The 72,089-nt window shown below is 33.0% G+C and overlaps 1 protein-coding gene across 1 annotated transcript; it reads right to left on the reverse strand.

Moving 5' to 3' along the window:
- Window positions 1–32,637: 32,637 nt before the first annotated feature.
- Window positions 32,638–33,237, reverse strand: LOC143559552 (uncharacterized). Its single transcript, XM_077048088.1, has 2 exons — window positions 33,112–33,237; window positions 32,638–32,886 (listed from the first exon to the last, which is right to left on the reverse strand). Exons 1-2 carry the CDS (start codon window positions 33,235–33,237, stop codon window positions 32,638–32,640), a joined length of 375 nt encoding a protein of 124 aa, XP_076904203.1.
- Window positions 33,238–72,089: the final 38,852 nt, after the last annotated feature.

Genomic DNA, 72,089 nt, shown 5'->3' on the forward strand with positions numbered 1-72,089 from the left:
GACATTCAAGAACATATGGCCTACAAACAGCACTTAAGATTCATACACTCAGCAAACTCATGCAGTCTTGAATAATCTTTCACTCAAGCACACAAGAATCCTATCGAGCAAACTTAGAATCTATCATTTCAATGCATGTGCTCGAAATACTTCAAGAAAGTTCAAGACTTAACATTGTGATCGAGCAACAGATATGTGCTCGAAATACTTAGAAAGGCTTTCAAGACATATGTCCATGCTCGAACAGCAGAAACATGTCACCTGTGCTCGAAATACTTAGACAAGTCTTCAAGTAGTATTGTCTGTACTCGATAACAAAATCAATATCAAGCACAGACTCATACTCGTAGCACTTAAATTACTCAAAATAGATCAAGTATGCAAATATTCAAGTACTAGAGACATGAACAGCAAAAACATGTTGTATTTCTCACAAATAATTCTCCAAGCATGATTCATTTAATCAAAATGGTCAGTTAAACATACAGCAATAAATCATGCATTCAAACACAGTGAGCAGCAAATAGGTAGTTAGTAAGCATCTCACTTAAGCACACATCATCAATCAGACTTCATCAGCATTTATTATTCCTATGCATTTTAACAGAAAATGATACCTGGTTTTTTCTACTGGGTTGGTGAACAGGCCAGCCAAGTTATTAGTTGTATCTACCCTTTTCATTTCTATTAAGCCTTTTTCACTATAGTCTCTAATAAGGTGATGCCTAATTTCAATGTGCTTAGTCTTAGAATGATGAACAGGATTTTTGACAATAAACATGGCAGCAATATTATCAATTAAAATTAGAGCAAATAAGAAATTCAGACCATCATCCAGCAGTTGATTTTGGATCCATAGAACCTGGGCACAGCACACAAATGCTGCAATTTACACAGCTTCAGTAGTTGAGATTGACATGGTAGTTTTCTTTTTGCACTACTATGACACCAGCCTGTTTCCAAGAAACTGACATCCTCCTGAAGTTGACTTCCTGCTCATGTTGCAACCATCGTAGTCACTGTCAGTGTAGGCCATCAAGTCAAAAGTGGGGTTCTTTGGGTACCAAATTCCTAAATCTGGTTTGCCTTTAAGGTATCTGAATATCCTCTTTACTGCCAACATGTGGGAGACCTTGGGGTTAGCTTGAAATCTTGCACATACACACACAGAAAATATAATATCTGGCCTAGATGCTGTTAGATACATCAATGATCCTATCTTGGCCCTATACTCATGCTGGTCCACTGACTCCCCCTTTTCATCAGGTACCATCTTCTCATGTGTGTCCGTTGGTGTGGACACTGCCTTATAGTCTTGGCACTTGAATTTGGTTAGTATTTCTTAAACATACTTTGATTGATTTATGAAGATGCCATCTGCCTTCTACTGTACTTGTAGTCCAAGGAAGAAGTTCATTTCTCCTATAGAACTCATTTTGTATTTTGACTTCATCACTTGTTCAAAGTCTTAACACATATGTTTAATCGTTGAACCAAATAACAACATACACTTGTACAAGCAGTAGATCTTTCTTCCATCTTTTATAAAACAATGTCTTGTCAATGGCTCCACGAAAAAAAAATAATTATCCAACAGGTTGTTTGATAGCTCATCATACCAAGCTCTAGGAGCTTGATGTGGTCCATACAGTGCTTTACTTAGCTTGTACACCTTGTTTGGATGGATTGGATCTTCAAATCCAGGTGGTTGAGTCATATAAACTTCTTCATCAATCGTCCCATTCAGAAATGCAGACTTGACATCCAGTTGATAGACTTTGATGTTCATAGATGCTGCATATGCTAAGAAGATTCTGATGGCTTCTAATCTTGCAACAGGAGCAAAGACTTCTTCAAAGTCTACTCCTTCTTCTTGTAAGCACCCTAGAGCCACCAGGCTTGCTTTATTCTTGATAACTAATCCTCTTTCATCCTTCTTGTTCCTGAATACCCACTTGGTCCCAATTGCATATTTTCCTTTGGGTTTGTCAACCAAATCCCAAACATATAAGTCTCTGAATTGAGCCAACTTCTCCTGCATGAGTTCCACCAGTTGTTTGTCTTTTAAGGCTTGGTTGATGTTCTTTGGCTCAACTTGGGATAGAAAACAAGCATAGAGACATATGTTTGCCTTTTCAGAAAAACTTCTTATCACTCTTTCATGCAAGTCACCAATAAAGTTCTCTGCAGGATGATTTCTTTCAATAGAGGTAGTTTGAACAATTTGATTTGCTGTAACTTCTGATTCAAGATTTTTCATATCCACATCATTAGTTTCATTCTGAGGTACTTCTTCAGATTCAGTAGTCATTTGATTTAGAATGTGTGCAGATGAGGATGCTTCATTAGTTCCAATATGAAGAGAATCAAACAATGACTGGAATCTGTCTTTAACTCTTTCTGTCTCTTCAGGTTGACTCTACTATTGACTCTGAATTGGTTCACTTTCCATTTCACTTAGACCTTCATTAGATAAATCAATTGTAGCTTAATGATCACAGACCTCTATTTCATTTGGTCTTTGGTTGCTTCTCTCAAAGGTTAATCCTTTCTCTCCTGATGCAACAGATGACCACAACTTGTCCAGATCAATCTGCTTTTGCTTTCCTATCTCTTCAATACTTGTTCTGAACATGCTATCATCCATGTCTTCATTGTAGATTTTGAATGGTTTAATCATCTTTTCCAGATCAAACAACCATTTGGGTCCTTCTACATTGTTAAAGTGATTTACATTGAAGATTATATCTGAGGACTCAATAACTACCATGTGCTCTTTAACTTACACTTTATAAGCCTTTGATTGAGTTGAATATCCCACAAAGAGACATTCCAGAGATTTGGATTGAAACTTGTTTAGATAATCCTTTGTATTTAGCAGTGAGCATTACAACCAAAAGGCTTCAAGAACTTCACATAAGGCTTTCTTTTAAAGATAATCTCATAAAGAGTCTTGTTGTGAGTTTTGTTCAAAAGAACCCTGTTTTGCACATAGCATGCAGTTTTGATAGCTTCTACCCAGAAAGTTACTAGTAAGTTTGCATCAACTATCATGGTTCTTGAAGCCTCAATCAATGTTCTATTTCTTCTTTCTGCAACACCATTCTGCTCAGGGGTTCTTAGAGCACTGTACTGTTGAAAGATTCCTTTAGAAGTGCAAAATTCTTCCATAAGTCCATTCTTGAATTCTGACCCATTATCACTTCTAATCACTCTCACTTTCTTTTCAAGTTGATTTTCCATCTTCAATACATAACCCTTGATTAATTCTGGAGTCTCATCCTTACTTCCCATGAAAAAGACCCATGTAAATCTTGAGAAATCATCAATTATAACCAAACGAAATCTCTTCTTCCCGATGCTTGGAACACTTACAGGACCAAACAGATCCATGTGAACTAATTCCAGCACTACATCAATTGAATTTATCATTTTCCTCTTATGTGATGACTTATGTTGCATTCCTTTGAGACATGAAGAACATTTTTCCTCTAATTTGAATTCTCTAGTTGGAAGTCCCACAACATGCTCACCTTTTACCAATTTATTCATGTTTTTGAGATTGACATGGCATATCTTCATATGCCATATTCTTCTTTCATTTTCAGTGGCTTTAGAAACAAAGCATGAACCACCTCTGGAGATTGCATTCTTCATTCTCAGCTCATAGAGGTTCTCATTCCTTGGTGCCATCATCATTATTATTTCTGGTGGAATGACATATTCAGGCTTAAGGATCAGGCAATGTTTATCATTGAAGGCAACCTTGTATCCTTTATCATATACTTGAGAAATGCTGAGTAAATTGTATTGTATTCCTTCAACATGCAGCACATTCTCAAAAGATACTTTGCCATTTGTAAGAGTGCCTCCTCAACAATTTTTCCTCCATTCTCATCACTTCCAAAGGCAACAGGTCCTTCAAACTTTCTTTCATAATTTACAAGTGCTTCCCTATCAAAGGTCATATGCCGGGAACATCCACTATCCATGTACCATATATCATTTCCATCCAAGGACTGTTCCTGCATATACACACATAAAGGTCAGTTAAAGTCTGAGCTACAAACTGGATCAGTTTGTAATTCAGAGTCATGTTGAACTTCAACAGGAGATGGAACTGGATCTTCATATACTGTTTCACATGATTCATTAGAATCAGATTCATATTCAACTGGTGACATGATGCTTTCTTCAATTTTGTCAATCAAATTGTCTTTCCAGTTATTTATTTCTTGCTTGGTTCTCCATTGATAGCCCCTTGGCTCAAAACCTTGTTTTAGGAGAAATTTTTCATCTCCATTCAGAACACCAGGTCTCATCTTTGATTTTCATTTGACACTTGACCTCTTTCCTTTGATAAACTTGTCAGATGCTGTTGATTCTTCATTAATTTTCAAAACTGACTTCAACTTCTTTTCCAATGTTAACCTATGTTTCTCATCATCAGAGGAGTTTTTGTTCCTATTCAGATATCTCTCAAACATTTCCTTGTATCCTTTCATGTCAAAACCACAAACAGTATCAGGAATTTCAAATGTCTCCTCCACAACCCAGCATGAATCAGTATGATGTCCATAGGCATCACACTTCTTACACCGTACTTTAGCATAGCTTCCCATATATTCAAGCAGTTGCTTGTTTTGGGTTTTGGGAAGTCAAATCCTAAAGATGTCTTTGGATATAGAGAATTGCAGAAATCCAATTTGATGGGCTTGTTCACATCAGGCACATGAGGGTACTTTTCTTTGACAAACTTGATCATTTTCAGTTTAGATGGAGTGCTTGAGGAGCTTGCTTCTTGATTAGCTACATTCTTCTTATTAGCACATACTCAACATCCCCAATGTCAAAAAGCTCATGGTTAGAAAACATTGGATAAATAGGAGGATGTTGATCATATAAGTAGCTTTCTGATTTATTGTTCTTGTTCTTTGACTGAGGCCTCTCACATATGTCAAATACTTTGTGTTCTTTCCTCATTTTCTCATAATGCTTCTTAAGTTTAGGAGTTGTTTTTGGTAGCCTAGGTATCTATTCACTGTTCTTCTACTTTGTCACCTTCCTTTTCTTCTTCTTGTCATCTGAAGATCTGTCACTTCTGCAACTACATATGCTTTCTTCACTTGAGTATTCACTCCATTACTTCTTCACATCAGTCTGCTTTACTTCCTTTTCATCTGACTTGACAGTCTCTTTCATGACAAATTCACCTTCTCTGTTCACAGTTACATCTTTATATTTTTTTCACAAACTCTTGTTTATCCTCAAACACATTCTTAAATTGCTTTAGATATTCATCTTTGCTTTCTTTGTCTACCTTCTTGTATTTTTCTTCAGTTGTCATCTTCTCAAAATATCCTACAATATATTCAGTTGATACAAGGTTCTTCATAAATTCCATTTGTATCAGCAACTCCGAATTTTTTAGTTTCTCTTCAGTGTACTTCCTTTTTAGCCCCTCAATCTCAACAGTCATTTTAGATTAAGTCATGTATGCTTGCATACAATCTTCTTCTAGACTTTTAATCTGATTTTCATAAGTGGCTTCACTTGTCTCATAGACATTTAGAAAAGCTTCTTTCCTTCCACATTCAGATTTCAACTTTCCAATCTCCTTGTTGAGTTCATCAATTGTTAAAAGAATATCATAAATAGAGGGTTCAAATTGTACCTGTGATCCTGAAGATTCTCCCTTTTCCTGCACCTTAGCCATGAATGCAATATTGGCTTTTTCCATCTCTGCAGCATGGTTGCTCTAGTTAAACTTCCCACCTTGTGGTACCATTGTCACTGCAACGTTTCCTTGATCTCTAGCCTGATTCACAGCATTGGCATTTGCTCTGTTTTGATTGCCCTGAATTTGAAGTTGATTGTTTCTTTGTTGTGGCTGAGTTTGTTGTTGCTTGGGTTTGTTTTGATTTTGATAAGGATTGTGATTTACTAGCTGGTTTCTCTATTAAGTCCTTTGATAATTCTGATGCTGGTTTTGATTCACCTGATTACCAAATTGCTTTCGTTGATTACATTCCCTGGAAAAGTGCCCTGGCTGTTGGCAATTATAACAAATGGCTTTAGACTTGTCAAATCCAATCCGGTCATTGAGTCCTGAGAAAGATGATCTCCCAGTCCTGTTGTACAGCCTTTTGCTTCTGACTGCCAACATTCCAGCTTGCCACTTTATGTCCATATCCTCAAGATCATCCTTATCTATCTGTTCAAGGTCCTCTTGCACTATACTTGTGTTAATCAGCTTCTTTGCAATAAAGGCATGGTAGGAATCAGTAAACATGGAGAATGATACTTGATAATCTGTTCCATGACTTGAGTTGTTCTGTATGTAAGGAGGGTGTCCACTGGCCGTAAAAGCAGTATCATCTTCAATCATTTGGACATCAAATCTAGCTTGGCTTCCTCCACACATTGATCCTGATTCAGAAGGCTCTTCCACTATTAGCTGTTGTTGAGATTTGAGAGTGAGATTTTCCATAGGTGCCACTAAAGCATTTGTCACTGGGAAGCTAGGCTTCTCTTCTCTTATCATATTTTTTTCGATCATCTCATGCTCAGCAGCCTTTAAAAATGCTAAGACATCATCCAACTTGAAGTTGGGAGAATTAGCCTTTTATTTAATGAACTTGCTGGCTGTGTACCATTCTCCAGACAAAGAGGATAGAAATTTCTTATTCACCTCAATGTCAGAAATCTGCAGGTCAGTTGTTTTGATTTCATTCATAATGGTCATAAATCTTTGCAACACACTTTAGTCGTTCACCTTCTTTGAACTTGAAACGGTTCAACAGCTGTTTCAATATGTCCTTTTTGATGTCTCTGAGCTCTGTGTTGCCCTCAAACATGTCAATAACAACATCATACATCTCTTTTGCGGTTTCGTGATGATTGACACTAATCAATATCTCCCAAGAGAGACCTAATTTCAGCATTGACAGTGCCTTGTCGTCTCGCTTCTTCATTTTGCTTTCAATGGTGGCACTGTTGTTTGATGCGAAGGAGGGAATGTATTGTCCATCCCTGATTGAGTTCCACAGCTCAGGATCATTATAGTTGACAGCAACTTCAAACAAAACATTCCATTTAATGAAGTTTTCTTTTCCGATTAACCTGGGAATCTTGTTTGTTGATACCTCTTGATCATCCACCTTCTCAGATCTGAACTTTCAAAGACGAACACTTTGTAAAGCTCAAACTTTATCACAAACCTTCAGTCCCGTGGCCTTCAGCGAGTTTCCAAAAATCTGATACCACTTGTCAAGACCGTAAATCTGGTGCAAACCTTAAGTAGGTTGACAATAACACATAGATCTAATAACCCAAAGGCCAGTTGAATATTCCGACGGAATCAGAATATTCAACGGATGGGAACGAAGGTATGAGATAATAACAACGAAACAATAAAATATAGTCGGTAAGAACAATGTCAAAGGCAAAGATTCACTGCATTTAATACATCCTTTAATGAAATAGTGAAAGGAATGTCTAGGGTTTCGTGACGGTGGCGGCGGCTATACGAGGAGACAAAGGAAATATTCGTTAGCATGTTTTTCACTCGTATTCCGTTCCTATCCACTCATCCTTAAAATGGAAACCTAGGACGCTATTTATAGGCCTTGACATTCCTTCTAGAATCCCTAATTATTACATAGTGAATGACAGATAAAATACAAGTGTAAAAGTCTTTGAGCATGATAGGTATCTTGCTCGAGCAGACTTGAAATGCAGTGCATGATCGATGAGAGACTTCAAGCACAGTTTACTTAGAATAATTTCTTACAGAAATTATTCTCCTCTAACATGATTCATCCTTCTTGACTAATCCTTGCTTTGCTCGAATTTGTCCATCGAGAAAACATATTCTTCTTGACGTCTTCAATCCTGCCTTAACTTATTCAACAATCTTCAGCATGCTCGGATGTGAATCTTTCTCGAAACTGAACCATGCTCGAAGTAGTAAACCATGCTCGATGATCCAAGCTTGCTCGTAATCCATACTTAGCCGATTTCAAGAGGAGGTTGAGAAGATTCCAATCTTCCGTTTATAAATATCCGACTCAACAATCTCCCCCTAGATTAGAACAAGCTCAGATGCACCAAAACATACCTGCATATAGAAAAATCAGAAATTATTCTCCTCTAACATGCTTCATCATTCTTGACTAATCCTTGCTTTGCTCGAATTTGTCCATCGAGCAAACATATTCTTCTTGACGTCGTCAATCCTGCCTTAACTTATTCAACAATCTTCAGCATGCTCGGATGTGATTCTTGCTCGGGACTGAACCATGCTCGAAGTAGTAAACCATGCACGATGATCTGAGCTTACTCGTAGTCCACACTTAGCCGATTTCAAGAGGAGGTTGTGAAGATTCCGATCTTCCTTTGTAAATATCCGACTCAACAATAGGAAATATAGTTTGTTTTTCCGTTATATCCTATTGATCATTGATATTCGAACATTGTTCTCTTTCCTTTGTTCTAGTTCATGATCTAAAAGAGTAGCAGAGACACCCTAGTAAATGTTCCTCGATGCTAAGGGCATCCTTGAAGCGGGGGGGATTTTGTGAAATTTATAATTGGCTGTCTTATATTTCCAATAACTTGTTTAATCGTTGGCATTCTGAATCATATACATAATGGGCTGGTTTAGACGATCCTAACCGAATGATTATGAATTACTTTTATTCAATAGAATAATAAAATAGATTCCATAGAATAATAATATTTAAATCAGCAGGGTTCATTTCATAATTGACGTGAAATCCAGGTTATTGTCATTCAACTGCCACAAGATTAACAATTCCATAAGCTTGGGCCTCTATTGCTAACATAAAAACATCTCTTTCCATGTCTTCATATACAACCCATAAGGGTTTGCCCGTTCTTTGGACATAAACCCTTGTCAGGGTTTCACATAAGCCCTTTAAGATCCCCTTCTTCCACCTGATTTTCCGGATTCAGTTGTTCAATCGTACCACGCAAATCACCAAACGAACATGATGGGAACCAACCAATTACGAGTAAACTCAATGCGTTTTGTTTTGGTTCCAGTACCGTAACAAACGTAATGAAAATCATCAGAATGCTGATTTTGTTTGTTTTTTTTGTCCAGTACCATCACGAATGTAACCAAATTTGCGTAGACTCAATTCCTCAATGCCTAGGATCAACACCAATCGGGTTTTACCAATGCCTGAGTTTTACCGGTTGACGCAACCCCATTGGTCCAATATCACACGTAACTGGAACCAACCGATTCGCGTCGACTTACCACCTCAACACTTGTGACCGACAACGCTTGGGTTTTACTATTGTCCCAACGCGTTCAATAGTTCTACATAAAAGCATTATTATGATTAATTTTATAAAAAATTAAATTCTCAAAAGTTCTAAATTAAAAAAGAACTCGGAAACTAATTCCAAAACCAGTTTAAGTTGGAAATGATGAATGGATATTTTAAATGAGGTTCGCCGTGTTCCCGATAGCATATATAGAGCATAAGACATTCTTCATTCTCTAAAGAGTTGGTGAGATGCTAGACGACTAGGTTATGTTGTATTTATTTGTTGACATTATTACATGTTACGCAATTAAGAAAATATGAATAGTTCGTTTTAGTAATGTGAAGTTATCTTTAGATGGGACATAACACCATTAATCTCTTGCGTAATGTTTGTTTTCTTAGATTACTAGATTGAAATTTATAAAATTTTTACGTAAAAACTATATTACAATTCACAACGTACATGTTTGATTTGCAAGCATGACTTAATAAGAATTTATCAACTTTCATCATATAAAGCGAGTTTAATTTCCTTATCAATGAATGAAATGATTTCAAGTTTCACTATAATTTTTCTTAAAGAGCTGGTGGTGAAGTGATAAGGGAGAGACTTAGTGTTTCATGTGACTCACCTTCGATTCCTGCTAACATCATTTAGTTTTATATGCACACCAGGGTGATGATGGGAGACTAGATAAGGAAGTTGCGTTCACTAGGTGGATCCTTGAACTAAATAGGTTTTATATCATTGCATTCGGGAGGGTGTTCACGGGCGTTGGCCTTAGCGAGGGTTTTCTCCGAACCGAAAGGCGAGTGTATCTCGATGTGGTGGATTTAGTCAGTATCTCATTTTAAGGATTCATTGGCCGTTAAAAAATTAATATATTATTACAATGAGTTTTTTGTCAACATTAAAATCTGGTATTTATTATTTTTATTGTTACTAATTTTTAATATTCATTTAAAATTCTAAAAAGTACACAACTCGATATTTTATAGCCAAACAAAATCTTAGATGACTGTAGTACTTTTGCTCTTAATTTTTTATGTTTATAGGGGTGGTTTTGGAGAGGGGCAATATAGACGTTCGTATAGGGCATGTTTTTTCCAAGGGTAATAAGTTTCTAAAAATTTCCTAATATTATATATATGCACTTCTAGATATCCAAACTAGTCCAAGAAACCCATATAAAATTTACTTTTGTGATTTTGATAGGTTTTAAATTCAACATTTGAAAATTGAATTCCAGTTACAAATCTTAACTTATTTATAGAACACAATCGGAATATTTTATCTTCCATAACAATATCCTATTTTTAAGTAGGAACCTTGAAAATTTGACCGAGTTTTTGAAAAGTTAGAAACCTTTAAAACTTATGAGAACGTTTATGATGGGCCTCTAGATCTGAACGATTAAATAAACAAATGAGATTAAATACAAGAATATAATCAAAAAAATGATTTATGTATTATGATTCATGAAGAACAGATGATTACGATGGTGGTCTGCAATGAGTATTTATACAACGCAGTCGGGATTGTTCGTCCGTATAACACAACGCTTCATTTAGTTTCTAACTAATTACAACAATATACACAAACCAATTAACTAATTACAATTTGCAACCTAACTTTCTTACAAAGTTAAACTCAACTATAATAAACTAATGAGATCGGATGGTTTCTAACAGTTCTAATATTAGCAAATTGATCGGTTCAGTAGTCAAAATTACGTACGGTTCGATTTTTCCGTAAAACTTAATTTTTTTTATTAAAATGGGGCAAAATATTGAGATATTCTTACATGCATGGTAAAACATATTTAGTAATTGAACTTTGCTTAAAATAAAACCATATATTTTTAATAGGACATAATGTCAATTCACAAGCTTTCAGCCAAGATATGAAACATATGTTATTGTAGAAAATCATGTCAAATCACAAGCTTGATACCAATAAGTGAAATCAACAATAATATAAAAATATGTAAGTGAAACATCAAGATTAAAAGGAAAGAAACAATCTAATTATAAAATCATGGATCAATGCAATGGGAACTTGAAACTTTTAGTGGTGAAGTGGGTTTGGTCCAGAAGGGACTAATCTTTTTGCAACTCCATATCTTGAATCAATTTCATCAAGCAGCAACGACAGTTGTGGTAGAAGTAGCCGACGAGTATGGTTTAAGTATAGATGATGTATGTGCTTCTAGTTCAAGATGGCGGTGGTGGCTGTTTCCAGCGAATTAGTGAAGCAACGGTGATAACGAGAGGGAAGAATAACAACAGCAAAACAACAAATTTCTTGCAAAAGTTCAGCATCTTCTTAACTCTTAAGATTTCTTAAGAAAGATAATACATGAATTGGGGATGGTGAAAGAAGTATTTATAACAAGTGTTTGACTATAACTAGGAGTCATATTCCTAGAATAAATGTAAACCTAATTTAATGGATCCTCTTAACTTTTTATTTTTAAATATTATTATTTATATGTATACAAACTAATTCATTTGTGTATTATAGAATTATAACTAAATTAAGTTTTTCATATTTATTATGGTATGTAAATGTCAATGAAATCTAAATTGGTATACTTATTTACTTTGTTTGTTGGATTCTTAGTAATTCCTTTCGATCAAGATGTGGATATATTATCCTAACGGTTAACCCTGTTTATAAATCTTCTACATACAAATTCAAACAATTCAATAGATTGGTATGAATTTTGTAAAGATGTAGTTTTTCCAGTCATTATAACTTCTTCCGGAATATTTATATGATTCTTTTTATATAAACCTGTTTATTCATCTTTTCAAATTTTGGAGTTAATTAATTCATTTGTTAAAATGGGTGATAAAATGAAAAATGCTATATATGATTGGTCATATTATCAGGATTACATAGATGCTTTTTATGGAACATTCGTTATCATGCTTTCAGCTTTCATTGCAATGTTTAACTTCAATTTCGAGGTGAGTTTCTCACAACCCATTTTTAAACGTTTTCATATTTTGGGGTGGCATATGTATCTTATTGCAAATTCAAAGTATTACGATTTTGCTTACAAACTACAATTCACTATATGGACTTGTGTGTTACTTGATTACTTGCTCGAATTTACTTGCACGTGGTAGCCTCAATAAGTATGATCATATGCTCCCCTTTGCACTCAAGACCATTTTGTTATGAGTGGAAAAGGGCCTCATTATCCGAGTACGTTGGTTGTTACCAACTGGAAAGGACCTTACTTGCGTGATTACCCCAGTACGTTAGTTGATACCAACTGGAAATGACTTTACTTGCTCGTTTATCACTTGTCCATGAATTGTATGATTTTTATGTATATTATATAAAACTGTGGGAACTCACCAACTATGTAGATGGTTGACAATATTTTATACATATGTTACAGGAACCGTGATTAGATGATGATACTTGGAAAAGACACTAGACTTAGGTTATTTAAAAAAATGGATAAAACGTTTAGTTGTATTTATATTTCCTTGTATTCTTTGTTTGCAAACTTGTGTATATGATGTTTAAAACAATTAATGATAAATATTGTTACTTAATAGTGTCACATGTGTTTTGAACAATCTGTAAGTCACACTCGGACGTTTCCGCTTTAGCCGGGGTGTTACAGATTGGTATCAGAGCTGTGACTATAAGATAGGACATTAGACGTAGTGTCCTAGTTAGTTATAGCTTATTTGTTTGTTGAGGTTGCATGATTAGAAATTATGTGAGCCTTATGTGATTGTTCTTTGCACATGTTACTAATTACTGTTGATTCATTTACGCCTCACGTACACAAGCACACACACAAGTCCAATGTTTAGGCCTAAAACAAGTTTTCTCAAAAGCAATTTCAAGCAATTTCAAAATTTGGTGTTCCGATATTTCATCTTCTTAAAAATGGTTCTAAGTGGCGGGTATGTAGTAAACTGAAAGGGGGACGTGCTTGTTTTCCGAACTCTTGACACCAAGGTTATTGAAACCCAAGGATAAGCAATGCGTATAAATCCAATCAGACGCGGACCCGATTGCTTACCTAGAGAGTTCGGAAAGGGCATGAAACTTATTAAGCCAAAGCATACCACACCAAACGCCATACAAATCACAACTTTATGCCTTCAAACGTGACCATGTTCTCTTTGTGAAAAGAATATGGCACTCCTAAGGATGTCACACAAGTCATAGTGGTTCATGCGACGTGTGACTCTGACCCTCAATGTTTTACAATGTGTTTTAACTAAAAGTCTGACAAGTAGTGGTGATACACGAATAACCAGCTTTTGGTTTGGTTTGATTTGATTACGCATTTTGATTTATGTGTTTTGATTGAAAGTCTGTCATGTCGTGGTGATACACGAATACCCAACTTTCGGTTCAATTTGATTACACATTTTTATTTTTATTTGAACATACAAGTTATGATGATTTATACAACGTGTGATTCCAAAGACTCAATTGTTTATATTGCGGTTTTAAAAGTCATTGGGTTATGTGAAAAGTTGAATTTCAATTCGTTTCCTTTATTTATATATTCATTTACTATTTTGAAAATTCGAAAAGTCATGGTGATACATGAATAGTCGATTTTCTATTCGTTTTCTTTATTTGTAAATACTCATTATTTCATATGTTTTGAATTGAAAGCACGAAAAATCATGGTGATACATGAATTGTCGATTTTCAATTCATTTTCTTTATATAATTTAATTATTATTATGGTTTTAATTGAAAAGTTGAAAGTTATGGTGGTACATAAACACTCGATTTTCAAATCGATTTCAATACTTATATTTAGTTTACATTAAATTCATATTTTAATCAAAATTTGACATATTTTTCATATGTCAAAGATTATTAGATTATTATTGAAACACGAAAACTCATGAGCATTTCAATTTTGATTTCAAGTTTTGCTTCATGCGATATTATTCCTTTATTTATTTTACGATTGATTCCAGTTTTAGGAATCTTTCATGTAAAGTTTCTTATGATTGTTAATACAAATTTTATATTTACGTTCCGTGCCATGTGAATTCTAACGCTTCGTAGCATGTCTTCTCGTTTTTCTCAAACGTTGCCCTCGAAACTCAACCCACAAAATGACAACCCAATCATCAAGTAATTGACCGTCGTTATCCCGACCATGATAAATCAAAATTCATCACCAACCACAACAATACGTTCAAACCCCAAGGTTATACCTAAGTCAATCCAAACCCAACACGACTCTTTGAATACTCAAACCTAACCCATCCAAAGTACTCACACGAGAACCAACCCTGTAACGCTTTTAATTCCACCACTCCGCTACCGCGATATCGAATTATTTCAAGCTGTAATAATTTCGGCCACCTCATCAACTCTTGCCACAAAACTATACATACTTAACACTACATGTTTATTCTCATGATCTGTTACCCAACCATTCATACAAAACCTTCTACCTTAACTTATACTTGTACTTCAATCCTGTTACTATTGTAGAAACTCGAACACCCCCACAAGTCGCTGAAAACCTAACTCATTTCCGCTATGCAAAACCTCACCACGCGTACCTCGTTCTATTAAAAATTTATTCGTTTTTCGGCATCAACGCTTAATCTTTTCAAAGTCATCAACCATGCTTAATTTTTTTTAAATAAATAATTTTCCATGCACAGTTCTTCACGTTGATCTCTTTTTATAAACACCTTTTACTTGAAATTTCAAATCTTGATTACTTTAAAATAGTCAATTAATAAATATATGTGTTCATATATTCACAAAATATTTTATCATACGAAGCATATTCCAGTTAATTTTTTTTTCTTTTCCAAAAGAAATTCCATTTTTACCAAATGAGTTATTATTATTATTATTATTATTATTATAACACCGATAAATATTACCATTACTATTATTATTACTAATAATATTCTTATAAATATTATTATCATTTTTCCAAAAACATATTTAAAATAAAATAAAGCAAGATCTTTCTCAATAAACAAACTTTAAGCCGTAAGGCTATTATATTATTCACTATAAAAGTTTTTTCTTCAGCAAGTCTTGTTAATTGGCGATTTCCCATAATTTTTTCATAGGGCGCCGCACAATCGGAATTCTTTTACATTAAAATTTTTACAAAGTTTCTAAGCCTTAGAGCTAGCTACGGATGTATATATATTTTTTCATGCAAATTAGTAAATAAATTTTTTCCTTCTCCTTAAGTTATAAAGCCATCATGTTTATACAACCAATTTTCACAAACTTGAACTAATCTCAACAATCATTTCTTTTCCTTTATTTGTTAAAGTCAATGAGTTTCGATTAAGAAATCATGACACCGCCTCTATAACAACCTTCATACCACAATCCATCCACGAGAAGACAAGTATCGCAAGCTACCTTTTGTTTTTCCTTCCTTTCTTCTTCATATAGATATATTGTTATATATGTTATTCTGTTTGAACATTATCAAAATAGTTTTATGTATCGATTTTTTTTACGAAGTTAATATTGAGCGTGGTTATTCGTTAACTAGTGAACTATTTTTATTCATGGTTACATTTAGAACTGGTTTACTTTGTTGTTTCTCGCGACTTATAACTAATTTCCCATAAACGTAATTGTTTAGTGGAAGTTGGGACTATGAGCTTGTTTTTACACATGTTGAGTTTATTATTGTTAAACGATCGTTTTGATTGTGTGATTCGTTCTATTTCCTCTCAATGTTTTATTCAAATCATTTTTGTTAGTCTTGATCTCAATGTTTAACCAATTTGAGACCAATGTCTTGATTCGATCTTGAAGTTTTGATTATTTTGTTCTCGATGTTTTATCAATTTGGGATCAATGTTTTACTTTGATCTCGAAGTTGCAATTATTTATTTATTCAAATGTTGCCCTTATTCACGTTGGCATTTTCTTTATTAAAAATTTTGACTTGTTTAACGAGTCATTATTGACCTCAAGAACTTACTCGATTCTATTATTAAAGTTTCATTTATTTGTCTTACTTCTCAAACCCAATGCTTTACTGAATTACGCGTTTATACTTGCTGGCTCTATGCCACATTTATTCATTCTGTTATACTCGAATCCAATGTTTCGTTTAACTATATTGATGTTAATGATCTTAAAATCGTCATGCATTACTCTTGTTACGTTAGGAACTTGCTCATTTCGTTTAAAGCTTTAATTACATCGTTTAAAGCTTCAACGATTTCATTTATTTTCGCTTATCCTTGATCTCAAGGATTTGTTTATACATTTTGTTATTTTTACTTCTATAGTTCATTGTTCTTGATTTCCAAGTGTTTATTTATTGTATTTAATGTATATGTTTTAAAACCCACACAACGGGACGGATTACGTGGACTATCCGACGAGAAAGGTAATTATGGGTCGACACGTAATTATCCAAGTCCTCGCATGGAAGACAGAATAAGTACATTATGTGCAATAACTCGAAACCTGGAATGATTTTGAAAGACGGGACAAATGAAATATGATAAGAGCATTGTGGATATGCCGCTGGTACATCCTATATATAAGTGTCCTTGCCATATCCCATTTGTGGCGTCTTTCGGGTCAATCGAAGATCGACGTTATTATTTTGATTTAATTATGGATATAAAAAAATTGTTAAAACTTTATTAGCTCCATGCATTAGGTGTATTCTTTTAAAATTTTATTTTTACTTTAATTTCGGGATGATTTTTCTAAAAGTTGTGAATCCTGTAACATTCGTTACTTCTCAAACCCGAAAACATGACCCATTTCGAATTTTAGGTTTTTGTTTATAAATGTATATATAAATATGTATATATTATTAATATTCTCAAGATTCATTTCATGTGACTGACCGGTTTGTCGTTTCAAGCGTTCATCAATTTTATATTAATTATGATGATATATGGTCATGATTTGTTCGTTTCTTATTCGTGTTGTTCAATAATGAGACTTCGAGATTTAACTAGTTTATTTAATCAATTTGCAAACTATTCGGGTAAACTATAAAAATTATGCAAGGATTTTAACTTTTATTTCATTTCAAATGCATTTCAAAGTTCAGGGTTCAATCTGTAATTATATTTAAAATCTGTTTTAAAAAGAAATGAAACATGGGGGGTCTTAGTGTAAACATACTTAAAATATATTATTAAAATATCAAGCACCGCAAGAAACAAGAAACAACAAATGGTGTCCACAAGCACTGTTGAGGCTGAATATGTTGCTTCTTCTACCTGCTGTTCACAGGTCATATGGATGCAACATCAATTGCTGGACTACGGTTTGGAATTTCTTGACACTCCTATTTTCTATGATAATTATGCTGCCATTGCCATTGTTAAAAACCCGGTTCAGCATTCTAAAACCAAGAACATCGATATCATAATTCATTTTATTCGTGACTATTACGACCGGAAGTTAATTCATCTTGAACAGGTCCACACTTATTAAAATGTGGCAGACCTATTTACGAAACCGGTCAGAACAGCCAAATTCAATGTGCTTGTAGGGTTTCTTAAGATGTTGCGTTTTAAAGACCGAGTATTTTTTAGGTTTAAATTTTGTACATAAATTTTGTTTTTGCTTGTTATAATTTCGGTACAAATTTAGGGGGAGAAAGAAAAATACAAAAAGAGTGTGTGTGTGTTATTAAAATTAAAAAAATGTGTTTTGTTCTGTCGCTTAAAATTACGTCAGTTACTCAAGTTCGACGGACATATTTCATATGTTTGGTCCTGTTATCAATTCTTGACTCACGGGATAGCTATTAACCTTAGGAGTGAAAGTGACCGGGGCGACTAAATATCAAAATTTTAAGTCATGGTTTAATTATCGGCTACCTAAGTTTGAGGGACATGTATTATTATGTGTTTGGTCCTGCTGTCTACATGTAGACATATAGGATAGCCATTTACCCGAAAGCTGAAAGTGACTTGGGTTATTGAATCTAAAATTGTCTTATAAGTTATCATCTGTGAAGTGATATTATTATTCAGCTAAAGCTTTTTAGAAGCTTAAAATATTTTCAAATGAAAATGGATCCAACCTTTGAAAAATAATGGGAAAATTGATTATGTGTGCCTAACGTGTGAGGTTATTAGGCTAAAAAGGCTCTTGATTAGTCATTAATGTGTATGGTTGCTTTCCATGATAAGTAAAAGTTTGAAGTGATATAAACTAAATTTGCTAAACTTATTGTGGAGAGTCATTTTGAAGATGTTTGCATGTCCCTAGATACATCTATCCAAATGATAGGCAGAAAAGTAACTACCCAGTCATACACAAGCCCGTTAGTGTCTTGATCGCCAAAATATATAATTAAAAAAAATTATTCTGTAAATTATAATTATTCAATGTTTTTCTTAATAAGCTTAAAGGGGCACCAGGGAACTACAGGGGTGGGGCATACAAGTAAGTCCTAAACACCCTGAATGTAAGGCTTATAAGTCCGGACGGCATGCAAGTCCAACGTTCAACCCTAAAGCTTTAAATTTTCTACTTTTGTATAGCGAAAATCCTTTGATCAAGCACTAGGGGGTTGGAGTCAAGTTGGGGTGATCTGGGGAAAGCCAAATAAGCTTTGAGAAGAGATAAGGGGTATCATAGGTCCATAAGTGATGTCCATACAAGATTTATTCCTAACTGAATCTAATCATCTCACTGGCATAATGAAAATCATTATAATTACCTGCTATCAACCTTTTCACTATGTCACAATAATGCTGAAAATGGATCATTGTGAAATTATCTTAATCAATATGATTTCATGTTCGAATTTTTTCTTAAAAGGGGTTGCTCGTTTTAAAAAAAATAGCTGAAATGTGATCTTAAAATATGTTAAATCTTCTGAAGGCTAGATAGGTAAATTAATTTTGTTTTAGTTTAGTTTCTTATTCTTATTTTATTTTATTTTACTTTTTATTTTATACCTCATGTCTATTCATGTCGAAACAAATGTCTTTAAGAAATTATTTTTTACATGAATCAGGATTGTTTTTAGATCATGAAACTTCACGACTGCTAGTTTTGATTAGTGGGCCATTCTGTTTGGCCCAACGGGTTCCATTGTCGTGTGTTATGGGCCCATCCAGACGCTTAGCCCATATGATTCTATTTCAGAAGTTTAAAAGGTGGTCTTTGGCTGCTATCAGTAATGTTTAAATATGCAAAAACTCTCAACTCTCTTGCTCTCTAATACCCAAACTTCCAAATTGCATAAACAACATTCACATTTATTTTTCGTCAAGTCTCAAAGGTAACCTAACTTAATTTAATCAATTTTTTGAGTTAAGGTTGCGAAACCAGTGGGGTTAACTTAAAAAAATTGATGTGTGAGATGTTTATCGTCTAGATGTTCGCATTGAATTATTAGGGTTGATTAATTGGGGTGTGATTTTTTCATGAAGTTGCAAGTTGCTTTTCAACAGCGATTGACATGACATGGAAAATGAAGAGGATGAATTATAGGGTTTTCGGTGATGGTTGACCAAACGTCCTTGGTCAAACCAGAGATCCTTTGGTTCAAATATGTTTTCGACCAAACTTTGACCGGAATCAGTTCAGTTGACCAAAAACCTTGTTATTCTCAATGTTTCTGAAATTTTCTGAACCGAAAACACAATACTAAACCAAAAACTTAGTTTTTGGACTGAAAACACAACATGTGAAATCCAAAATCTATCTAATTTAACTCGTTTGTTGCAGATATGGCTGATCAGGTCCCTTTAAAGTTGATTGACTCTCACAACGTTGCTGGATGCTTAGTTGATCCTCTTCCAAATCACAAGGAATTCAAATCCATGATCGTTGGCTTGAACACCTGCAGGATCTCTCACGCCTTACGAGACAATCCTGTGATATGCAAGATGATGGTGAATGACTTCTGGCAGCATGCGTATATCAATCCAAGAGGTGCCGGAGGAATAGCTGTAATTGAATCGAACATTCAAAAACGGCTTGTCATTGTTTCTGAATCCATCATCCGTAAGGTGCTATTATTCGGGGATCAACCTCACCATCCCACAGAGTTTCCTGTTGATGATGTTGTTGTGATTGTTAGAATAATGAACTATGAAGGAGCTTACCCACCTGCCATCAAGAAGCTTTTTCACCCGTGTTGGAGATTCTTAACTTACACGTTCTTTACATGTGTATAGGGACGTAAAGGGAGTACAGATGAGATAAGCCTTGCTCAGATGTCAGCTGTTACTACTCTAATCATGGACTGGGATTACAACTACTCCATGTTTGTGTTCGATGAAATGATGAGCAATCTTCTTGAGAAAAAGAATGAAATGTTTCTGATGTACCCGAGGTTTTTATAGATGATCTTTGATTCTCACTATCCTGATCTGATCAAATATGTGGAGACACTCGATATGAATGCATTGGGACCAAGTACTTTCGGCTTAATGAAACAGTCAAGAAAAGGGACGAAAGTTGTGTATCAAGGTCGTCTTCCGTTGGTTAAATTTGGAAGATTTGCTGAGACTGAGGTGAGTGTGGGTGATGTCGGTGAAGCTGTTGCTGAGGAGCACGTGACTCCTACTCAAAGGCATGTTGCTGCTTTTGAGATGTTATCTGATGATGATGATTTTGACAGCCCTCCATCACAACCTATGGAGACAGAATATTAGGTATGGCAGTCAGTATCTACAGCTGAACAAGTTAAAGAATTCAAAGCTATGACATTTGAGCCAAAACAAGGTACACCTCAGTACGTATTTACCAATTAAGCAAATAAACACCTTTTGCGTAACAAACAAACGATTAATCTAACGGGTCGGGTTATGACCCAGATATTTCGGGGGGGGCATCTATAAGTGATATACGACCTATACAAGCTAAAACATTGGAAATATGGCCTTAGTTTGATAGCAAACAAGTTAAACGAAAATATGCATATTTTTAGGCCTTGAAATTTAGGTTAAGGTTGTGATGTACATATTTTTAGGCCTTGAATTTAGATAGCAAACAGATATTTAGGTTAAGGTTGTGATGTACATATTTTTAGGCCTTGAAATTTTTCAGGGATATCAGGGATCATGTCAATGAGTCCCTGTTCAAATTTGGTAATTTTCGACCATCCGAGAATATTTGGCGAATTTATTAACAAATTGGGACGTTTATTTGGGAAAAATAGCTAAAATAATTCAAAAATTATGAAAATTTTCTGGGAACTCATATTTGATTTATTTTGATCACATATGAATTTTGGGATCATTTCGAGAAGTTTAAAGGTGTTTTGTTTATTTGTGTTCGTGTGAATTTTTATAGCCGAATTTGGGCCGAAAAGAATATCGCATGAGCTTTTTACATTCTGGAATTGATACAAGTTAATTTGGGACATGATTTGAGCATTCAGGAATTTTTTTGGAATTTTTGGAAATTGTTTGGGGTAAACGGATGATTTTCAGGCGAAATATAGCTGATAAAATGAATTTTTATAAATTAATAAATCAGTAAATAATTCCAGAAATATTTTTATAAAAATCTACATATTTTAATTGATAAGTGGCTAAATTTTCATAATTTAATGATTAACGGTTAATTAATTATGCTAATTTGAATATTAAACAAATTCAGTTTTTATAAAAACCGGCAAGTTCTCGACCAACGAACCTGCGGGAATATCAAAACACCAAGAGTAATAAAAAATCATATTTTTGGACTAATTAAGTGAAAATGAACTTTTCTATGAGAAACCTGGACAATCCGGGTGGATTGTGCGCATTTCTTCTCAATTCAAACTAAATAAACGGAAACGGGCCCCGTGGCTAATCCGGGACCCTAATAGGTGATCCTTCTTTATAACTTAATCATTTTGTTAACCAATACATTTACCCAAGCTTATTTCCCCATAACTGTTTTCTGAACGCGTAAACGAACAACTTGGCCCAGTTGGAAAAACGGGAATCTGAGCCAAATTCAGTTTTAAGTATTAGACATTGAACAACATCACAACCTAAGCCTATTGCCACTTTCTGGACGTTCCAGCTACACCCAGATTAGTTATACAGCCCAGTTTAGTATTGAGATTATAATAATATTAAAATATTAATATTATTATAATATTGATTATAGGAACTACTGATAGCAGACCGATCAAACCACGAGCTGATACAGTACTGAATATCTACTAAACCGTGAGTTTCATGACCCCACTCTTTAAACAGTTTTACGAACTTTCGGGGTGAAAAGCATGTTTGATCTCATATATATACCTGAAACATGTGATAATGTGAATTATCTAAGTGCTAACACATGAAAGTCCCCACTAACACAGTGATTAACTTCGAGCCGGTGGCTTGTGAATAGTACTATCGGTTTGACAAACCCAGGCGGGGCCAGCACGGTTGCTGAGACATTATCCCATTTGCACATGTCCATTTATTTTTACGAACCAGCTATGTAATGTTAGACATAGCTACCGGGGCATGTTGTGGGCGGAAAGGGGCCACAATGGTTGATTGAGCGTGGGAAATGGAGGCACGCAGCACGAACAGTCCAGGCTTCACTGTAGCTTAACATAATTACATCACATACATCATTTACATACATACATACTTATTTCATGATTACAAGTGTTAACTTGTGAATACTCATTACTGATTTCTTGAAACTTGTGAAACTCACCAACTCTAGTAGTTGACCCGTTTTAAACTGCTTTTCAGGTGTACCTAAATTGGAATGATTTGGTGACCTGTTACTTGCCTGAGGTGTGTGGTTGATGCTACGTGAATAGAAGCAAGGGCGATAGTAGTAAGAATGTATAGTTAACGAATTAGTTTTGTTTGTATTGCCTAGACTGTAAAACAATGATAGAACGAAGAAATGTAATATATTGTAAATTAGTTTGTAATGTTTCTTTATAAACAATGTGTTGATATCAGAGGTGTCTGTTACATTCCCGTTTTACGCTTTCGCATTGTGCTAGTCGGGGTGTGACAAAAGCTTTCAAAGAAAAACTCAAGTCTACTGCATTAAAGCCTCCTCGATCAGTCACTGTGATCCAAGCTGAAGATGTAGTTGAAGAAGAGCCAACGGCCGATCTTATTCCCCGAAAAAGACGAAAGAAAGATCCAAGACCAGGTGTGCTCGCTGTTGAAGTGACACCAACTGTTCCATCAACTATCGTTGAGCCCGTAAATACTGAGGCTCAAGTTGCTCAAGGTCCTACTGTTACTCAGCAAACTCAAGAACCGATTTTAGAAGACATTTTTCATGAGTTTGATTTTGAGGCTCACATCTACTCCAACACTGAACCATCGGGATTGTTTAATCCGATTGGTCAAGAAAGCTCAAGTGCCGCTGAAAAGGTGGCTCATATTTTAGCAATGCAAGACAACTTTCTTCAAGATAAGGGTAAGAGGATTGCTCTAGAAGCTGAGCATGTGGATATGCAATCGTTGCCACGCAGAGTTTTTGAACTTGAACAGGACTCAGCTGTAAAGGATGTTCGTATCAAAGAACTTGAAGAGAGTCATGCTGATAAAAACTCAAAGATTCAAGAACTTCAAGCTAGTTTCGGGGTCTTACAGCGATGTATCTAGATCTCCAGCAGAAACTTATTCACAAATTTGGAGATGAGTTTGTCAGTGCTACTGACGTTGAAAAGGATAAACATCTAGTTTGGATCATCGATTACAATGCTGAAATGGAAAACTATTTGTCTGCTCCACCAAAGACTAATGAACAAAAGGAATGATTGATGAAGAAGACGCTGATAAGGAAAAACTCTAATCAGAATGTTGTGTCATCTGATCATCCTGAGAAATTTGTTGTTGATTTGCAACAGGGTTTTTCTGATAAATACGGAGATCGTTCTGGGATTCTTTCATGAAGGATATGCGGTGGATAAAGATATGTGGTGGGTCAAACAGAAGTCTGGCAGCACTGAGTACTATGAAAAATTGAAAACGTTTGGATCTTGGATGAAGGTGGACCTAACTGATTTGTTACATGCTCCGTTTCATAATCCGAACAATGAACCAAGAGCTGACAAATTTTGGAAGTTTCTGAATTCTCAAGTGAAACGTGGATTTCCAAGCAAGCCTACTGCCGAATCTTTTCTTAAGAAAGCTAAGGGTGTTCGTGACCCTCATACCAACAAGACCATGGTAAATGTGATGTGGCCATCAACGGATAAAGTGAAGTCAATTCCGATCTCCAAGAGATTTCCTGGGGGAGCTCTTGATGAAATGAAGTTTTGGACATATGATGTTGTGACGGGTATTGTTATCATCAGATTGAATAAGGGTCAATATCATCTTGTTGATCCTAGGGATCTATTAAAGTTTGTAGAGAAAGATGTCAAGACTCTTAGTAGATGTCAGATATCAGCTGATCTACTGTATGAGCCAGCTGCTAATGTAACATTCGTTACTTTTCAAACCCGAAAACCCGGCCCATTTAAAATTCTCGGTTTTGTTTATAAATATGTATTCCTCAAATTTGCTTCTCGGTTTTGTTTATAAATATGTAATCCTCAAATTTTCGATTTTGTTTATAAATACAGCTGATCTACTGTATGAGCCAGCTGCTAATGTAACATTCGTTACTTTTCAAACCCGAAAACCCGGCCCATTTAAAATTTTCGGTTTTGTTTATAAATATGTATTCCTCAAATTTGCTTCGATGTATTTTATTTATTATTCCTCATTAATAAATATCCTCGAAGATATCGTTCATTCGTTGCTATTCGTTTTGTTCAATTAACGAATATTTGAGATTTATAGTTGTTTATTTAAACGATATTCAAGCAATGCGGGTATAATATGAAAAATATCCAAAACCATAACCTTTAATACATCTTTCAAAGTTCAGGGTTTAAAATGTAAACCTTTAATTAAAATCTGTTATAAAAGAACCTTAAAAGTTAAGGGACCCAAAGTATAAATAATTTAAATTATTATAATTTAATATAATATATATCCCATCCCTTCCCCCACCCCATCGTTTTTCCGATCCCGTTTCCAGCGATACCCGCGGCTTTTTCCGGCAACTATCAAAACCTCATATCAAAACGAAATTGACTCAATTAAATATCGTAACATACTTAAAACGTAACGAATTAAGTAATTATCATCAATAAGGACTAATAACAGCACTTAACGTTCTAATCAATCCCGGAAATCCGCCGGAAAATTTGTTAAATTACAATAACGAGAAATAAATCCTATACGTTCCAATTAGACCTATAAATATGGCCCAAACTTCCTTCTAAACTCGTCCCAACCTTCAAATCCAACACACATACTCTCGGTATCACATAATCAACATTCAAAGTATGTTTTTCCGGTGAACTTGTCCACCATCAAGGAATAACTGTTAAGAGGTAAACCTTATATGGTTTTGATTAGTTTTTACCCGATTAATAAAAGCCCTAAACTAATTTTAACGTACATAGAATGGATTGAGAGTATTTAATCTAGGGTTGTTAACGTGGAAGATGATGAACTGGTGACAACGATATATATTAAACTTTTACCATTCCTAAATAAAGTTGTATGATAGTCTAACTGGTCTGTTTGTGTCTGTGTGGGTTGACAGTCCCGGGTTCGAATCGGGTCTTCCTCACCATCGCTTTTTTGGGTATTTTCCTTTAGCATTCTTTCATTATTTTTTTAATTAATTCTTATATAATAAATAAAATTAATTATAAATTACATTCTACCATCTTCACCTACAAAGCTAGCTTTTTCATATTCGATAAGAGCCATTAAACCCGCTAATAATATTTTTCGTTAACTTTGTAAATACATTAACTTTAATTCGATAGCTTTATAATTCGTTAACACTTTCTTTTTTCAAAATAAAATATACCGTTAACACCGAAATTTTTGTGAACTCTATAATATTCAAACTTAGCATTAGATTGATAGTATTTTCGTTAAAAATTAGTTTTTATTACGATTCGTTAACATTAACTTGTCAACTTTAATTTGTTAATTCATAATTCGTTAAAACTTTATTTCGTTAACTTAAAATTCGTTAGTTTTTAATTCAGTAACATAATTATTCTTCGAGATATAATTCCCATTTAAAACGTACATTATAATATCGTAACTCTTAAATTAGTGTTACAATTATAATCTAATTAATAAACATCGTTAAAATTTCATTAAGCTCAAATATAATATTATAATATAAATTGCCATAAAATGCTGTTAGGACTTATATTTTAGACCGACACATCGAATTATTATTGTTATGGGTGAAAAATATATTTATATTATTGGTCTTATCCAAGAGGCAGATGGAGTGAAGACCAAGGCACAAGACCACTATAAATAGACGATTAGGTCATGTGTTTTATTGTGTGTGTGTTTGTATTGAGAGTTTCCACCCGGAGAAGAGCTCTCCCCGTGTGGCGAGCGTTTATGATTATGTATGTATGTATGTATGAGTGTTCTTTGTGACAATCTTTTGGTTAATGAAATAATACCACTACATCTATCTACTTGTGTTTCGATTACAATTGTTCATCCTGTTATTGATTGTTAATCGAATCGAACTCTCCACACCCGTCCAATATTATCGTTCAAGAGTGAATACATGTTGTTGATTCGATCCTAGCTCAGATCCGAGCTCCTCCGTTAATACCGACTATTCATGCTTCCGCATCGGGGCTCGGTTCTCACAGTTGGTATCAGAGCGGGTTACCGAATCATTCAGACTAACCGCTGAATTTGATTAAATTCGCTCTTGAATCCGCCATGGACGTTGAAGATTGTAGTTTGTTGAAGTTTTTGTGGGTTTTTGCATGGATTTGGATGAAGTTTGATGATTCGAAGATGATTCATGTGAGTTGATGTTTGAGTTGAGGATTAGTTCTGAGATTCAACATCGATTTCACGTTTATTTGTTCAGTTTCGTCCAGATCTACAGTTTTCAGTTCGTTTTAGGTCGAACTTGTTTATATTTGATGTCCTAGATTTGATTATGTGATGAAATTGTTGATAGATTGGTGATATAATGATGATTTTAAGACGGTTTAATGAACTTTAAACGGTCCATTTGTGTATCAAAGGTTTAATTTCGGATATAAGATTTTAGGGTTCATATGTTCAAACTGGGGGAAACGAGTTACATGTGTTCAAGATGATTGTTGTATTCACGATTACTTGGTGCTTACCCATGAACATTTTGCCTTAATTCATATTCATGACTAGAAGGGGCTGTAGCCGCGAGTGTCATGGGCAGTTAATTGGGGTTCGAGTTGATATTAGCTGCTGATATGATTGTTATATGTTCGAGCATACTACTGATATTTGAACTGTTGCTAAGCTGAACTGTAGTGATATTTCTGTCAATTCATATCCGGTACAAAGTGATATGCAGCTGGTACAGTTTGCAGATTCATGTCTCAAACGATTGATGCTGTTTTGGTTCTCTGATTCACAAACATTATTATAAACGAGCAGTTAATTTAGTTTCTGGTGCAGGGGCAGAATGGCAATTAACATGGGCTGCAAGTGTACTATAGCAATTTTGCTGCTAAAGCTGTTAGTTGCATAATGTTGTGTTCAAGTACTCATTTGCCGGCTGAATTTATATGTCACCGACAGTTAAGAGCAGAATAGATAATCAGCTGCTGATATGAATTTAAGTGATCAAGTTGTTGCTGCTGCAAAAGTGCAGCAAGGGCAATTAAGTAGTTAAGTTGCTGATATGAACTTCGAAAAGGTACAAGCATTGTTGCTGATATGATAATGCTTTAAACAATTGCTGTAGCTGAATTATTTGCACGAGTTGGTTTTGTGTGGCTACAACTTAAATTCTGATGAATTATTCCTGAACAATTATGTTAGTTTACTGTTGTTGCTGCACTATTTAGACAAGGGCTGTTTGGTAAATTTGCAACTAATTTCAAGGGTATTTTGGTACATTTCGCTGCTGATTCGTACTGAGTTTAAACAGCTGCAGCTGCTGATATGAATGTGGCAGGGGTAAAATGGTCAGGTTGTAGCTGCTGCACTATTTAACGAACAATTAAAATGAGTTTTATACTGGGGTATTTTGGGCTGTTTGCTGCTGATATAATATGATGTAAACGAACAATTGTTGCTGAAATTTGCTGTTAACGGGCCATTATTGCTGATTAAAACGTGTCGTTAATGAGCTGATTACTTGCTGAACAAACGTGCTGTTAATGAGCAGATTATTTGCTGGAAAATGTGCTGAATTTGCTGTTAAAACATGCCAAAATTGCTGTTAAAAGTGTTGTTAACGGGCCAAAATTGCTGATTAAAACATGCTGTTAACGAGCTGATTGTTTGCTGATTATAAAGTGCTGTTAATGAGATGTTGATGCTGCTGATTTTAGTGCTGAAATGCTGATTTTAGTGCTGATGTTGCTGATTTTGGTGCTGAAAATGCTTACCTTAGTGCTGAAATTGATGATTTTGAAGCTGAAACGAGTAGTATGCGTGCAGAAAAAGTTAAGTCTTTACCTCAAGCATATAATCCTTTATCGAGTACATCTTGTTTTTATTTGAGCATATTACTTCTCGAGCACACTTTTGTTTTGTCATGAACAATTAGAATTTAATATTCTAAGCATATATGCTCGAAAGGAGTAATCTTAAGTTTGTGTCTCAAGCACACCTTGCTCATGAGAGAAAACATTAATGATCACTCACTAAGCATATCTTTTTACCCTCGAGCACACCTCTACTCAAGAGCATATCTTTATTTGGGCATGCTCGAGAAGGGACTTAAAGGAAATATGTGTGCTCGGAAACAAAAGTTTGTGTATGTGAAATATTTCAAGTGTTGGAAGATTTTTGGGACATGACTGATGCAGTTGACTTTCTAAAGTCAAACGGGCCAAGATGGAGAAAAGACTAATATTGGCTTACCCGTTGACTTTTTGACCATGTGCTCTTAACGAAAAATGTTTGCCCAAGTATGAGCGACCGTTTGGAAGTAATTTTCTGGTCAACTCGGCTTTTGACCGTGTCGGGTCAACGAGGGGCATTTTGGTCATTTTTAAAGACTTTTTGAGCAAAAATTGGGCAAAATTCACCAAAACTTCACGACTTCAACAAGGTGCTTACAAGATCAAGATGGTTGATTTTTCCGGATCATTTCATGAGTTGACCAAGTCAAATGTCAACTATCAACCACAAAGGTATCATTTTATTTCATTTATTTTGAATTTCATCAACAATTCTTGATAGGGATGGTCAAGATTGTTAGAATTGAAGAGTTTTATGTTTTCACCCGCACTTGATTTGAAGACACATTCATTAAAGACAATTACAACGAAATTGGGGGAGTAAAAATTCAAATCTGTTTCTTCCCTTGTAAAAATTCAAATCTTGACCATCCCTTGTAAAAATTCAACTATCAACCACAAAGGTATCATTTTATTTAATTTATTTTGAATTTCATCAACAATTCTTGATAGGGATGGTCAAGATTGTTGGAATTAAAGAGTTTTATGTTTTCACCCGCACTTGATTTGAAGATACGTTCGTTAAAGACAATTGCAACGAAATTGGGGGAGTAAAAATTCTTGAATTTCATTGCAAATTGCTTGCTTCAAATCAAGTGAAAAGACTCAAGTTAAGGAAAAGTTGATCAAGATCAATAATCCAAGATTCTTTAGAGATGTTTGTTGTTTGAGCATCGATATGTTTACCCGAAAGGTATCCTATCTGTTGCACGAGCACAACGGACAAGTCTTTCATGAAGTATTACGAGCACAAGGAAATGTTTCTGTTGTTTGAGCATCGATATGTTTACTTGAAAGGTATCTTATCTATTGCACGAGCACAGTAGACAAGTCCTGAACTTTAATGAAGTCCTTCGAGCACAACGGAATGACTGCTGTTCGAGCATCGATATGTTTACCCAAAAGGTATCTTATCTATTGCTCGAGCATGAGTCTTCAGATTTCCTAGTACGGTTTGAAGATGATTTACAAGGGAAGAAACAGATTTGAAGAATGGAAGATTATTTGATGATCACATTGAGTTTATTTCTTTTTGTGATGACCTTGTTACTTGAAGTTGATCTTTGGAGCTCAAAGCCTCGTTCATATGCCCATACAACTATTTCCAAAAGTGATATAAGAGTGATAAATTGAAATAAACAATGGGAGAAGCTTAACGTGAGGGGGAGAATTTCAACGAAAGACAATGGTTTTTGAGGTGATCATGAAAGAAATTCGATGGCATCGGTCTAAGGGGGAGATTGTTGGGACTTATATTTTGGACCGACGCATCGAATTATTATTGTTATGGGTGAAAAATATATTTATATTATTGGTCTTATCCAAGAGGCGGATGGAGTGAAGACCAAGGCACAAGACCACTATAAATAGACGATTAGGTCATGTGTTTCATTGTGTGTGTGTGTTTGTATTGAGAGTTTCCACCTAGGGAAAAGCTCTCCCCGGGTGGCGAGCGTTTAATGTATGTATGTATGTATGAGTGTTCTTTGTGACAATCTTTTGGTTAATGAAATCATACCACTACATCTATCTATTTATGTTTCGATTACAATTGTTCATCCTGTTATTGATTGTTAATCGAATCGAACTTCCCACACCCGTCCAATATTATCATTCAAGAGTGAATACATGTTGTTGATTCGATCCTAGCTCAGATCTGAGCTCCTCCGTTAATACTGACTATTTAAGCTACCGCACCGGGGCTCGGTTCTCACAATTGCTAATAAAATATGTATTAAAATCCCTTTATCTAAATTATTGTTTAAATTTCATCAATCCCGATAGTTAGATTTTGTTTATTTTCAATTATATTTCAAGAAGTTCGGTTGATTCGATTTCGTTATTGTGCTTTCGGCTTTATTACAAGTGTACCTCTGATTTCAAGTTGAGTTCCTCACACCCCCCTTTTTAACGCTTTCACTTTTGGGGGTAGCATATATATCCTATTAAACACAAATCGATTTTATACTCAGCTATTAAACTGCAATTCATACCGTGGACTTGTGTGTTATATGTGCTTCTTAATTATGTGCTCAGCAAGTGGTTGCCTCAATAAGTATGATCATACGCCCCCCTTTGCATTCAGGACAATTTTGTTATGAGTGGAAAAGGGACCCCCGATCCGAGTACGTTGGCTGTTGCCAACTGGAAAGGACATTGCATGCGAAGTAGTTTAATTATCACAAGTTTCATGGAATTGCAAGGTTTTTATGTATTTATTCAAACTTGTGGGAACTCACCAACTATTAAGTTAGTTGACCGTATTTTATATATATGTTACAGGTACAAACATTAGAGGATGATACTTGGAGAAGACACTAGACTTAGGTTATTGAAACAAATGGACAAAATGTTTAGTTGTATGTATATTTTTCTTGTTTACAAGCTTGTGTATACGATGGTTAAACCAATTAATGACAATATTATCACTTAATAGTGTCACATGTGTTTTGAACAATCTGTATGTCACACTCGGGCGTTTCCGCTTTAGCCGGGGTGTTACAGCTAAGGAGTATACTGGTATGATAGGAGCAATTATTCGTAAAGGATTATGGGCGGGTGTACTCAATGCGGCAGATGCAGATATACTTGGGCATGAATAAAGCAGTAAACCAAGGGGGAGATTGTTGGGACAAAGATTATGGTTTATGCTTTGTAGTAGTGGGCTTAATTGGGCTTTTGTATGTAAACCGAGATCATTTGATCTCTGTGGACTTTAGTTTGTTCTGGGCCTAGTTGGTAGTCTATATATAGGACATGCGTTTACTATTGTAGGGTTGTTCATTCAAGTTTATCTTTCATCCGTGTAAGTTTGTTAAGGGCTTAAGCACCCGACATATCAATATACGTGTGTTTTGAAGCTTATTCTTCGTGTTTGTTTGTGTTTATGTTGGTCTTATAGAATCGGCTTGGTGATTAGTTTCCGCCTAATCATTGAGCTACTTGATATCACATTGAAAGATCCTTTCTCGGGACTTACAGGGACATTGAACTCAGTAAGTAGCCTAGTAAACCATGCAAGTTCGGCCGTAACACAGCATAACGATCGGTATTCAGCTTCAGCACAACATAAAGAAACAGTGGGTTATTTCTTAGATTTCCAAGAAATTGGAGAACCACCAAGTGAAATATAAAACCCACTAACCGATCCCACCCAATCCAAATCACAAAAGGCTTGTAAGTCAAAGGAAGGATTATTGTTGAAAAATAATCCTTGAGATAATGTCCCCTTGACATAAGAAATAATGTGAAGGGCAGCATTCTAATGAGGTAGCCTTGTATCTTGCATGAATTGACTTAAAAACTGAACAACAAAAGTAATATCAGGTCTTGTGTGAGTAAGATAATTGAGTTTACCAACAAGTTTCCTATATTGTAAAAGGTTCAGGAATAGCAAGACCCTCATGAGCTTTCAGCTGTAAATGATGAGGTAATTGAGAATTGGTGATGGAAAGATTGGAAGTATCAAATTCAGAAAGCATGTCTTTAGCAAACTTGCGTTGCCACATGATAACACCCTTAGTGGTATAAAGAACCTCCATTCCCAATAAATAATTGAGTTTTCCCAGATCTTTAATCTTGAAAGAAGAATCCAGAGGTTTTGAGATTATTGATCTCTTCCAAATTATTCCCAGTAACCAAAATTTCGTCAACATATACAGCGACATAAATAACTGATGATCCCATAGATTTGGAAAACAAAGAGTGATCATTCTAGGAACTCATATACCCTCTTGACCGCAAAGCAGATGATAATTTTCCCTACCATGGTCGAGAAGCTTGTTTTAAACCATATAAAGATTTTTGAAGTTTAAGCACTTGATGATTAGGGAGCTGCGTACCATTGGTGGTAGCATATAGATGTCTTCATCTAAATCCCCATGAAGAAAAGCATTGTTAACATCAAGTTGAAAATGAGGCCAACTTTGCTTGGTATAAACATCAACAAGACTTCGAATGGTGGTCATTTTGATAACAGGAGAAAAAGTCTCAGTATAATCACTCCCTTCCTTTTGAGTATATGCTCAACCGTGCCATCTGCTCTGTTTTTAACTTTAAACACCCATTTGCTTTTAATAGCCTTCTCTGCATCAACAACAGCCCAAGTATTAGTATTTTCAACAACCTGAAACTCTACCTTCATGGCATCATTCCATGCAGGAATAGTTGCAGCCGCTTTATACGAAGTAGGCTCATGTAAATCAGAAATTGCTATAGTGAGAGATTGACTGGAATGAAGAAGCTGAAAGGAAGAAATTTTAGAATATTTGCAAGACATTATACCTCGGAAAGAATGCTCTGACACCATGTAATCATAAAAAATGATGACACGAAAGGAAAATAGAAATGAAGAAGAGATAGAATTTTATTACTCCAGAATCTGAAATATTCCAACACAATGAAATAAACAAACTATATGTATACTAGAACATATGCGGCGCATATGTTGATATCACAACATATGCACTCACAGATCCAAATGCATGATTCAATCCAATGTTTTCACCGTAAATGTGCGTAACGTGTTTACGGTGCTAATCAGTGAACGAAAATGAATAAATGATGTAAATACAAACTCGTTGAAGCTCTATTGATAATTCGAAAGAGTTTTGTTACAATTGGTTTCAAAATGGATAAGAAAATGAGTGTTTTATCTACCTACCCTTACAAAATGAAACTATATACAGCTAGGCTTGCCATATGATTCATATCCCATGTCTTATACGCCTCATATGCTTATTATTAAGCAAATAGATTAATCGTAAGCAAATGGAGATCCATATGCTTAATAGTAAGCATATGAGTATCCATACGCTTGTTATTAAGCATATGGACCATGTAAATAGCACATTTGTGACAATACAAAAAGTAAGCGACTCGTAGGTACAACTCTCAGCACTTGTTACATTTAATGTACAACCCCCCCGCTGCTTTCAGTTGGACTTCTCATGTGTCTATATACAGGTATTGGATATAAGAAATGCACTAACATGAGGTTAGAGGAGTAGTTGGCAGCTTTATAGAAAAAATGGTACTTTATTAATCGCTCGAAGACCGAGGATCTCCATAGTGACTTTAGTGGGGAAAACAACGATGAGGAGGTCCAGATCACCATAGAATACCAAGTGGTTCTATAGGCAACGAAGTTCAAGTATTTGGGATAGTGTATCTAGTGTGATGGGGAAATATATAGTGATGTGGCCCACCATGTCCAAGTAGGATGGAGTAAATGGAGGGCGGCTACCGGAGTTTGTGCGAGAGAAGATTCCTAACTACTAACTAATTTTAGGGAAAATTTTATAGTGTCGTAGTTAGACCTGGGATTTTATATGGAACAGATTGATGGGCCATCAAGAAGTCACATGTGCGTAAGCTGGAGGTAGCAGAGATGAATATGCTAAAGTGGATGTGTGGGCACACAAGATCGGACCGAATAAGAAGTGATGTTTTTTTAGATAGATTTGGGGGTTTAACATATCAGATAATATAAGGGAGGAGAGATTGAGATGGTTTGCACATGTGAATAGAAGATAGAGGATGACTCTTATTACATTCACAGAAACTATTACTATAGAGGGGAGGAGGGATAGATGACGACCCAAATTATCTTGGGATGAGATGATTAACCATGATTTGCTAGACCTGCATCTCTCCGATGACATGGTGAGGATATGAATTCTTGAAGACGTAAGATTAAGGATAAAGACTTTTAGAAAGAATGTAAAGTCTTTGGTTTGAAATATGTCTGAAGGGATTTTCTTTACCTCATTTTTAGTGCTAAATTATCTATTATTATAATATTTTATTCTTAAATTTGTATTTTGTAATTAATATCTTATTACTTATTATTAATATCACTATTTTTTATTTTATCTATTTATTATTATGAGAAATTTAATTATTACTAACATTTCATATTTATTTATTAATTTATTATACTTATCTGTTTTTTTTTATCGTTTAGAGCTTTAGTGTTGAACATGGTGTTTCTTCACTTGACATGACGCATATGGATTTTAGAGCCAAGGGCCTCTCTAGAAGCGGCCTCTCTATTCTTTGGGATAGAGGTATGGTTTGCCTACCTCTCACCTCTATTGGACCCTACTAACGGTTTGCCTAAGTTTTCACCGTAATCATGCGGAATGCGTTTATGATGCTAATCGGCGAACGAAAATGAATAACTGGTGTAGATACAAACTCGTTGACGCTCTATTGATAATTCGATAGAGTTTTGATACAATTGGTTAAAAATGGATAAGCAAATGAGCGTTTTATCTACATGTGCTTACAAAATGAAACTATATACAGCTATGCTTTCCATACACTTCGTATCCCATGTCCTGTACGCCTCATATGCTTGTTATTAAGCAACTGGATTAATAGTAAGCAAATAGGCACTCATATGCTTAATAGTAAGCATATGAGTATACATATTCTTGTTATTAAGCATATGGACCCTATAAACATCATATTTGTCATAATACAAAGAGTAAGCGACTCGTCGGTACTACTCTCAGTGCTTGTTACATTTATTGTACAAAAATACTCCTTCTTGACAATTGTTGGAGTTCGTTAATCTTTAGTCTTTGTCGCTATCAGTTGGTCTTTCAGTTGGACTTCTCATGTGCCTTTATACAGGTAATGACATATAAGAAATGCACTAACATGAGGTTAGAGGAGTGGTGGGCAGATTTATAAAGAAAATGTTTTAGTATTAGTCTTTCTAAGACCAAGGATCTCCATAGTGACTTTTGTTGAGAAAACAATGACAAGGAGGTCCATATCACCGTGGAATACCAAGTGGTTCTACAGGCAACGAAGTTCAAGTATTTAGGACAGTTTGTCCAGTGTGATGGGGAAATAGATAGTGACGTGGCCCACCGTGTCCAAGTAGGATGGAGTAAACGGAAGGCGACTGCAGCCTTTTGTGCGACAGAAGATTCCTAACTACTAACTAATTTAAAAGGAAAATTTATGGGGTCGCAGTTAGACCTGAGATGCTATATGGAACAGATTGATGGGCCAACTAGAAGTCACATGTGCGTAAGCTAGAGGTAGTAGAGATGAATATGCAATAGTGGATGTGTAGGCACACAAGGTTGGACCAAATTAGAAATGATGTTTTTTGGGAGAGATTAAGGGTGGTTAACATATCAGATAATATAAGAGAGGGAAGATTGAGATGGTTTGCACATGTGAAGAGAAGGCAGACGAAGACTCTTGTTACATTTGTAGAAACTATTACTATAAAGGGGAGGAGGGTAGATGACGGCCCAAATTATCTTGGATGAGATGATTAAGCATGATTTTCTAGACCCGCGTATCTCCGAGGACATGGTTGAGGATATTAATTCTTGCAGAAGTAGGGTTAAGGATAAGGACTTTTAGAAAGAATGTAGGGTCTGTGGTTTGAAATATGTCTGAAGGGATTTTCTTTATCTAATTTTTAGTGCTAAATTATATATTATTGTAATACTTATTCATAATTTTTATTTTGTAATTGATATCTTATTATTCATTTTTAATATCAGTATTTTTATTTATCTATTTATTCTTATGAGTAATTTAATTATTACTAATATTTCCTATTTATTTATTAATTTATTATATTTATATGTTTTTTTATTGTTTAGAGGTTTAGTGTTGAACTTGGTGTTTCTTTTACTTAGCCTTATGCATATGGATTTTGGAGCCAAGGGTCTCTCTATTCTTTGGGATAGAGGTACAGTTTGCCTACATCTCACCATCCCTGGACCCTACTAATGATGTGCATAAGTTTTCAACATAAGCGTGCGGAATGCGTTTACGGTGCTATTCGGTGAACGAAAATGAATAACTGATGTAAATACAAACTCGTTGAAGTTCTATTGATAATTCCACAGAGTTTTGTTACAACTGATTACAAAATTGATAAGCAAATGAGCGTTTTATTTACATACGCTTACAATATGAAATTACAACTGCTAGGCTTGCCACACGCTTCATATCCCATGTCCTATATGCCCCATATGCTTGTTATTAAGCATATGGACCCTGTAAACAACATATTTGTCATAATACAAATAGTAAGTGACTCGTTGATACAACTCTCAGCATTTTTACATTTAGTGTGCTACAAAACTCCTCCTTGACAACTGTTGTACTACGTTAAGCTTTAGCCTTTGTTGCTTTCGGAGTTTCAGTTGGTCTTTCAGCTGGACTTCTCATGCGCCTTTATACAGGTAATGACATACAGGAAATGCACTAACATGAGGTTAGAGGAGTGGTGGGCAGTTTATAGAGAAAATTTTTTAGTATTAGTCGCTCTAACACCGAGGATCTCCATAGTGACTTTAGTAGGGAAAAACGACGAGGAGGTCTATATCACCATCGAATACCAAGTGGTTCTATAGGCAACGAAGTTCATGTATATAGGATTGTTTGTCCAGTGTGATGAGGAAGTAGATAGTGATGTAGCCCACTATGTTCGAAAAGGATAGCGTAAATGGAGGGCAGCTATAGGAGTTTGTGCGGCAGAATATTCCCTAACTACTAACTAATTTAAAGGGAAAATTTTATAGGGTTGGAATTAGACCTGCGATGTTATATTGAACAGATTGATGTGCCATCATGAAGTCACATGTGCGTAAGCTAGAGGCAGCAGAGATGAAAAATGCTAAGGTGAATGTGTGAGGACACAAGGTCGAATAAGAAATGATGTTTTTTGGAAGAGATTATGGGTGGTTATCATATTAGATAACATAAGAGATGAAGATTGAGATGGTTTGCACATGTGAAGAGAAGACAGACGATGAGTCTTGTTACATTCATAGAAACTATTATTATAAAGGGGAGGAGGGGTAGATGACAACCCAAATTGACTTGGGATGAGATGATTAGGCATGATTTGCTAGACCTGCATCTCTCAGAGGACATGGTTGAGGATATGAATTCTTGGAGACTTAGGACTAAGGATAAGGACTTTTAGAAAGAATGTAAAGTCTTTGGCTTGAAATATGTCTTAGGGCACCCACATCCTTACCCCTATATTCAAATTTAAAATTACAATAAAAATCATTGTTTTTTCTCTCTATTGTTCGCTTAAATAATACTTTTACATATAAGTATCATTAGATTTTCTCTCTCCTCTACTTACAACTATTTTCAAAAAATATTAGAAAATTTATAGAATGCTATAGAAACTTTTCAAATTTATGCAAAAAAATCATTGCATTTCTCTCTTCTCATCTCACAACACCCAAGAACTCTTCCTGAATTTTAAAAACCACAATCATAGAATTTGATGGGTAGAATACGAATTCTTATAGAGGATTTTCTTTACCTCATTTTTAGTGCTAAATTATATATTGTTATAATAGTTTATTCTTACATTTGTATTTTGTAATTGCTATCTTAATATTTATTATTAATATCAATATTTTTATTTATCTATTTATTATTATGAGAAAGTTAATTCTTACTAATATTTCCTATTTATTTATTAACTTATTATATTTATATGTTTTTTTTATTGTTTTGAGGTTTAGTTTTGAACTTGGTGTTTCTTTTACTTGGCCTCATGCATATGGATTTTAGAGCCAATGATCTCACTAGAAGCAACCTCTCAATTCTTTGGGATAGATGTATGATTTTCGTAAATCTCATCTTTCCTGAACCCTATTAACAACTATTCTATTAGTTAGATTTTTACTTGGTATGATTCTTGTTATTGTTTACTATAGCTTTTTTTCATTAATTTGTTAATTAAATAGTACAATAAGAAAGAAAGAATTAACACTTTGTTCCCGAGTTCACTTAATAAGAGAAAAGAAAAGAAAGAAAAATTTTTGTTTTCATTTGTTTCCTATTTTATCTTTTATTTATTATCTTCTTATTTCTTCCAAATTGGAAAGAAAACATTTCCTTCCAATTTGCTCTTTGTTTCTCCTTGTTTTCCTTTCATTTTTTTTATTTTTCTCAATATAATGAAACTCAGGAACACATCTTACTTCAATTTCTTTTGTTTTTTTTTTCTTACAAAAAACCTCTGGAAGATAATTGTAACACATGATGCTAGTTGTTACATTTTTCCTTCCATTTCACTTTTTCCATCTTTAAAGAAACTGTAACAAAGTGGGAAAAAATAATATTGGGTCCACATAATTGTAACACATGATGCTAGTTGTTACTTTTTCGTTAACTATAGATTTTTGTTTTTATTCTATTTTAGATGTCTTTATTTTGTTTGGGTTTTAAATGTTAATATATCACTATCTTAATTGTATTAATAGTCCTAACAATTAGACACGCGAACACGGCCCAAAACATTAAAAAAATGGGCCAAGAAACTTTTGCTTTTAGTCATTTGGGCTTTTTTGGGATTATACGATATATTGATGTGGATATGGATTAGGGTTTGATTAGGTTTAAATAAAAGTTCGAATAATTAGATCATAAGAGCGCGTTCGTTTCACGGACTTTTTTTAAAGGATTTGGAATTGGAATTGGAATGGAATGTTTGAGAATCCCTATCATGTGTTTGGTTGGTTGGTTAATATGTATTGGAATTAGAATTGGGGTTTCGAGCTGACACGAGTTTTCGCACTGGATGGGTTGGGTTTCGGTTTCCTTTGTTTCTCTTTGGTCGGTTTCGGAGCACTATACGGGTTGGGTTTCGGTTTCTTTTGTTTGTTTTTGGTCGGTTACGGATTCGTTTTCGGCCTTTTGTTTCGCTGTGGTCGGTTTTTTCAGTTTCATTTCTGTTCGGTTTCAATTTTTTTTTATTTCATTTTGATCGATCTTTTCGGTTTCCATCAATTCGGTTCAGTTTTGCGTTTCGTTTTCGTTTTTTTATATTTTTTGTTTTTTATTTATATTTTGAGTTATGATTTTTTTATTAAATTTTTTTTGAGGGATTTTTATTGTTAATAAGAAAATCCTTTATTTTCCATAACAATCCTTACAAAATAGGTGGGATTTTAAAATCTTATGAAATGTGGGACTTGATGGGATTTAGTTTCCATTCCTATTCTTTCATTTAATAAAACGAACATATCAATTCATGGGATTTAAAATCTTATTCCTTAGAATTCGTTCCAAATCCTTAAAACGATCAGGTCTTTAAGTGAATTTCTCCTCTTTCTGCCTCTCCTCTATTGATAATGCAACCGAGCCCATTTCGCGATTTGTTCTTCATAGATGGAGATTCTGGGTTTGCTTCTCTTTTGTAATTCTTGATTTGTTTCCTTGTTAGAAAATATAGTTTATGTTGGCCCTTTTGCTTCAAATTGATCGGAAAACGCGATGACTTAACACGCTTTTTGTCAAAATGTTGATATCAGTGTATATACCTTGTATGCTCTATAATTTATCTATTCTTGTTAATCTGCATATGAGATTTTAATGCCTGATATAGATCTATTTCTTATAAAAATCGTTCGAACATTTCTATCGTGTAGTCCTTTTGCATCTTGGTTTTTGGTTTTCAGTTCTCATAAATCTGAAATTCACTTTAATCAGAAATATGTTAAAAAATTCTTTAATGAATGTCTACTCTGTGATATGCTTGAATTAATCTGGGTGTCCTTCAAGATAGTAATTTTTAATTTTATGGTATGCACTTATATATATATATATATCGAAAGGGTTCAAATAAAAATAAAGAGTTTCCTAATAATGGTAAGAATCAATAGATTTTTTACATTTGGCATTAAAACCTATGATAAAAGAATAATTTTAGGAAACTATGTCGATTATAATGGTAAAAGAGTAATTCTAGAAAACTATGTCGGTTTTTGGTAATTTTAAATCTCATCCATTGATTAACATGATCCAATGGATATGATTTATTCCTACTCTTCTTAAGAAACTACTTATTTTTAGGATAACCCCTATATATGTGTGTGTGTGTGTATAAACGAAAACTCAAAAATCTTATGTGTCGCGATGTGGTCGCTCCCCCCTTTTATGGAAGTCACCAGATTTCTTGATTTTTAAATTGAGGCATCTCATTGATTTAACCCAAATTCATGGGTATGGGTCTTACCAAAACTAGATAACTCTTAAACGGGTTATAACATCTCATTAAATTAAAAATTAATCTTACAAATTATTTGATATGAAAATCCTACAAAATAGGAATATACTAAAATTTAATATCCAATTTAAAAAGAAAAAAATATTATTTATAATTAATAAACAATTTTATAGTAAAAAACATAAGCAGGTCATGGGTCACCAAATTCAGATAGCTTTTAAACGGGTTATAGCATATCATTTATTTATGAAACCCTTTCATCATCAAACCCTAAGTATTATTAACTTTCTTACAATAAAGAAAATTAAAATTCAAAAAATAAATATTAAAAAACGAAAAATATAAAATAACCATTCTCTCAAGCCATCAGATTACTTTATTTGTAAATGAAGGCTTCTCACGCATTTGACCCGAATTCACTGGTAAAGGTCTCACCAAACCCAGATAGCTCTTAAATAGGTTATTACATCTCATTATATTAAAAAATAATCTCATCAAATATTTGATATGAAAATCCTATAAAATAGGAATATGCTAAAAATTAATATCCTATTTTATTTAAAAAAAAGATATTATTTATAATTAAGAAACAATTTTATAATAAAGAAAATAAACGAGTAATGGGTATCACCAAACCCAGATAGCTTTTAAATCGGATTATAACATATCATTTATTTGTGAAACCATTTCATCATCAAACCTCAAGTATATTAATTATTAACTTTTTTAGAATAAATAAAATTCAAATTCAAATATACATATATAAATATTAAAAACGAATAATGTAAAACAACCCCGTAATACGTGGGATAAAATCTAGTGTGTGTGTGTGTGTATAGGGTAAGGATCCTAAGAGAACCATTGACAAATTGAGAACTTTGAGAAGGACCACTAAAAAAAACCTCTAAAAATATTTAAAAAATTATAAAACAAAAAAAAAACAAAAATTTTTAAAAAGTAAAAAACCAAAATTCTTATATTTCATTTTGGTTTCATTAAAAAAAGCGTTTTTTTTAATTCATATTATATCTATACATATGTATACTTTCATTTAATCTCTAGTTACGAAATGTACACATATGTACATTATTATTTATCTTAAATTATACACATGTGTATAGGAAAAAAATATGTGTGTACATATTATACATATATGTATAATAAAAAAAAACCGATTTTTTTTCTTTTTAATTCGTATTATACCTATACGCATATGTATACTTTCATTTAATCTCTGGTTACGTAATGTACACATATGTACATTATCATTTACCTTAAATTATACATATGTGTATAGGAAAAAAAAACATGTGTGTACATATATGTACATATTATACATATATGTATAATTTAGCTAAATCGAGATTTTTTTAACGTTTTTTTAGAAACTGGGATGATAAACAAGAACTTTGGTTTTTTTTACTTTTTTAATTTTTGTGTTTTTTTTGTTTTGTGATTTTTTTTTATTTTTGGGTTTTTTTGTGGTCCAAAATGGTTCTCATTGTTCTTAATTCCCAAAAGGTTCTCACATGATCCTGATCCTATATACACACACACACACTTTTTGAAATTGAGAATTTTAAGAACCATTTTGGGCCACAAAGAAACAATTAAAAAAATATTTTAAAAAATTTTAAACTAAAATATACGAAAATTTTAAAAAAGTAAAAAAAACAAAAAAAAATTATTTTTCATCCCGATTCCATTAAAAAACGTAATTATACACATATGTATATTTTTATTTAATCTCTATTTACATAATGTACACATATGAACATTATCATTTATTTTAAATGTGTATATGTGTATAAAGAATGACATGTATAAAATTAAAAATAAGTATTATACATTTATCTTAATTTTTTTTACTTTTTTTTTATTTTCATGTTTTTTATTGTATTAGAATTTTTATAATTTTTTTTCTAAAGTGGTACAAAATGGTTCTCAAAGTTCTCAATTTTAAAATGGTTCTCATATGAACACAATATTATATATATATGGAGATGATCAACAAAAAACTCATCTTTAGAGAGAAAACTTAAAACTCCTAAAGAATTATTTTTAACTAAAAATAAAAAAAATATTTTCAAATTTCTGTTTTTGCAGTTATTTTTATATTTTCTTACCCTTTGCTTGAAAAAAATAAAAAAAATAAAAAAGAACCCGTTGTTATGCACATACGTATTACTGTGCGATACCGTTGTATTACACATGTGTATTACTATGTATTTTTGAGTTTAATAGTGTTTAATTGCATATATTCAATATTTGTGTATCGTATATGTATTATATGGAAAAAAATAATAATAAAATAAAAGTCGATGTGGTGCACATGTGCGTTAATGTTGTATTACACATACGTACTAATGTGTAGTTGATGTGTGTATTAGTCTTATATTGCATATATACAATAGTGTGTATCAAATATGTGCAATAGTGTTGTATTCTATGCAATACAAACACTTTTGCATATATGCAATGCACACTATTATATATGCGTACTATACCGACAATTTTTTTTCTTTTTTGAACCAATAACAACATATACGAATAATGGAAAACAAAGAAACTTCAAAAAAAAATTTTTAAAAAGTTAAAGATAATTTTTTAGGAGTTTTTAGGAGTCTTTAAAGAGTTGTTTTCACTAGATCCCACCCATATATATATACATATATAGGATGGTTTAGTGGAGAAATCATATTAGTGTGAGAAATGTGAGAAATCAATATGAGTTATTGATTATTTTAATCAATGGTAGATAATGAGAATGGCAAACTAGTAATTAATAATAATATCATTTAATTGGTTTTTAATATGAAAAGGGCATTATGGGACTTTATATGTAATTTAATCAATCAAACTAATATCTCATTATTAAATGCTCAAAATTTCTTCCTAAACTAAGATAAACTTTCCTTAAAATTGCACTTGTAATAATCTTTCAAAACAAAAGTTCTCAAATCACTAATTAATTTACATTATTTATTATGAACAACTTGTTTTATATTATTTTTTTATTAAACAACTCAATACATAATAATAATTGGTTTCTCACTTCAAATAATTTCTACACAAACCTGCACACGTTATTCTTTTTTTAATATTATAAAACCATCCACTCGTTGTTCTTAACTTTATTTTTTTTTGGGTTAAAAAAATACATAAATAAGTTAACATTTATTTATGTTGTAGATGCAATAAGTTAGGTAGTGTAAGATGTTAAAAAAAATATTACTGTGTATGAATTTTAACAAGATATGTATGTGAACGAATTTGATGATGTGTGGTATTTTGAAATTGTGTAGGTTATTAAAAGGATTTGTATGTTAACACGATAATTTGTGTAGGTTACTATATTTTGAAATGGTGTAGGTTATTAAAAGGATTAGTACGATTTATGTATGGTAATATGAATATAAGTGTAGGTTATTAGCATGGTATGTGTAGGTTGTTAATATAAACTAATAGGTAGCAATAAAAATGAATATGTTTTGAGATTTGTTGAAAAAAATTAATTAGAAATTCTGAATAGTTTTGTGTATGGTAGTGTAGGGTAATTTGAGAAACCATTGCATTAATCGTTTGTGTATATCAGCAAAAAAAAAATTTCACCTCTTGTGTATGGTAAAATGCATACATGTGAAGGTGAGTGTAGGGAAATATGTAAGTGTTTGGGGGTATGCAAACAATAGTTTGTAGTTTGTGTATGACAATGTAAGATAGTTTGAGAAAGCCGTAAAGTTAAGTGTTTGTGTATGACTACGTTACACTACTTCTCATGTGTGTGGGAATAATGGAGCATGTGGAGTTGATTGTACTAAAAAAGTTGGAAAAAAAAAGAACATGACCTGATTAGATAGCTATGGACGAATGAATCTAAGATGAAGTTAATGTTTTTTATGTTCAGTCAACAATACAAAAATTAATAAAGTAAAGAAAATGAAACTTCCAATAACTTTAATACTTACCTAATATAAAAATTGCAATCTTTTACCAATTATACCCTTGTATTTAATTAAATGGAAAAATAAAAAGAAAAAATCTAATTGGTTGAAAGGATTTCTCAAACTTCTCACACTAATATGATTTTTCCATTGAACTCAACCCTATATATCTATATATATATATATATAGGCTAAGTATAAAATGAAAGCCCACTTGACTTGAAAACTCTAAAAACTCATTCTCAACCACATCTTTTTAATTAATGTTTAAATCTTGTGGTCCACAATTAAAGTGAATAAAACAATGTAAAAATAAATATAACTTTTTTTCTCTCCTGAAAACATATATAAAAATTAGTAAAAAAATGTTAAAAAATAGCAAAACATTTTTTTTTATGTTTCGATGTTTTGTATTAAATGTTACAACATATATTATACGTAACAAAAAAAAACCGATGTTACATAGGGTTTTCGTGGGTTTTCACAACTTAAGTGGGTTTTCATTTTAACCTTACTCTCTCTCTCTCTCTATATATATATATACATATATACAAACACGCACACACACATCGGTTGGAGAAGATAACAAAGTCTTCTTTATAAATAGGTGGATACATTCCCCATAATTACGTGTATTGGACAATATCACAATATTGCTCGCTTTGGCTGAGATAAACCACCATTGCCTTACGGTTTTGCCTCACAATATTGCCTCGGTGGAGACTTCCTAGGAGGTCACCCATCCTAATACTACTCTCACTTGAGCATGCTTAATTGTGGAGTTTCTCTCATCCACTACCACCTAAGCGTCCAAAACACGTTATGATGGAGAATATATCCACCAATTATAAATAAAACTTTGTTCTCCTCCCAAACCAATGTGGAATGTCAAAACGCATGTGCTCTACATAATCGATTGTTTATTTCTGATAAATAAAAGAATATTTCTATTGATAACGGTTGAGATCTAACTTTGTTATGTTCAGAAAGAGTGTAAATGATCCAATATCATCTATTATGATATGCTTGATTTATGTAATATTTTTGGTTTACTGTGTTATTATACATTTTAGCTCGGTGTTTAATTTGCTCAACTCGTCAGCTATGTCTCATTTAGTTTTGACTATTAAAATTTTAAACCCATTAGTTGTTAAACTTTAGGATTTATGTTTCTTATCTTAATCTTTTGATTTAAGTGAGTTGATCAAAATATTGATATTTTCGGTTAAATGTTATTTTGTTTGTTAAAATGCTATGAAACTCAGGTTAGCTTTTAAGTCTTACGTTTATGTTTTAAAATTAAATTTCAGTTTCTTTTAAAACTTGTCTTTAAATGAGTTTCGGTTTTATCATGTAATTTTATTTTTTTTAAGTGGTTGAATTTGTAGAAGTATACTTCAAATTTATAAATGCATTAATTGTTATATTTTTATCTATATCTATACTATATATAGTAATATGCATTATTGGTGGGCAAACTAGCGTACCCACTTTCTAAATAATTTACAACTTGTAATGTATAAGTTACACCTCATATAACATGTAATATAGGGGCCTACTTGTACATTAGAAAATATGCCTAGAGATAATAACAACATTGCCCCATCAACGTTAAACTTTTGTAAATTTAATAAAATAATTACAACTTTGAGCCTCCATGTATTTTTTTAATTTTAATTTTAAGAAGACTTCCCATCAACGATTTCCAACGGTAGTACTTTTTCATACATTAAATCTTCATCAAATTGTAATTTGAAAAGGGCAATTGATACCCGAAACTGCAGCTATTTTGCTAAAATAGAGAGATCATGATCTAATTGCCTAATTCACTTTCATTAACACCAGTTGGTATGTTCTTATGTTATGGCATCGTAAAGGCTTGTGAGTCCGTTCTTCTACTTTTAGGTTTTTGAAATTTTCTGTAATCTGTTTATATTGCTCGTGAATGTGGTTATCTCATATTCTAGGGTTAGATATATAGTTTATATTCTTATTTTGTCCTACATTTTGGTTGATTGACTTTCTCATTATACATTCTTCTTGAATCGGTGATAGTTTACATGGAATTACAACATTTATTTTGCTTGTGAATGTGATCATCTTACTACAGGCAAATTCATCTAATTTGAAGCATTATCACAATCAATGTGATTATTATGACCTAGGTTTAAGATAAACATGTTAGTGAACCTTGATTATTAAAGATCACATGATCATTATCAAAATGCATGTCCCAGTATGCTGATTTTGAAATCATAATTAGCAAAAATAATGCATCCTTAGATATTAACATTGATTTTTTATTTTTTTAACTTTATTTTCTGCATTTCACTACTACAGAAACATTAGCATGTGATGCATTAGAGAAGGTAATGATGGAAGCCCTTTCCGAATCAAAAGCAAAACTATAATCTGTGAAAGCTGTTTGTTTAGGTGTATCCGGTGTCAATCATTCAAAGGATCAAGAAGGATACTAAATTGGCTGAGGTTTGATTTTCAATTCTGTCAAAAAACTTCTAGAAACGTGCAATCTGTACGGTTTTGATATCATATACAATATTTGCAGAGACATTTCCAAGCAATGTGAAGCTATATGCTCGGAATGATTCAGGTTTTACCAATACCTTTTCAGTTTGTGTCCATATTTCTTATGCTGGTTTATTCTTTTTTCTTAAATGAAACGGCTTAAAGGTGGCAAGATGGGTGGGTGACTGTATAACGAATCGAAAGTGAAACGTTCGGTGGGAAGTTTGTTTAGTAAATGAACAAAAATGAACAAGGAATGCTCGATCAATTATGTTCGTTTATGCTTGTTCATTTATGTTCCCTTTTGTTCATCTACGTTTGTTTATTATTGGTTTTTAATAGTTCTTTTTAATTTTTTTTCTCATGTTTTACCCTTCAATATTTATACTATTAATGGAAAACCTGTAAATGTTCATTTGTGTTCGTTTATAACATTAGCAAATGGACACTAATAAGTCAAATTAGGAAGGGTTTAGGAAGTTGTATGCATTAAAAGTACAAATAAAAATCAACCCATTCATAAACAAAATTTTTACAAGTTGTTTTTGTCTTCTTTCTTATTAGGCCCAAGGTGGACCTATGCAGATCCATTATGGGCCCGTATGAACTAGTTCCCAAAGTGGTCTTGTATGCTGTAGCCGGTGATGAAGTTGCAAACAAGATATTAAATGATGCTGTTGTGGAACTGGCTTTAACAGTCAAAGCAGTTGTGCAGAGACTTGGTTTGTGTGGAAAAGGTGCAACTTTTTCCGGTGCTTACAAATTCAACATAACTGTTTGCTTTAATCATTAATGGAACACAAGGGTTTTTTAACAACAAATTGATAATTGATCGCAGATGGCCGTGGTCAATTTCCAGTTCTGTTGGTTGGTGGTGTTCTAGTTGTTAACGGAAGCTGGGATATTGGTCAAAAGGTTGTTGACTGTCTTATGAAGACCTACCCTGGTGCTTTCCTGGTTCGACTGAAGGTCAGTTATCGAAAACTATTAGCTTTTAGGCGTTTAACTGCTTGAGTTTTATACAAGGTGACAATTTCGAATTATTTACTTGTAAATGGGTCGATTTGGCCATTTGGGTTGTGTTTTATTTGGTTAAATGATTTAACCAAAACGGGTCAAGTTAAATGAGTTAACTTTAAAGTTACTATGTCAAAGTTACCTGAAGTGTATAGTTCTAGTAATAGCCAATTAATATTTATCTAAAAATTAAAATAATAAATATTGTACACGGTCGTTACTCGGTATACAATTTTTACCACTTCTAATTATTGCTCACTTATCTTGAAAGCTATGGGTGTAAAATAGTTTGAAATTGCATGATCTGCTTATTTTGTTCATTTATTTGGTAACGGACCAAGATATCATAACGGTCAATTGTTTGAATTTAACAAGTAGTTAAATGCATTACCTACACTTTCCAAAACTCTTATCACAAGATTAAGAACAAGTAGTTTATTATTGGTTTTTAATAGTTCTTTTTAATTTTTTTTCTCATGTTTTACCCTTCAATATTTATACAATTAATGGAAAACCTGTAAATGTTCATTTGTGTTCGTTTATAACATTAGCAAATGGACACTAATAAGTCAAATTAGGAAGGGTTTAGGAAGTTGTATGCATTAAAAGTACAAATAAAAATCAACCCATTCATAAACAAAATTTTTACAAGTTGTTTTTGTCTTCTTTCTTATTAGGCCCAAGGTGGACCTATGCAGATCCATTGTGGGCCCGTATGAACTAGTTCCCAAAGTGGTCTTGTATGCTGTAGCCGGTGATGAAGTTGCAAACAAGATATTAAATGATGCTGTTGTGGAACTGGCTTTAACAGTCAAAGCAGTTGTGCAGAGACTTGGTTTGTGTGGAAAAGGTGCAACTTTTTCCGGTGCTTACAAATTCAACATAACTGTTTGCTTTAATCATTAATGGAACACAAGGGTTTTTTAACAACAAATTGATAATTGATCGCAGATGGCCGTGGTCAATTTCCAGTTCTGTTGGTTGGTGGTGTTCTAGTTGTTAACGGAAGCTGGGATATTGGTCAAAAGGTTGTTGACTGTCTTATGAAGACCTACCCTGGTGCTTTCCTGGTTCGACTGAAGGTCAGTTATCGAGAACTATTAGCTTTTAGGCGTTTAACTGCTTGAGTTTTATACAAGGTGACAATTTCGAATTATTTACTTGTAAATGGGTCGATTTGGCCATTTGGGTTGTGTTTTATTTGGTTAAATGATTTAACCAAAACGGGTCAAGTTAAATGAGTTAACTTTAAAGTTACTATGTCAAAGTTACCTGAAGTGTATAGTTCTAGTAATAGCCAATTAATATTTATCTAAAAATTAAAATAATAAATATTGTACACGGTCGTTACTCGGTATACAATTTTTACCACTTCTAATTATTGCTCACTTATCTTGAAAGCTATGGGTGTAAAATAGTTTGAAATTGCATGATCTGCTTATTTTGTTCATTTATTTGGTAACGGACCAAGATATCATAACGGTCAATTGTTTGAATTTAACAAGTAGTTAAATGCATTACCTACACTTTCCAAAACTCTTATCACAAGATTAAGAACAAGTAGTTTATTATTGGTTTTTAATAGTTCTTTTTAATTTTTTTTCTCATGTTTTACCCTTCAATATTTATACAATTAATGGAAAACCTGTAAATGTTCATTTGTGTTCGTTTATAACATTAGCAAATGGACACTAATAAGTCAAATTAGGAAGGGTTTAGGAAGTTGTATGCATTAAAAGTACAAATAAAAATCAACCCATTCATAAACAAAATTTTTACAAGTTGTTTTTGTCTTCTTTCTTATTAGGCCCAAGGTGGACCTATGCAGATCCATTGTGGGCCCGTATGAACTAGTTCCCAAAGTGGTCTTGTATGCTGTAGCCGGTGATGAAGTTGCAAACAAGATATTAAATGATGCTGTTGTGGAACTGGCTTTAACAGTCAAAGCAGTTGTGCAGAGACTTGGTTTGTGTGGAAAAGGTGCAACTTTTTCCGGTGCTTACAAATTCAACATAACTGTTTGCTTTAATCATTAATGGAACACAAGGGTTTTTTAACAACAAATTGATAATTGATCGCAGATGGCCGTGGTCAATTTCCAGTTCTGTTGGTTGGTGGTGTTCTAGTTGTTAACGGAAGCTGGGATATTGGTCAAAAGGTTGTTGACTGTCTTATGAAGACCTACCCTGGTGCTTTCCTGGTTCGACTGAAGGTCAGTTATCGAGAACTATTAGCTTTTAGGCGTTTAACTGCTTGAGTTTTATACAAGGTGACAATTTCGAATTATTTACTTGTAAATGGGTCGATTTGGCCATTTGGGTTGTGTTTTATTTGGTTAAATGATTTAACCAAAACGGGTCAAGTTAAATGAGTTAACTTTAAAGGTACTATGTCAAAGTTACCTGAAGTGTATAGTTCTAGTAATAGCCAATTAATATTTATCTAAAAATTAAAATAATAAATATTGTACACGGTCGTTACTCGGTATACAATTTTTACCACTTCTAATTATTGCTCACTTATCTTGAAAGCTATTGGTGTAAAATAGTTTGAAATTGCATGATCTGCTTATTTTGTTCATTTATTTGGTAACGGACCAAGATATCATAACGGTCAATTGTTTGAATTTAACAAGTAGTTAAATGCATTACCTACACTTTCCAAAACTCTTATCACAAGATTAAGAACAAGTAGTTTATTATTGGTTTTTAATAGTTCTTTTTAATTTTTTTTCTCATGTTTTACCCTTCAATATTTATACTATTAATGGAAAACCTGTAAATGTTCATTTGTGTTCGTTTATAACATTAGCAAATGGACACTAATAAGTCAAATTAGGAAGGGTTTAGGAAGTTGTATGCATTAAAAGTACAAATAAAAATCAACCCATTCATAAACAAAATTTTTACAAGTTGTTTTTGTCTTCTTTCTTATTAGGCCCAAGGTGGACCTATGCAGATCCATTGTGGGCCCGTATGAACTAGTTCCCAAAGTGGTCTTGTATGCTGTAGCCGGTGATGAAGTTGCAAACAAGATATTAAATGATGCTGTTGAGGAACTGGCTTTAACAGTCAAAGCAGTTGTGCAGAGACTTGGTTTGTGTGGAAAAGGTGCAACTTTTTCCGGTGCTTACAAATTCAACATAACTGTTTGCTTTAATCATTAATGGAACACAAGGGTTTTTTAACAACAAATTGATAATTGATCGCAGATGGCCGTGGTCAATTTCCAGTTCTGTTGGTTGGTGGTGTTCTAGTTGTTAACGGAAGCTGGGATATTGGTCAAAAGGTTGTTGACTGTCTTATGAAGACCTACCCTGGTGCTTTCCTGGTTCGACTGAAGGTCAGTTATCGAAAACTATTAGCTTTTAGGCGTTTAACTGCTTGAGTTTTATACAAGGTGACAATTTCGAATTATTTACTTGTAAATGGGTCGATTTGGCCATTTGGGTTGTGTTTTATTTGGTTAAATGATTTAACCAAAACGGGTCAAGTTAAATGAGTTAACTTTAAAGGTACTATGTCAAAGTTACCTGAAGTGTATAGTTCTAGTAATAGCCAATTAATATTTATTTAAAAATTAAAATAATAAATATTGTATACGGTCGTTACTCGGTATACAATTTTTACCACTTCTAATTATTGCTCACTTATCTTGAAAGCTATGGGTGTAAAATAGTTTGAAATTGCATGATCTGCTTATTTTGTTCATTTATTTGGTAACGGACCAAGATATCATAACGGTCAATTGTTTGAATTTAACAAGTAGTTAAATGCATTACCTACACTTTCCAAAACTCTTATCACAAGATTAAGAACTAAAATCTAATTTTTTTTAAAGAGTACATAAAGACCTCAGAAAAATAAAGTACAATAAAAAAAATTTAACGATAGTTGCAAATGGTTGGAAAAATACATTAAAAAACCAAAGTTAAATATATGTTAGTCCCAAAATATGTTATTTATGTAATTAACTTGAAGGGTAAAATCATCATTTTGTAAAATTTAACAGAATTTAAACAAAAGTTAGTGTAGATCCTGAACATGTTACAAATTGAAAATCGTACATACCAAACCTGCTACATCTCAAAGTTTCCAGACCTGTTATTTTGTCAAACCAGCAGAAGAAAACTCAGATGATACCACCTTAAGCAACTCCAATGCTGACATCACCGTTATGAGGCAAAACGGTTTAAAACTCGTCGATAATTTTGTAAGTGTAATTTATTTGTTTGATTATGTTTATATTGACTCAAATCGTTTTAACTTGACCAAATTTTGAAGCGTTTTGTTTGTTTATTTTTCTTAGGTTGAGGGAGGCAAAACCGAGTACACGGATGCGGATATTGATGCCGTTCGAGATGAATGGTCAAGTCATACCTCACAGTTTACTCTCCGTTAGGATATATGTGTATGCTATGAATATTAACGCTTTTGAATATTAACAAATACTTTTGTTAATTAACTTCGGAATGTTTGTAATATTTTGACTTACGATGTCTAATATATATATAATTTTGATGCTATATTTGTGTATTTATGCAATTAATGTGAAAATTAGTAATTATGCAATATTATATATATATATATATATAGGGGTGAGATCTAGTGAAAACTCCTCTTAAAGAGAAAACTTAAAAACTCCTCTTCACACTATTGATTTTAATAGATCAAAGGCTAAAAAAAAGGAACTGGAAAAATGAAGCGATGGGTTTTTTTTTTTTAATGAGGAAGGATAAAATTGGAATTAATCAAAATTCTAAATCATCGTTATCCCTTCCATCTCACAAAATCCAAATCTTCGATCCACACATTTGTTCCGATAACTAGGGTTTTTTAAGCTCGTCTAATTCTTCCAAATCTGATGAAGAACAATAACAGGTAAATGATTGTAATCTTCAATTTCACACATTATCTCACCGATTAAGGTTTCGATCCATCCATATCTATTGCAGAATTGGTAATCTAGGGTTTCAATTCTTCCTAATCTGTTGCGAAATTGGTAATCTAGGGTTTTGATTCGTCCAAATTTGCTGCGAAATCAAGACAAATCAGTAGAACAATAATAGTTTGATTGCCGATCTGCTGCAATTGACAGTGAGGCTGAATTTGATTATTAATATGTTGCTGAAATTTGATTGTAAAATAGCTGAATTTGAATTTAGTTTGTTGAATTAGATTGTAAAATATGCTTAATTTGATTGTTAATTTGTTGAATTTGATATTAGTATGCTAGATTTTTTATTTTTTTTGTTACTAATTCGCTTAATTTGAATACAAACTTATTGAATTATGAGATAACTTATCCTAATAATGCATATATGTAATATTTATATTGCATATGTGATGTATTTTTACTGCATATTTAGGTTATGCAATTGATGTAGTATATAAACAATTTATTTTTACTGCATATTTATGTTATGTTGCGTATGTGTAGCGTTGAAAATACTAACTGTTTTTCGCTTTATTCTGTTAAATAGAATAACAGAGTGTCAACGAACGTTAATTTGTACACTAAATATAGATGAAAGCTATGAACGCTGCGCTTATTGATAATATTTGTGTATTTTACATGATTCGACATGTATTACATATATGCAGTTGATAATTGACGCATCAGTTATCTATTATGTACATATACAGTTGGTTATATTACATATATACAACACTTATCTACTATACGCATGTGTAGTCTGTTGTATTACATGTATAAAGTGCTTGTTTATTAAATGCATATGTGGTCTATGGTATTACATATATGCGAACTTACCTATTATGTGCATATGTTGTCTGTTGTATTACATATATGCAGTTGATAATTGATGCATCAGTTATCTATTATGTACATATACAGTTGGTTATATTACATATATACAACACTTATCTACTATACGCATGTGTAGTCTGTTGTATTACATGTATAAAGTGCTTGTTTATTAAATGAATAAGTGGTCTATGGTATTACATGTATGCGAACTTACCTATTGTTTGCATATGTTGTCTGTTGTATTACATATATGCAGCAGGTATATATTACGTATATGCATCATTAATCTATTAACCACATATATAACCTGATGTATTACATATATGCATTACTATTGTTTGAATAGTCAAATGGCATCTTCACATAATGTCGCGTTTTACTATGAGGCATATGGGATGTTTTAAAGTATTTTATTGCATATACGCAGTTATCAGCTACTTAATGTATATGGACTATGTTGTATTACATATATGCATTACTATTGTCTGTTGTATTACGTTTGTGCATTACTTTTGCTTGAATAGGAAAATGGCATCTTCACATAATGCGGCGCGCTTACTAAGTGGCATATGGAATGTTTTCAAGGTATTGTACAATATATGCAGTTATCATAAACTAAATGCATGTGGGTTATGTTGTATTACATATATGCAATTGTTTGATGTATTACATATAAGCATTACTTTTGTTTTAATAGGAAAATGGCATATTCATGGAATGCGGTGTGTCTGCTCTAAGCCTCATGAAATGTTTCAAGGGTAAGAGTAAAGTTTTTTATTGTGATTTCATCGATGAAGATATTAGAAAGATTGAATAGTTAAAACTTCTTGAAATATTTTATGTCGCTAGTATTTTGCTTTCGGATGCCAATGTATGCAAGCAACAAGTGATAGAAAATGCAAGAAGACACAGAAGTGGAAAATCCAACATTGGAGCTAGTTAAAAGGGTGTCTTTTTAGTAATTTTATCTTGTTGTGTATGATGGAACGTGTGCATTTCTTTGTCAGAGCATGTGATTGATTTTGAATATGAATGTATAGTATATTTGGATGGTGTAATAATTGATGCATGAAGTAGCCGGCTGTAACTGTTAAAACTTGTATTCACATGTGCATAAAATGCATGTAATATATATGTGCAATACATACATACATTACACATACGCAATACAAACATATAATGTTGAACGAATGTTGTATGCTATGGAATACACATATATAGTGTTTAAAATGCAAGTAAAACAACCACTACACGTATGTAATACAAACATATAATACATATAGGCAATACAAACATAATGAGCAAAGCCTTCGTAATCCAATGCATCATTTTTGTACAAATATTTATACATAAAACGTAGTCATCGTCAACAAATAAATCACCTTTATTTCTTGCTCATTTCGTCAGTTAATAAGCTTTCTCTAATGCATCTTTTTTTATGTACGTTTGTCTCCTAAAGACTTATCCTCCACTTTGTACCTTCAAATCTTCCTTTAGATTTAGGTTTTCTTTTATCCAAAATTTAAGAGTCTCAGTGCACGGTCAACGTTTATTTGAGCAAGCAATGCTATCAACACACAGAAGATACAAAATATCTAAAAGTTAGAATTATTAAAAACAATTTTTGCATTATTAGAAAATATGTAATAATAACAGCATTACACATATGCACTACTTAAATCCTCGGTATTAGACATATGTAATACCGGTAGTACACCTATGTAACAGTGTAATATGGTCATAAGTCAACTCCAAAACTGCATGATACAATGTTTGAATAGTCAACAAATTGCATATTAGTATTTCTTTTTAGTATTACATACATGTAGTACTGACAATAATACAAATATATCTGATACTCGATATGACACATGTGTAACCTATTACACATCATTATATTTACGGTTATTATTAAAAATTGTAGACTACTATTAGTAATGGCACTTGTGTATGTTGTATCATATAATATGTGTTGTTTATGTTAGAAGCTTTTGAGTCAGCTTTGTGTCAACCACTAAAGTTAACAACTAGCATAACTGTGGGAGCTATCTCCTCTACAAATTGCAACGGGGTCTGCCAAACAAAGCTTCGAGATTTAACATAGCCTGAGAATCCAGACATATTTATGGCTTATAAATTTTAAAAACAAGATGAACATATTACAAGTCAAATGTGTTCAGATTGTAACAAGTCATTTTTTGTATGACTCAAAACGGGCTGAATAGCATTGTGCACATACTGAGTCCTCTTTATCCATCTTTTAAATCTTTTAATAGATATCTGATGTGTTAATTATTATCGCATAACATGTTCTTTTAATAATCTAAATATATGTACAGAAACAATCTAGAGGTTGCGTGCATTAAGAATAGATTTCGGGAGACTCGGTTTTAATCTGTTAAATTTCCTAATTTGTAAATAAGTAATACCAACATACTACATATATGCAATAATAAAATATTATGCACGTGTAATACTCGGTATTAGACATATGTAATACATGCATTACACTTCTTGTCCATTTACCTAATCCATGTGTGTAATACATGTATGAATACACATATATATACAATACATGCATAATACAATGTTTGGATAGTTAACAAACTGCATATTTTTATATTTTTGTTATTATGTATATGTAGTACTGCTAGCAGTATTACAATTATACGTAATACTAAATAATATAGGTGAGCATAATTAGGGGCGGACCGAAAAACCCGATTATCCATATCGAAAAAGACCGAAACCCAGACATGCAATATTGCCTTTGGTTCTTGGTCGGGTCATATCTCCCTTGTATTTTTGGGTTTTGGGTCAGGTACCGGGCCTATATTTTTTTTTATTATTACTTATATGTAACACTAACAGTAGTATAAACATGTGTAATACTAAATAATACGGGTGAGCGTAATTAGAGGTAAAACCCAACTACCCGGACCGAAAATTATCATAACCAGGCCTGCAATATTACATCAGTTATTGGTCATGTTATATCTCCCTTGTATTTTGGTTTCAGGTCGGGTATTGGGCCAAGACAGGGGTTACCCGGGTTTTTCATGCCTGTCCCAACTTTGTAATCAAATGTATAAAAAGCATTTATGATGTTACCATGTTTGCAGGTACGATGATCTTATTCATTCCCTTTATGCTTTAACCTATTAAAAAATATGAGCCGATCATTATCATATTATAAAAATCAAATTAACAGAGCCAAAAAAGCAGAGGCATGAATCAAAGTTCAAACTTATAGCAACTTTTGTTCAAGAGCATCATTAACTATCTATCCGTTTCATTGATTGTTAACTCGTTTTCTTTGAGACTTTTCATCATACAGTTTGTAGGCATTCTCAATCAAATATTTGAGTAAGTAATGCATGTATTACACTATGTAAAACTTAATAATAATTAGGTCAAATTGTGGGCTTTGTCTTCTTAAGTCCAAACGAACTCATACTAAAAATTGATTGTCCACTAATCATATCGCAATTTGTGAGTAATCAATTAAACTATCAAATATACATGAAACAAGCATTTTATCAATCAATTTAATGATTAAAATAGGAAGAACGAAATTAAATATTCGAATTGAAATACCTGCAATTGACATGGTAGACGGCTGAAATAATCTATGATTGGTGTTCAGAACAATCGATTTGTAACGATATGTGATTTGCAGGTGTTAATTTCTATTGAAAGGAGGTTTCTGTTGAGATAGATGCACAAGGAGATATTCTTTATTGGAGACAATTTACTATTATAACCCTTGAGTTAGGAGTTTTTTAGTTCTCTCCCTAAATAGGAGTTTTCTCTTGATTCTTCCCCTATATATATATAATATACCACTGATGGGCAAATTAAGACGCATATTTTAAGTAATTTACAAGATTTAATGCATTAGGTACGACATTCAATAGGGGCAAAAATGTCATTATAACATTAAATCTCACGTGCATTTGAAATTTAATCAAAATATTTACAGTGTTCATCCCCTAAACTTACAACATTGGTCCTTAATTTTTTACTTATATATTCTTTTATTTTCACTTTTAACCCAATTATCCCCACGATTTTTAAACGTTCATAACTTTTTCATACCTTAATATTTTTTAAAATAAATGACATCATAAAAACGATCATTTTATTATCTTTAATTTGAGTATGATATTGCTATAGTTTGCGAAGTAAAAAAAAACATTTTATGCATAGGTGTTTGCGGTTCGGTTTTGATGGCTTTAAATTAAACCATGAGCCAACTTTACATGTTTTTTTCGTCATCGAAAACTAAAACTGAACTGTTTAAAATTAAAACCCAACTAGGCCGAACAATTACCAACGATTATGTTCCGATATAGTTTGTACTTCGATAATAAATTGAGTTTAAAATAAGAATTATTAATCTGCCTATGCATTCACTTAAAATAATCATAGTATGAACAAAGATAACTTTGGTCACATAAATGATAAACCTTATTAAAATAAATAGAATGTGAATTCATAACAAGAACAAAGATTACAAAAAATCATACTGGAAATTGGGCTAAACTAAAGTTGTAATAGACGAGTTTACTCATATCAAATAAAACTTTGTTTAACTATATTTTAATTATATCTAATATATATTATAAAACACATATAATACTAAATAAGTAAATAATTAACATTTCAATATGTACGGTCAGCCCCGGTTTTAACCGTGAAACCAAACTGAGGTCTCACAATTTATGAAATAATGAACACCCATGAATTTGTTACATGATTACCAAAATATGTGTTTCCCGCTGCATCGCGGGGGCACTCTTCTTGTATATATACATATATAATATTTTTTTAAAAAAAAGGATACGATGACATGCATAAATGCTTGTCGTAAATTGGTGTCATAAACGTGTGTCACAAATGAGTGTCATTAAAGCGTGTCATATAATATGACACGTAGGTGCGTGTCATATTTCGTTTATGACAGGGACTTCAATGACGCGCATTTGCGTGTCATCTGGTAGTGAAAAGATGTAAAAAGGTTGAAAACGTTTTTAAAAAACCCTCATATTATTACATTAAAAATATTTTGACTTGTATTTATCAGATAATGTTTACTAATCCATTTTATTGTCTTTCTTTATATTCAACTTTTTCTATACCTCTCAAAAACAAGTCGCTTCTTATTTTGTACACAAATATAATTTTGAAAGCTTTTGTGTCACTATATTAGGCTTTTAGCTTTTGTGTCACTATATTAGGCTTTAGTGACGTTTAGCTTTTGTGACGTTTTTAGTGACGTTTAGCTTTTGTGTCACTATATTAGGCTTTAGTGGTCCTTTGCGTATGCCACACTTGCTTTGCACACATTAATGTCATATTGCATTTGTGCCAATAAAATTTAAAATGGCATTTTGTATGTGCGATATTTGCATGGCACACACTTTAAATGGCATTTAATATTTGTGTCACTAAAATATAGGTGTTTAATAGCACCTTGTGTATGTCATATTTTTTTGGCAACATTTATACTAGCATTTTGCATTTGTATCACATAATTTTAGGATTTTAATATCACTTTATGTGTGTCCTATTTACTTAAAACACAATTTTTCTTAAATCTACAACTTTAACAAAAGTTTGTAATTTAAGTAATTTTTTTCTACTTTAATAATATTTTGTATTTATAAAATAACATTTATAGTAGCATTTTACATTTGTCACATAATTTTAGGATTTTAATGACACTATATGTGTGTCCTATTTGCTTAAAACACAATTTTTTGTAAAACTACAACTTTAAACAAAAGTTTGTAATTTAAATAATTTTTCTATTTTAATAATATTTTGTATTAATAAAATAACATATTGAAATTGAAAAATGTTGCTCAAGTTGAAACAAAGAATTAGCATCTACAATACAAGATTCGAACCTATGTATGCTATCTTATCTTAAAAAGCTTTGACACAACCGTCATAACACAAAGACAATTGCTACAAACTGCTTGCAAGTATGGTTAAACAATATATATATATACTTATCTACATTTAAAGCCCTCACGTCGCTGCCCCCTCCTCCCCTCTTGTGCCACCAGATTGCTCCATTCATGAATACTGGCTTCTCATTCATTCATCCTTTAAAAATTCGTGGGTCATGGGTACTATCCATGAGTCTCGGTACCCGGATTAGAAAAGTAGGTTAAAAAACGGGTTAGAAACTCTTATGCCATTACATCCATACGTTTTTCTAGTCTCTTTTACCACCTTCTTAATCGATCCCATAATCTTCTCAAAAACCTCAACCTTGACGTCATCCAACAAAACCCACAAGCTTTACACCCAATTCATCTTCTCCACTTCTTCAATTGGTCAATTCATGAACTGGGTATTACTCAAACCCTAATTCGTTCTTGATTCTGTCCATGGCGTTGTGTAATTCAAATCAATTGAGGCTTACCAAGGGTATATTGGGCCAAATGATCGGTACACGGATGCTTGTTTTGGTTATTATTGATTCGATTGATGGGTTTTGTGAGAATGAGAGTTTCGGTTTGAAATTTGGGTGTTTAATGTATAGAATGGGTACAAGAGTAAAGGATTGTTAAATGAAGCTGTGTGTGTTGAGTTACGGATTAATGTTACGGAACGGTTTCCGGATTTGGGTTGTGTTAATTCATTGGTGAAGTGTCGGAAAATGAAGTTGGTATGCAAGGTGTATGATAAAATGCTTGAGTTGAAAATCGTTCCGGGCATGTATGTTTATACGAATGTGATTAGTGGGTTGTGTAAAGACGGGAAGTTGGTCGAGGTGAAATGGATTTTCGGTATGTAAGACCTCGAAACCTAGGAGTCCTACAGTTGTTCACCATATCCAAATTTTTTCATAACTAAAAGTCAAAACGATTTCAAGTTATTAAAACCAGTATAGAGTTACATGCAGCGGAAAAACATTCAAGTACAAAACCCAAAATCAGGAAATACGCCCAAAAATTCATATTCATAAGCAAATACAAAAACAAAAATTGTTAGTTTTATTAATGTCTTCGACTAGTTATGCCTTCAACCATCTGGGTAATCTTGAGCATGTCCAAGCGGCAACTCCCAGCTTCTCAACCTGAAAATCAATCTAACATACACAAAAAGTCAGCTTAAGCTGAGTAAGTTCATGTTTTTATAAACAACATTTATAAATCAGTTTATAATTTATAAATAAAAAAATAGTGGAGGAAATCAAAAGTAAATAATATAAAATTTTAGAGAAAATAACAAATAACTAAATAAATAATTTTCCTCGGTCAAACACACAACACATGCCTCCTCACCCCGAGTCTTCCTCGAGTAATATATTTGACCTAGTCGGGGTTTAACAAAAAAATAATCACGTAACACGAGCCTGCTCACCCCTAGTCTTCCTCGAGTAATATATTTGACTCGGTTACGGTTTAACAAAACAAAATCACGTAACACGAGTCTCCTCACCCCGAGTCTTCCTCGAGTAATATATTTGACTCGATAACGGTTTAACAAAACAAAATCTCGTAACACGAGCCTCCTCACCCCGAGTCTTACTCGAGTAATATATTTGACCCGATCACGGATTAGCAAGATGGCGGGCCTCCTCATCCCAAGTCACGAAACACAAAGTTAAGGACTCAAGTAATATATTTGACCCGCCTTAACATAAACATGCAACACGGGCCTCCTCACCTCGAGTCTTCCTCGAGTAATATATTTGACCCGGTCAAAGTTTATCAAAACATGCACCTTAATAGACACGTCTACATACATCTTAACCAATCAACCAACTAAATAACATCATTAAGCATAGCTTCTAGTATATAATTTCGGGAACATATAATTATAGACAAGTCTAATATTATCCTCAAGCATAGGCTATCAATAATATATAGTTTTCAGGAATATATAATTATAAACGGGTCTAATAATGCCCTCAAGCATAGACTATTGATAATATATTTTTCAGAAATATATAATTATAAATGAATCTAATAATATCTTCAAGCATAGGCTATCAATAATGTATAGAATTTTCAGAAATATATATAACGATAATCGAGTCTAATAATGCCCTCAAGCATGGAATATCAATAATATAAATCTGATCCAATCGATCAACCAAACAACATGTGACATTCGTGACAAAACCGGATACACCTCAGTATTAACAAATCGAATAAGCGTTTAACCGCTTATTGCATAACGAACGAACGGATAAGCAAGCGGGTTTGGTTATGACCCAGATATCTCGGGGGCCATCTATAAGCGATACACGGTGAATATAAGCCAACATATTAGTATTATGGCCTTAGTATGATAGTAAACCAGTTAAACGAATACGTGCTTGTTTAACTACCCGCCATGAACTTAAATGCGAAAGAGAGTTATAAAACAAGCATTGTATCATCTGTTAAGCCAAAAAAGATTTACAAAACACTTAATGGGAATGTTTTAAGCGATCCGTGAAAATATTTTCAATTTTTACATACAAATAGTATGTTTTTATAAATTTACACAAAAATGGCCGAAAAACACTCGTTTTCGCGTTGTTTATCGTACCCGATATATTTTTCGCGTCAAAAACCGAACCCGAAATAAATTTAGACTCGGAATTTCATGTATGGACACACGCATCGAGATAATTGGGCCAAAATGAGGCCCAAATGGGGCTTACCCTATCCCGTACGCAAATAAGAGGAAGCCCCCCTTCCCTTTATGGTTTTCTTTTTTATTAAACAACTTCCAAGATATTTTACCAAAAGCTTCTTGCACTTTCTGAATCCTATACTCTGCTCCATCAAATTCTAGCCAATCTCTAAGGTAATATTCATAATTTTGATCATTAATCCATGATTTAAATATGTTTAATCATTCCTAAACATAGTATGATTACTAAAAATCATTCCTAACCATGTAAAAATCCTAAAAATGGTCCAAAAAAAATGTTTTGATCATACACATGGTTAGAAACCTGGTTTGATAGTTTTTTGTGGCCATAAACACGGATTAAAGGGTTTAAACGACGTTTTTATGGTTCAAAAGTTCGTTTTAATACCCTAGCCGAAACCCTAAGTTCCAAGGCTTCCATATTGATGAAACATTCTTGATTTGTGATATAGGACCTGTACTTAGCTTATATAGAAGCACAAGAACCCGAAAATTGGATTAAGAGAGCGAAAACGGTCGAAAACGGCAAAGGTAATGCCGAATTGCTCGATTATGGGCTGTTTAGGATTCGATTGTGATGTGCATATTGTTAGGTTATAAAATTTTGCAGAGACATCAGGAACCATATGAGTGAGTCGCTGTTCAAATTTGGTAAATGTTTGACCATCCGAGAATATTTGGTGAATTTATTACCAAATTAGGATGTGCATTTGGGAAAAATACTTAAAATGCTTGAAAAATTATGAAATTTTGTGGGGATCTCATATTTGGAATAAATGATCACATATGAAATTTGAGGTCATTTGGAAAATCCTAAATACGTTTTGTGGATTCGCCTTTATTCAAGATTTCATAGCCGTTTTTGGCTCGAAAAGGGTATTTGGAAAGGTTGTTAGTTTCTAGAAATTTTACAGGTTGTTTTGGGGAGTATTTTGATCACTCAAGAATTTTGCCAGATTTTTGGGAAATCGTTTGGTATAAGCGGACAATTTTCGGGCTAAATATAGCATATAAAATGAATTTTTATAAATTAGTAAATAATTCAAGAAATATTTTCATAAAAATCTACATATTTTAATTGATAAGTGGCTAAATTTTCATGATTTAATGAATAACGGATAATTAAATGCGCTAATTTGAATATTAAACAAATTCAATTATAATAAAAACCGACGAGTTCGTGATTAACGAACCTGTTGGAATATCAGAACATTAGGAGTGATCAAAAACCATATTTTTGGACTAATTAAGTAAAAAATAACTTTTTGTGAGAAATCCGGACAGTTTGGGTGAATTGTGCGTGTTTTTTTCCAAACCAAACAGAATGTTTTTCTCCAAATCAAACTGAATAAATGGAAACGAGCCCCGTATCGAATCCGGACCCCTAATTTGTGATCTTTCTTTATAACTTAATCATTTTATAAACCAACACGTTTACCCAAGTTTACATCCCCATACATGTTTTCTAAACGCATAAACGATCAACTTGGCCCAGCTGGTTGTAACATTCGTTATTTTTCAACCCAAAAACCCGACCCATTTTGAATTTTCGGTTTGGTTATATATATATATATATATATATATATATATATATATATAAAGTTTCGTTTGCACTTGTATCCGTTAAAGACCCGTTTCGTTGTTTCATTTTATTCGTGTTTAACATTCATTGTTAATATTCATGAGGATTTACGTTTATCGTTCGTTCTTTTTCTTTCGTTCGTTTTTCTTTCGTTCAATTATCGAAACTCCAAGGTTTTAAGTTTAACGAGTCACAAACTATACGGATATAAATATCCAAGAATTATAACTTTTGTTATCTCTTTAACACATCTCAAAGTTAAGGGATCAATTTATGAATTATATTTTAACACCTATTTTAATATAATCTGAAACATGAAGGGCTAGTTGTGTAAATTACATAAATTATAGCATTTTAAAGTAATCCCAACCCATCCCCCCACGTTTTCCCGTAACGGATTTCCGGCCACCGGAATCCGGCGACCTAAACTTTCCGGCGACACTAAATTACATCCAAAACATGCATTTTAACTCAATCAAGACTCATAACTCCTTTAGACCATAACGGCGAGCCCTAACTAACGTCAATAACGTGTTTTTAGCTACTAATTTACACATATTAACAATGAAAACGGCCGGAACTTATTACGAAATGCAATTATGACCTTTAATCGTTATATGTTTCAATTGATACTATAAAATGGATCCAAACATTCATCTAAACTTATCCCAATCATCAAAATAACATAAAATGCTTTTTTTTTTATCTCGGATTAATTCTTCAAAGCACGTTTTTCCGGCTACCAAGGTTCACTCTCTTCCCGTCACACTAACAGGTAATTTACATGATTTATGAACGTTTTTCAATTCTAATCAAAAGACCTAACCTAATTTCTTCATACATGGGACGGTTTAAGGGAATTGAAATCTAGGGTTTACGGGGAAGATAATGAACATGTTAATATAATATTTATATTTTTGTTTCTATTTCACAATCAAATTCGCATTCTGGTCAGGTGGTTAGACAAATTTTCTGGTAAACCACCCACTCTGGTTCGAACCCGGGTTAAAACAGTTTTGTTATTATTATTATTATTGTTTTTTAACCATTTATTTATTATATAAAAATCAAATTAATTATTTAAAAATCATAATAAAACAATAAAATCACTTTTAAACCAAATAAAATTTTATAAATTAAATATAAGATATATTTCATCACTTTTCCGTTTAAAAACCAAACTTTCGTTTTCGTAAACCGTATTTAAAATTCGTTCGTTAATCAGAACATAAACTTTAACTCTTTAAAAATTATTTCGTTGAAACCGTTAAAATGTAAATTCAACTCGTAATCGTTAGTCCAAGTTTTACAAACATTTAGCTTCATATTCCTTTCCATTAAAATATTCATATCATAATAATAACCGAATTTCCTTTAAAATGTGCAATATTATTATTATAAACCCAAAAGCTTTAAAATTAGTAAAAATAACAATAAAATGCCAATCAATTCTTAAATAAGTTTACCATAATAACATCGCTATAATTAGCCGTTAAATTTTGTGTTTATTCTTATTTATAGTTCGTACGAATCGTTTGCTTCGGTTTCGTTATTGTGCTTACGGCTTTTATTTCATATTTACCTACAATTTCAAGGTGAGTTTTTCATAACCCCATTTTAACTCTTTATAATATTTTGGGGGTAGCACGTCACAATTTTTTCTTTCGTTAGTTATGTGATTGTTTACAAACCGATTCACTTAAATCGTACATGTTAATATTATTCGTGCATATTGTTTTATGATTATACGTGAACTTGCTTGCAACGTGTTTATTGTTTTTATGGTAGAAGTTACGTAAACACAAACGCATACACGTAGTGGGAGGGTCCGACGGGACATACCTACACCGTCTAACGTTACGACTTCGGTTGCTTATGTTAGGTGGTTCTCATTTCCCCAACTTCTACAGTTTCGGCTAAATGAATGGGAGGACGACACTATTTGATCTCATTTAAATTATGTTAGAATATTTATTGCATGACGATCGTTGAATCGCGCATTTTATGTATATTTATATACGCAAAAACTTATGAAAACTCACCAACATGTGTTGTTGACAAAATATATTATTTTAAACGTTCTGCAGGTTGATACGATGAAGTGCTAAGGATGAAGATCATTAGTATACCTTAGGCTATTTAAATAAAGAACTTATTTGTGATTTGATGAATTGTTTATTTGTTCCTTTTACTCTTATGAACAATTTGTGTACTTGCTATGTTGTGAAATGAAATAAATATAATTATTGTCTCTTTAATGGCATTACGAGCTTATGAGTGATCTGTACGTTACACCCGGGCGTATTCCGCTTAAAGCTGGGGTGTTACAGATTAGTATCAGAGCCGTAACTATAAGATAGGTTGTTAGACGTATCAGCCTAGTATAGTTATAGTTTATTTTAGGGCCCAAACTGCATGTATACTCTATGTGCTATGTGCCCGCACTTATATTGAAAGTTCATTCATACGCTTTTATTTATAGTTATAATATTTTATAGCGTCGCCTGTACACATATTCACACACAAACTCCAAGGCTTAGGCCTAAACAAGTTTTCTCAAAAGCAATTTCAAGCAATTTCAGAATTTGGTGTTTCATCTTCTTAAAGACGGTTCTATGTGGCGGGTTCGTAGTAACTGTAAGGGGGACGTGCTTGTTTTCCGAACTCTTGACACCAAGGTTCATGAAACCTAAGGATAAGCAATGCCCACCAATCCAATCAGACGCGGACCTGGTTGCTTACCTGGAGAGTTTGGGAAGGGCATGAAACCTATTAAGCCAAATCGTTCCACACCAAACACCATACGAACCGTAACTTTATGCTTTCAAACGTGACCACGTTCTCTTTGTGAAAAGAATATGGTTACACTCCTTGTCAAGACCGTGAGTCGGGTGAAACCTTAGAAAAAGTTGACAAGAACACACCAACTCTGTAACCCAAAGGCCTGTTGAATATCCCAGCGGAATTAGGATATCCCAGCGGAATCAGGATAACCCAAAGGCCTATTTCATTTACGCCTCATGTACATAAGCACACACACACGCGTCCAAGGCTTAGGCCTAAAACAAGAATTTTCAAATCATTTTCAAACGATTTTGATATTTCTTCTTCTTAAAGACGGTTTTATGTGGCGGGTATGTAGTAACTGTAAGGGGGGACGTGCTTGTTTTCTGAACTCTTGACACCAAGGTTATTAAACCTAAGGATAAGCAATGTGCACAAATCCCAATCAGTCGCGGGACCTGGTTGCGTACCTGGAGAGTTCAGGAATGGCTTGAAACCTATTAAGCCAAAGCGTACCACACCAAACGCCATACGAATCACAACTTTATGCTTTCAAACATGACCATGTTCTCTTTGTGAAAAGAATATGGTTACACTCCTAAGGATGTCACACAAGTCATGGTGGTTCATGCGACGTGCGACTCTGACCTTCAATGTTTTACAATGTGTTTTAACTAAAAATCTGACAAATTGTGGTGATACATGAATAACTAGCTTTTGGTTTGATTTGATTACTCATTTTGATTTATGTGTTTTAACTGAAAGTCTGTCAAGTCATGGTGATACATGAATACACAAATTTCGGTTCCATTTGATTACCCATTTTTTTCATATATAATAGAACATACAAGTTATGATAATTCATACAACGTGTGATTCCGAACACTCAATTGTTTATATTGCGGTTTTGAAAAGTCATTGGGTTATGTGTATAGTCGAGTTTTAGTTCGTTTTCTGTGTTTAAAAAATTTATATAAATTTCTAAAAGTCATGCTGTTACACGAATTGTCGAGTTTCAACCCGTTTCCTTTATTTACAAATTCAATTAATATTATAATTTGAAAAGTCATGGTGATTCATGAATAGTCGATTTCTAATTTGTTTCTTTATTGGTATATATTCATTATCTGTTATGTTTTGAATTGAAAATACAAAAAGTCATGGTGATACATGAATAGCCGATTTTCAATTCGTTTTCTTTATATAATTCGTTTATTGTTATGGTTTTAATTGAAAATTCGAAAAGTTATGGTGGTACTTAAACACATGATTTTCAATTCAATTTCATTACTTATATTAGGTTTGTATTAATTCCATGTTTTTATTTCAAAATTTGAAATATTTTCCAAATATTCATTCATCGATTTACGAGGATATTATTGAAATACGAAAACTAATGCTGATTCATGAGCATCTCAATTTCGATTTCAAATTTTACTTCATGTGACATCATTCCTTTATTTATTTTATGATTTACAAAGATTGATTCCGATTTTTGGAATCTTTCTTGTAAAGTTTCTTTTGATTGGTAATACGAATTTCATATTTACGTTCCGTGATACGTGAATTCTTCACGCTTCATAGAATGTCTTCTCGTTTTCCTCAACGTTGCCCTCGAAACTCAACCCGCAAAACGACAACCCAGATCATCAAGTAATTGACTGTCTTGATCCCGACCATGATACCCAAACCACAACAACACATTCACACCCCAAAGCTATGCTTAAGTCAATCCAAACCCAACACAACTCTTGGATACTTAAACCTAACCAACAAGATACTTACATAGGAACCCACCCTATTGTGTAGCACGTGCAATTCCACCACTCCGCTACTACAATGCCGAAATACTCCAAATTGTGATAAAATCGACCATCATCTTTTGCCAAGACCGCATACATACTTAACATCACCTGTTTATTCCCACGACCTGTTACCCTACCATTTATCTCAACCGTATACTCGTGCTTCGAGTCTGCTATCATTGTGATAACCCGAGCACACCCGTCATATTCAGAAAGGCCTAACTTGTTTCCGCCATGCAATACCTTACCCACATTCCTTGTCAACTTAAAGTTTGTTGTTTTCCAACGTCAATACCTAGTCCTTTCAAACTCATCAACTATGCCTAACTTTTAAATAAATAAATTTTTTTCACGCATACTTCTCCACGTTTATTTCTCCTATAAAAACCTCTTACTTGAAATTTCAAATCTTGATTATTTTAATTAGTCAAATAATAAATACATATATTCATATATTTTCAAAATATTTTGTTATACGAGGTATATTCAAGTTAATTTTTCTCCAAAAGAAATTTTATTTTAACCAAATGGGTTATTACCCATATTTTTATCATTATTTATTTATTATTAACAATATTATTATTATTATCAATATTATTATTATTACTACTATTATTAATATTATGATTATTATTATCATTATTATTATAGAATCTTTAAAATAAAATAAAATATTTTGTTTTAAACAATTCTAAGCCCGTGAGGCTATTATATTATTCACTATAAAAGTTTTGTCAACAAGTTATTTTATTTGACGATCCTCCATAATGTTTTCATAAGACGCCCTCCAACAGAAAAATCTTTTACGTTAAAAGTTATATAAAGTTTCGCAAACTTTATCACCAACTAAAGATTTCTTGCAAATTATTATTATTTTACTTTGAGCATCACGTATGCAATCAATTTTTCACAAACTTAAACGAATATCAACAATCATTTCTTTTCCCTCCTTCTTCAACGCCAACAAGTTTCGATTAATAAATCATGGCACACCCCTATAATAACTTCAATGCCACAACCCATCTTCGAGAAGACAAGCATCGCAAGCTACCCTTTGTTTCCCTTTCTTCCTTCATCATGTATATATATTGTTATAGATATTATTTTGTTTGGACATTATCAAAATAATTTTATGTATCAATTTCTTTCAAAGATTGTTTACGAAGTTAATATTGAGTTTGGTTATTCTTTAATTAGTGAAATATTTTCATTGATAGTTGCATTTTGAATCAGTTTACTTTGTTATTTCAATCTCGTGATCTATAACTGATATTCCATAAACGTATCGTTTAATGGAAGTTGGGACTATGAGCATGTTTATATACATGTTGAGTTTATTATTATTACGTGAATTGTTTTGGTTATTTTGTTTAGTGCTATCTCCGCTCAATGTTTTATTGGAATAATGTTGATATTCTTGATCTCAATGTTTTGCCAATTTGAGACCAATGTCTTAATTTGATCTTGATGTTTCGATTATTTTGTTCTCGATATTTATCAATTTGAGACCAATGTTTTACTTTGATCTCGAAGTTGAAATTATTTATTTTGTTATTATGTTGCCCTTATTCACGTTGATATTTTCTTTATTGAAAATTTTCATTTGTTAAACGAGCCATTATTAACTCCAAAAACTTACTCGATTCTGTTATTAAAGTTTCGTTTATCTATCTTATTCTCAGACCACATGCTTTATCGACTTATGTGTTAATATTTTGTTGGCTCAATGCCACATTTAATTACTCTGTTATTTTCGACTCCAATGTTTCATTTAATTATATTGATGTTCATGATCTTAAAGCTGTCATTTATTACTCTTGTTACGTTAGAACTTTGCTTAGTTCATTTAAAGCATCAATTACATCATTTAATTCGATTAAACTTCAACGCTTTCACTTTGACCTAATATTTTCGTTCATCCTTGGCCTCAAGGATTTATTTATATATTTTAGTTATTTTTAATACTTATAACATATTATCTTGATTTAGAAAGTTTTCATTTTATTGTTTATATCTTTAAACCCACACAATGGGACGTATTAAGTGGACCATCCGACGATAAAGGTAATTACGGGTCGACACGTAATTATCCAAGTACTCGCATGGAAATACGTCCGGTTGTGTGCAATAACTAAAAACCTGGAATGATTTTGAAAGACAGGACAAATGCAGTATGATAAGGGCATGGTGAATACGCCGCTGATACATCCTATATATAAGTATCCTTGCCATATTCATATTTGTCGCATCTTTCGGAAATTTCAAAGATTGACATTATTGTTTTTATTTAATTATGTATTTGCAAAATTGTTAAAACTTTTAAACAACTCCATGTATTAGTTGTTTTCTTTTAGATTTTTTTATTTTATTTTAATTTTGGGACGAAATTTCTAAAAGTTGTGAATCCTATAACATTCGTTATATTTCAAAACCCGAAAACCCGACCCATTTCGAATTTTTAGTTTTTTTGTTTGTAAAGACACACACACACACACACACACACACACACACACACATATATATTAATATTCTCAAGTTTCATTGCTCGTATTCATCATTTTTATTTGTATTTGAATTTGTATTAGCATTCGTTGAATCGACCCGTTTTGTCATTTCATTTTATTCGTGATTAACGTTCAAGATGATTTAGATTAGCATTCGTTCGTTTTCTATTCTTTTTATTTAAATTAACAAAACTTTGGGATTTAAAGTG

Source organism: Bidens hawaiensis, unplaced genomic scaffold (assembly GCF_021521415.1).
Source record: "Bidens hawaiensis isolate Kalapana, Puna unplaced genomic scaffold, B.hawaiensis_p1.1 tig00019934_1, whole genome shotgun sequence".
NCBI lineage: Eukaryota > Viridiplantae > Streptophyta > Magnoliopsida > Asterales > Asteraceae > Bidens > Bidens hawaiensis.

Bases quoted from the DNA above. Each gene is read 5' to 3' on its own strand.
- LOC143559552 (XM_077048088.1), bottom strand. From the start codon at position 33,237: ATGACCACCATTCGAAGTCTTGTTGATGTTTATACCAAGCAAAGTTGG. The intron at 32,887-33,111 runs GTACGCAGCTCC...ATAATTTGGAAG, and splicing joins TCTATATGCTACCACCAATG to AGATCAATAATCTCAAAACC.